The following is a 72089-nucleotide window of genomic DNA, read 5'->3' on the forward strand; positions in this document are numbered from 1 at the left end:
GAAGACGTGCAACCCGCGGTGTATGCGGTCGCGTATTATACATAATATTCATGAAATTCCTTGAGTTTTCCGGTTTTCAGAATGGTGAATAAAGTGATATTTTGTTATATATGGTTCCTTTTTACTCTCCTGTAGAGCTCAAACGGCATGACTTGTATATTGTTTTTATTCGATTCTAATACGCAAAAATACGTGTTTTTATGAACGGACATCGAACGTATATAATCGATTATTACTGAACAGATTTTAAATTTTGAAGATCGGTGACATTAATCATAACTGGGCCCCTAGACTGTCGTATCGGTTCACTAACTGAACACGATCTTTTTAGTTATGTATTAGTAATTATTTAATGTTTTTACATGATTGCTTTTCAGTTCTCCGTATGTGTAAGTTGGAATTTTTTCGAAAATCATTAATTTAGAAGTTGTAAATTAGGTCACCATTAAAAAGTAATATACCTATATGATAATAATAAACTTAAAAAATTGCAACGAGAAAAAAAAACATTTCAAATGGTGATAAATAAATAGAAAGCCACGATTATTAGTGTACGATTCGATAATTATATACAAGTACATCACATATTTTATACACTTTTACGTTAAGTCTTAAAAAATACACTTTTTTCAAATATTCAAAAACCAATACTTAAAAAAAAAAGTATTATTTGACACTTACAAACACTCAACGTTTTTCGATACGAGTCATGAATGTATTGTTTTTTTTATGATTTTTGTGTCTAGAGACACTTTTTCTAGCAGTTATTTTTTATGGTATTAGTACATTTTTATTTGTGAGTAAAAAACCTCAACGATCTAATACAAGCATTTTCTTCGTAAGTTTTTCTTATAGAAAATAAAAATATCAAAAATACACGGAAACAATTTTTTTAAGCAGTCAAAGTTCAAGCTTTTATAAAATTATGAACATTTCAAAATTATTTTGTAGTTAAAAATGTATTGAATTTTTTATGTTCATACCTAGATCTTGAAAAGTTTCCTTTGCAAAAATTATAAGAAAAAGTTATAGTTAGGTGTGAATGCGCAATTATTTTTTATGAGCGTCTGAAGTTAAAATGTTGACGACATTAAATATTCACACGTAAAATAACGATTTCTGATATTTTGATTTAATTTTAAAAAACATGAATAGAAGAAAATTGAAACATTCCACTATTACTTAAATTATCATTTTCAATTTACCAATGAGACTTTCAAAATATAATTTAGACCAATTTTAAGCTATATTAATGAGAATTTGAAATATTCTAATCGTTTGCCGGTTCAAAAAACTTAAAAATTTAACGCAAGATCCCCACATCAGTAAGTTGTTCTTAAAGCAGTGTAAAAATATTGAACAATACAATATGTAGGAATTATTTAATTTATAGGCAAGCATTTGATGTTCAAATTTCGACATAAATGATTAATACTTCAATTTTCAAACTATTTTTTTGCTCTGAAACTAATCAATTTTTTTTTATAGACATTTACATTTTAACATGATGACAATTGTTTTTATTTTGAGATAGTCCAAAAAATATTATTCGTAGTAATTTTTCGTAACGCCTGTATTATTACTTACTGTACACACTACACAATCAATTATTCTAGAATATTTACATGAATATTATGCTACTGCCCATTTGTAATACAAAATAATTCACGCTGTTCTATGGTAAGTCGGCGTATTGACGACAAAGTTGATAACAATAATATAATATTATCATATATATAACAAATATAAACTATAATTTTAATTGATAATATAATAAAGGCTGTTTTGGGCATAATTTAATTCAGTAGCACACTTGAAACTTTATAATATTTTTAAAAGAAAATAAAGCTTCTAGACAATTATTATATTATGCCAATAAATTCATGATTTATTTTTTATTTTATATACATATATTTATTGGAAATATACAATCTATGTCTCAGAGCACAATAATAATATGTGCTACAAGAAGAAGACCAAAACACGAATTTAAAAAAATAATGTGAGAGAAGAAGCCATCCAGTGCTATCTAGTCATCTAGACAGCACTACTTTTTGTTTAAGCTCACGACTTATGAATAAATTAACTTTAAAATTCAATATAAATTTAGTATAGTTATTATTATTATTATTTGTTATTTTGAGATACTACACTCCAGGTCCAGTACATTCAGTACAATGTTTTAAAGTATTTAAACATGTAACTAATATGGTAAAAAATCGGGAAGGTCACTTTGGTATATAGTATATGTGTGAAGTTCACCTGATAAGTGAGTTTAGTAGGCCACTGTGTGCAGTTCAATTTCAATCATATTATGTGTTAAATTTGAATTTGTATTAAAGTGGGATCTAAGAATAATTAAAAACACAACATCCTTCGCGCCATCCAACACTATGGTATACAAATAACAGTTATACTTTACACATTATGTATTTTAACAACTTCGTAAAACACAGAAGATTAAATTCGAAAATGTTTTATGGTTTTAAAGTCACATATGCTTGTTACAGAGTTATCCAGTTTTGCAGATTTCATAACGAACAATAAAACTTATCGCCTTTACACAAGTCAATATGAAATAAAAGAGTTTTCTAAGTTTTCTGTTTATGCTGTGATAGAAGTTAAACACTAATATTACATAAGATATTTAAAGCGTAGGCATAATCATACAATATATAACAGGAAGTAAAATAATTTTTGTTGTTACGTAACAAAAAATAGTATAAAACGCGTTATGTATCTAAAGAATTTTTAAAAACACAATCAATTTACAACATAATCGAAAAGTATTAGAAAAAAGCATAACATTTTTAATTTGATCACCAAATGTTTGAGAATTTGATACGAAATTCTACATACATTTATTCATAGTAAATTTAAAATATATATATATACCCTAAAGTCACAATAATTTTTGCTATTTACATTTAACATTCAATGACATTGGGTATTGCTTATGTTATCTTCCATAAATTCCGAGTAATATAATGCGAATCGCGAAACGATTTTCGTGTTCGTAATATTTTTGTCAGTGGACAATATTACTGGACTACGAGCTTAGACGAGGCATGGACCAATACTCACAAAGAAGTAACATTTATTAAAGCAAAATGTTTAAAGTTTATTGTATAGAAAAATAAAATAAAAAAAAAAAACTGTAGTAAATACGGCGTTATACGCGATTTCCTTTTAAAAACACTGCTAATTTTTGACAAATTTTTATCAAAAAATTAAATTTAATAAAAATGATTTGTACATTCCTGATTTAAAACTGTATGTTAGTGCTCAGTTCATAGCACAATAAAATAGATTTAAAATGTAAAAAAACTGCGATAAAAAGTTGAAAAGTTGAAAAGTTTTTAACATAGGTAGGTACATCTGCAGTGAAGGGGCAATAGTATGTATGTATGGTTTTGTTTAAAATAAGTTTAATAAGAAAATAAAAAATGTTAGATTCCCGCTTAAAGAGGGATATTTAAAAAAAAGTTAAGGTAAACTATAATTTACCACCGGCTGGCCACTGCTCCAGGGGACACATCACACACAGTGATAAAATACACAAAGTAATGTATAGGTCACTTAGAATCGTCTTTTATATGTAATGAAATATCATTGAATTCAAATTTAACAAATTCATTACACTATTACAGTGACCTATTCACTAGGTAACTACACTTTACTTAACACAGACTCTATATCATAGTTGTTATCTACTTCATACTGAGAGAAATCTGGTATCAAAGTTTCATAATATGTGATAAAATTAAAACATTATGTGCATTTTATACAACAAAATAATTTGTAAATGTTCGTGATTTTGATGTGAACTTTATAAAAAATTTAACTTTAAATGTATTTAAAAAAAACGATAGTTGTATTTTTGATATTTTTTATTTACTATGAGAAAAACTTAAGAGTAACCTTGAATTAAATTTTCAAGGTTTTTACTAGCAAACAAAAACAGTATCTTACATAAATCGAAAAAAATAACCTTTTTCAAATAGAAGCAGAAAAGAGACACAATATTTTGAGAATTATATCATGACTAGTTAAATAATAAATATTTAAACAAAAAAAATAAACAAAATTTACTTCGTCAGAAACCGGTAAAAATGCTAGTTTTTTCTATACTTGTTTTCTTTTTTTCTTTTTTCCGATTATTTTGTAAAATACTGGGAATTTTCTATTTCAACCTCACACAAACTAACAAGATCCAATTTAATTTTAGAAACAACTATCAAACTGAAGTATCTAAGTATTTTGTCTAATATAAAATGTGTACAATAGGTTAAGTACCAACCCAAGTTGCTATACTCTCGGGAACTAAAAATACCTGTATTTATCACATTGTCATTCGCGAATGAAACTGCTGTACATGGGTTCTCATTGTTTTTGTTTATACTAAATTCAATAAATATAATTTATAATGTATAAATCAACTAACATTTCATTTTCATCTTACTTTTCAGCATTCTGAAATTATTAAAAAATATATAATAGCTACAATTTTTTTCTAGATATTTGAATAAGTGAATTTCTAAATAATTGGTTATTCAAACCAAAAATGTTGTTACTCAAAAATATTCCTGGGAGTTGAAACTTTTATAGCCACTTGATATACATTGTTATTTTATTTAGGAGTTCAGTGCAATTTTCAAAATATTTTGACTGATTCAAAGCTATTTATGCCACCTACCTATTTTTTATCTTCTCGGTATTGTCTTTTAAGTTAATAACATACTAAATAAATAAAAGTATTAAAATATTAAACTAAATTATAATAAAATAAATGTATAATTGTTTAAAACATTTAATTCAACCTACTGTTTTTCTAAAATAATTATTTTAAAAGAAATATAATTGTACAGTGGACTCTCGATAATTCGAATTTGTATCTTTTCCCTTAGAGTGATTTTAAATTGTGCTGGGGGTAAATAACTCTAAAAATACATAAATATAATTTATTTGTATTTCTCTCGGGGTTCGAGTTATCGAGACTCGACTGTAATAGCAACATAAATATATAACAAAATATACTTACCTAGTGGTACTTGACGGTCAGTCTCCACTCGGAATCGTTTTTCGTATGCAATTATTAAAGATAGAATTCAAATTCAACACATCCATTACAGTGACCTACTCTATGATGAGATGTGCACTCAAAACCTTCTATAGATCAGATCAGAGTGACTTCTCCTGGTTTTTAATATATATTTACATATACTGACCCGACTGGTTTGTTTCCTAAACTATGCAATCGAAGAATTTGTGAATTAGGTACATCACACATTTTGAATTTTATTTTTTTACACCAAAAAACAGTCCTAAACTTTATATAATTGAATTTTGTTTATCTGTATTGAATATATTTCGTGTGCGTATATGTTACGAGAAATGCATAAGATCTGGAAATTTGATATAATTATATGCTTATTGCGTATACAAGTTGTAATATGTACGTTCTACACAGTACCCAATTAATGTTTTTAATAATAATTATAAATTATATTTGATTACATTTTTTAAGTATCACGTCTTAACAGGGCTGTGAATGTAATGAGTTTGTACGCTCCATACGTTTTTATTTTTGTTACTTTATACACAAGGTGTTACATTTTTTTTTCAAACATGTGTTATTCATTATCTCACATTATACGAAATTGTATTCTACATACTACTGCATTTTTTGAGTGTTTGAGCACATATAATCATAAAAGTACCTTTTTTATACTTTAATAGTTTATATCGGCAAGACAAACCAAGTTATAGTTCATAAATAATGTGTGCTCGCGACATTTCGGCATGTACATAAACTTCAGCTACCACATTCAACCACAGAAAAGGTAAACGTAGTTGTGACTTGTGACACACACGAAATGTAAATAGGTACGCAGCTATTATTGTTTTATCTCACATGCATACCCGTTTGAATAATTTTGATTTCCTTTAGGTGTCTTATTTATTATATACAATATAACAATATATGTTGTTAACAGTGCGTTTTTAATGTTTATCATTCATTTTCAATACTTTATACGTACACCAAACACTCTTTTTAAGGGATTTCATATAGGCAATTGTAATGATAAATTAAAAATAATGAACATATTATTTTAAAATACATAATATCGGAATTCAAGTTTAAAATATTTTATTGGTGATCTAATGTCATGACCGTCATTAATATTTTGGTAAAAATGCGCCATTTTGTTCGTCTTAGAATTCGTTCAATATTTATCTCACAATTTAAGAGGGCTAGAGCCTGCTATGTTTTAATGAGTAATATTTAGGCAATTCATATGACATGCACATTTGGGCTATAGGTATCTATGTTTAAGTAGTAAATGAGCATTAGTATGTGTTTCCAAGAGTCACTGTCGGGCAACCAGCATCGGATGCAACTTTTACGAACTGGTCAAAACATTGTGAAAATTATATATATTTTTGTTTGCATGACTAAAATCGGTAGTAAATTGAACTTGAACATGTTTCCTAAAGTCAGACTGCAATTTCAAAAAAATGGTACAAACCCGTATAACCCGTATAGGATACTGTGTAAATAGTTATATTTTTCTTTTCTCAATGACGCATTACCCCTACAACTTTTTTGTTTACAATATAATCTGGGAATATACGCACAATATGATCATTTACAACCATTATTTCAAATTATTATTTATTACTTATTGTGTTTATAAACAATATTTGATAATTCCGATTATTATTATATTATTTTGTACGAAATTAATTTTTACAAAATACTGAAAAATATATATTTCAAACCTTAGATTTTAGGAAAAAAAAACTTAATGAGACGACAAAATTCACTAACTCATAAGTTATGACATGGAAAACATTTTACTCATTAGGTGCTTTATAAGTTACTTCTAAATAAAATAAGAAACTCGTTATAAAACTTAGTTAACACTTAGTAACTTAACTTTAACTTTTTAACTCGTTAATGCCCAGCCTTGTGTAATTATAGTATTATCTGTTCACCGTGTTTTGAGCATGGACAACTTAATGGTGTATCTTTCATTAAATGAAGTCTCCTTCATGATCTATACACGTCTTGTATCTACATACAAAGTATGTAAAGCTTATATGTCAAGCTTTTAAAACAGTGATTGCTTCTCCCACCGATATCACATCAACTAGATGAACGCCATGTTTTTGAAATTTGAGTTCATACTTCAAATATTTTTTGGCAAGTCAAACAAATTTGAATCAAAATTATAACAAGTCATTTATTTTATTGATCCCAGATATCACCTTATATAGCTTATACTTAGTACTAGAAATATATTATTTTCATTAAAAAAATTATAGACACTTAGTAGTGATCTTATATGTGCAGCAAAATGCACAGCATTATCCAATCATCTAAATATCTTCTGCCTTTAGAATTGCTTACCTAATTTAAATTAAACTAACATATAATTAATTTTAGTATCTACTTAGATTGATTGAAATTATTACCTTTCATGCTCCAAATATTTCTTTTATAATTGTTTTTTGATATTCTGGATAGTTTATATCATTAATTTTTTGCTCATTATTATATGAAGTTATATTTTAATTTTTCCTGTAATTTATCCATACTCTTTCCCATTAGGACAATTTTATTACTGAAACGATTTTTTGTTTTATTTGCAGTTCATTATTTTTATGCAAAATGTTAAGACTTTTTTTGCTTTTTGGGGATGTTTTTATAATTATACTTTTTGGAGAAGATATTAAAAGTCTTTATGCTCTTGGTCGATTTATAGATTGTATTGCTCTTGTACAAAATTAACAATGGTAAGAATTTATAACAGTTATAAGACAATTTAAATGACGTTTTACTAGCATAATTTCAACTGTCAAACCAATTCGAGGCTACTGATAGTAGACAGGCGACAGCAATAGTTAAAGAAATTACCGCAGTCATCAAAAGTTATACATTGTTGTATATTTATATGAACAGTAAATTTCACAAGACGTATACTAAATCAAAAAAAAATGTTAAAAATCGTAAAAAAATGTTTCTAAAACATTAACAAGAGTTATTTTTGGAAATCATTTATTTATAGCACACGATTTTATTACTGAATAAAATTAGTAATTTATAACTAACCTGTGGGTATAGCCTGAAAATTGACAATATATCAGGTTACATAGTTATTTTTAAATAAAATATTATTTAATTCTTTTTTTTCGAAAAATGTTTAGATATACATTATTTGGAACAGTTTTTTATAGACATTATCATATTACGTGGAATATGGTATCTACACAATGTAAGTCAAAATGAAAATGCACAATCATATATTGACATGGTAAGCTGCAACATAAAAAGAACCAACACAAATAATACACACATAATATTAATTTCATATGTAAGACAGAAAAAATATATAATGTTGGTAGTACTTCTATATACGAAAAAGCATCAATAAAAGTTTTAAAAAATGTTGGATTAATAAATTATTTTCTTTATGGTCCAATGTTATAATGCAACACAATGATGTACTACTTTTCATTACGGATGCTGCACCTATACAGTAAAAGCAGCAAAATATATAAAAGCATTTTACTCCAAAATGATTGACATAACTTGCCTCTCTCATAGACCACGTAGGACATCAGAAAAAGTCACTCTTTTCCTCTAAAAGTCGATTAACTAATCGCAAATATAAAAATAATATTCTTAAAAGCATCAGCACATATACCAGAAGGTAGAAAACTTTTCAAGTAGTGACAGAGTATAATTTTAAGTATACATATACCCACATGCCCTATGTTATCGTCGATGTTGAACGACGTTTTTTTTCGATTCAAAAACATATTGATTGCTGAAAACCATTTTTATTTAGAAATGTATCCAAGTCTTCGGACAACTGTAACTCTCCAGGTATTACCTATGTAAAAAATAAAATAACAATTTATTAAATCATTATTGTTCTTGACTTTTTTATTTTATGATTTTTATTTTATTTTTATGATTAAATTTTAAAAATGCATTGTGTAATGCAATGAACTAGTGAGTTAAACAAGTTTTAATGTAGACAGAGCAGAAAAATAGTTTAATTATTTCAATTGTTGAATGCCAGGGGTTAAAGCAGAAAAAAAAGAGAGGGTTGAACAAATTTAAAATATTCATAAATATCATACTATTCAGTATTTAATTTAGGTGCTTATAGTATATATACAATATACATATATATTAATTAATGACAGTTTACAATATTATAAAGCAATATCTAAACGTCTCTGTACTCCGGCCGTTATATCAAGTCACCTCCAAGTATCTGTATAAGTTTGATAGCATCAATCCAGTATTTGAGTTAAATACTTTGATGTTATGTCATAGACATAACAAATAACAATGCGTCAATCAAAACTTTAGTGAGGAGTACAGCGAGATAATATGTCGTGCACTCGGTGGCGGTGTGGTTTAGTTTAGATTAAACAATACAATTCCTAGAATTATCTAGAATCTAGATAATACTTGTGGTTGCGAATTTTCCGTAGGCCATAATATTAATATGTCCGTAGATACTCGTCGTCTGTGTCGATTAGTTATTTTATAATATATTCAGTATTCACTGCGAAACTGTATTATCATACAGTAAATGATCATTTTATTGTATACCTAGGTACGCCAATTTACAAACCACGGGAAACTTTTAAGCAACTAATAATTTTTTTTTAATTTTTTTGTTTTGTTCCTGATATTTCAGGGGGGGGCGGGGGGGGAGGGGGGTAAACCCTTCCCCCTGATTTCTCCTTGTCGAATGCATTTTCATTCGATATAAAATTTTATTAGCTACCTTTATACATTTAAAATTTAAAATCGAGAAATACTTTGTTCCACTTCAACGAAAATATCGAGCATTGAGGTTGGTAGGTATACTTAAAATTGCACAAAAACACAAGACGATGCACACGAGTGAACTAAGACGAAACACAAATCGTGTTGAGCCTACTTCTTATTCCTTATACAATTATAATGCAATAATAACATGGTCGTCGTCATCTTCAACGCCGTGTCATTTGTCGTTTTAAGATATTTTGTTCCGAGTGGCGTGCCACTAGAGTTGCCTATTCAGATTATTTCAGGCGTGCATGTGTGGCGCCCGTTGCTATACAAGTCAGATGAGCACGTTCCTACCATATTTCGATATCTGATGTTCTTTTCGTAGTATGCTATTTGTTTGTCGTACACAATTGTGATCAATGATTAAATTAATCATCAAGTGTCAACACAATACAAACTAGTGAGTAGTGGTTCACAGGGTAGTCCCAATATTCGTGCGCAAAGACTAAATATTATTTTACGCATTATTACCTATTTTTTTTTCATAATTTTTATTGCACTTTAACGGTGTTTATAAATTATAATAATCATGTAGGTATATGAAGTAAAAAAAAAAATTGAAGCGAGTAGTCAATAGCCCACTCAGTGTGGATATTAATTATGTGACCTTTGATTGTATAATATTTTATTATTTATATTAATAATTTAATAAGATTTATGATGTAACCACTATGGTAATGCAATGCATGTCACTAGATAACCATGTGAATGTGTAAAAGTCCAAAGTTTTAATTTTGGACATATTAAGATTATAAAAATAAAGATGTAAGATTTAAATATAATATCCTGTTATTGTCGAATTATAATGGTTTACACTCAGAAACTCTAATAAAAAAAAAAAATATTATATTCTGTAAAAAACGTGATGTATATTACCACACCTACTATAATTATTTTTGTCACTAAATCTACCTGTGCTATTTTTATAATTTTTATTAAAAGAAGTGAATTGTCAAGTAAATGGAGAGCTTAGTTACATCACTTACATATACACCGTAAGGTACCTGCATAGTAATATAAGCTAATTATTTAATAGTTAAGTGTAATATAAATTATTTAGCTAATAAATAATAACAGTCCACAATTAAAACTATCTACCATTCATATAATTCATATTTAAGAGGTTAAGGTATAAACACCAGAGCAGATTAGATAATATCATGATGAAAAATATAATATGAATAACGTATAGTAATTATTGTTGTACGGGGGACCTGCACAAACTTGCAAATTTACTAATTATTTTGTAAGCCACTATGGAAATTGCATTCAATCATGGGTATAGTGAGTTAACACTAATATACATAGAATGAATGCATCAAATATTAAATTTAACTTATTAACTTACAGGGGAAAAAAGGTGAAGTGTCTTTATAAGTCTTTTATTATACTTTATTAAAGTTTATTCGCAATCGTTATACAGATAAATTAATTGTGATTCATAAAAGAAAAATCACATCGAAATTTAAAGAAGTGCATAAAAGGCACAAATACAGCCTAGAAATGACACATGAAATGGTTATGAAAGCAACAGAAGTAGATTGGGGCATTGTGTCCAAAAAATATAGAGATCTACACAGTGAACAAACTTAAAATTTCCTGTAGTTGCCAAGTACAATAACCAGAGTGTCTTTTTTGTATTCACTGTAATACATGCTCTTTTAAAGATAGTGCAATAAAGTAAAATATGTGGGAACATATCCACTTAATTTGCCAATTTCAACTTTAAATAAAAAATGAAGAAAATAATGAAACGGCAACACATATCTTAACCTTGAATAAGGAGCTGAATAATGTGACTAACACAGACGATGAATTATTCATTCAGGAACTAAATGATGAACGTGACAACGAAACTTCCAATATTTTATCTCAATTAAATAACTCGGCCATTACAAACATTGGAATTGGAAAAAGGGAAACTTTAAGAGTCGTTCACTAAAATGTTAAATTAAATATCTTCTGTTGAAGAATTAAATGTATTGAAAACACTCTTTTACCAACAATATAAACATTAACAGCAATAAGGAAAAATTCAAAGAAAAACTTCTTAGATATCACCAATAAAAAAAATCTCACCACAACGCAGTTTATACTCAACCAAGAAAACGAGGAAATTAAAAAAAAAGTATTAGAAATACCGAGTAGAACAGAGAAAAATCATTAATATTCAAAAACAATACTGCTTAATGATTCTCATCCATTTATATTATATTATATTACACTGAGTCAAACTGGTAAAATCACATATTATTTTATCCATACAATATAATTAAAATATGATCTAACGAGTAATTGATGAAGTCTGTTATCAAATTGTATTAATGATAAAAATCGGCCATTTTGATTCCATTCGGTTCTCTGTCCCTAGACACTTGTGTTTTTGCACATATTACATACCACAGAAAATAAAGGATCTTGTTCAACAAATTGATTTACTTTTAAAGACAAATTAAAAGTTCTTATGACATTGGAACTCAATATTCACAGCTAACTAAACTTAATGAACCAATAAACAATAGCAATAAGTGTATAACTATGGCTCGGAAATTGCGCATTTGATATTCTATATACTCCTACTTGTTCAGTTACAATTTGTATACGCTAATACTATTAACTAATAATTATTATAAAACGTTAATTTTGAAATTTTATTTAAATGTATATTTTCTAATAAAATTACTATAAAGAAAACAATCATATGTTTGGATACATCATTCACTCTCTGAAGGCATGATTTTGAAATACTGTCTCCGAATTACACTTGTTGAATTAATAAATGTCCTTTACATCTTGTGCATATAAAAATTCTGAATCTGCCAATTTCCACCTGTTGAATAAATAGTAAAACAATAAACCTGCACTCCAATTAATGAATTCTAAATTTTAATACATTATTTATACTTGCTTACTGGAGTAAGGTTGATATCTGGCTTGTCACTAGAAATGTCAGGGTTTAAGTTTGACAAATCTTTTTGAAATTAATGTTGTTCAATCGTATAATCACATTTTAAGCAATTTACTTTGTAGGCATTTCTGTGAAGTTCAATAATATTTTTACTTCCAGCTTTAACGTGTTAGCTCAAGTATGCTCAAGCCACATACCTCCTCTTGAACTTCATCTTTTGAAAAATAAACAATAAATAAAATAATAAAATAGTTTTATCAGTATGTCATAAGTACAGGGCTTAATGATCGAAGTAAAGGGATGAATGAAGTAAATGTTTAAGTATAATTGTGCTATTAAATGTAACAAATAGGTATATTTTCACTGAATAATTTTTAAAGTAGAGTTGTAAATGCAGAGGTTAATTAAAATCAAATCAAATAACACTAATGAAAAATTGTATTTCGGCACTTAGAGTATTATATTTTAAAGCTCAAAAATGCTGAATATGCAGCATGCATTCTTAAAAAATGTTTAAGTAAATCTTCCAGGAAGGTAGGTATCTCTATTTACAGATTTAGTACTAAATAAAAGAATATGTTCTATAAAATAATGGAAAATTATTGAAAATGCAAGAAAAACTTTTTGTTTTGATATAAATGGATATGTAGCTTACTTAACATTAAACCTAATAAACAAAAAATATGCAATAAATTGCAACAATCTTTGTTAAATATTTATTAAAAATAAATAATAATGTTCATTTATGAGATGCTGTACCTAATTAAATTTCTATATGATAGAGTCATTATATGATAATATTAAACAATTGTTTTTATGAACAAATTGGTTGATAGGAGGGACCTATAATATATTATATTATAACATACTTAATAGAGTGTAGTTATTCAGTTTTACCTGGCTCAATTGAATCAATGTCATAGTTGACTAATGGTTTTACTGATGATCATATTTTAAGTACCTAACTTCTCTAATTCTTCATCCCAATCACATTCTTTGTGATCACTTCCACTCTTTGTATTGTAGTTTTCCTTGTATTTATAAACGTGTTTGTCACCTTTCCTCTTCGTTTCCATTCGGACAAATTCCAATATCTATATGAAAAAGTAAGGTTACCATCAAATTTAGCTTAAGATAATTTTATTTATCGGTTATCACTTGTCCATTCCTGAACCGTTTGAAATCTAAGGCAGAGATGTTTTCTTCATGAAAAATTGGTAGCATATCTTTGACTTCCTGTCTTAACCATTGTATTGTCTTGTGTGACATGGGTTTATTAGAAGGAACATTATTATATGACCTTTGACGATGTTATGAAAACAATAGAAAATGTTATGGAAAACTTCATTACTTGGCTAATAAATTAAGAGCAACTCAAATAATATATCTAAATAATAAAATATGAATGATAAATCAGTTATCAAGAAACAAACAATGAAACAAAAACTGATAAGTGATAACAAATATTTAAAAGATTAAGCCGCGTTTATATATTCCATGGCTAAATACGTATTTATTAGCCATGATTATATTCATTCCATAAACTGTTATAAAACGATTTTTAAATTCGAAAACTAGTGCACGGCCGTGTACGTAAATAGTGCGAGAGAGTATATGACACTGTGGTCTGTGATTGCAAATTGTTATCGATTTCTGAAACTGTTATAGACTTATCGTTACTCGAAAAATACTATTTAAAATAGTAATGAAAATAACAGTTTATTGTTTACTACTGATATTGTTATTGGGATTAAGCTCAAAAAGCTGCATTCGGCCATGATACAGCAATTATTGTTATTTTTCGATATAGATTTTCTAGTGTACATTTAGCTACAAGCTTTGCTGGAGTCATTTGAGAAACGTATTTCATTACGATAACAGTTAACAGTGCTATGTACTGACCATAAACATAATATAATACTTGCGATAGGATAGGAAAGCGTTGTCGAAATATGCTATGTAAAGACGATAAGTGTCAATAGCCTCGGTGAAAGACAAGGTTAGGCCAACAACAAAATAGTTGATGGTAGTTCTGAGACTAGGACAACGGAAATTGCGTTGCGAAGTAGGTACGTACGAATAGAAAAGACTAATCATAAACGATAGGTAGGTGAAAAGGAACCCCTTTAAGACTACGGTTGTATGACAATTTCATCAAAAGCAGTTATCTATTGATCAGTGGGAGACAATATTGTAATTGCTATTTTATTAAAATTTACTGTTATTATGTTAGAAACTGAGCACCTTAATATCGATGACAGAGCTACACAGGATACCACAATACAACCATGTACGAGCTTGGGAAGATGGCATTTCATGGATTATTTAGTATGTATATAAGAATGATACATCATACACGTTATTTACATATATGTAGTCACTGACATCCGTCGACTTTGAGTAATAACAATAGTATAGGAAATCGTAAGCTTAAATTAAAGACGACGTCTAGGAATAGAATACATCTGATTGTACAGATGTTATCATAACAAGATGACTCAGGTTACCTTAAATATGAAAGTCATAGACATATCCAGGGAGTCTGAGACCAGAGACGACAAGAGTATGTACTTGATCAAAGATCAGAACTGGACGTTTGTTATTAATAAAAATACTCCAGTGTAACATCAATTTGTATATCTTAATTTAACCTCTAATTAAATTTGAGTTCTAAAGGCGGGCAAGTTACAACAGCCTATATAATAGAGACCCAGGCAACCGATATTCAGACTTGAACTTTCAAAGTTATATGCACCAGCAGACTCTCTGAATTCCAACTACACCAGAATTATTCAAACAGTTTTACCAGTTAATCATAATTTATTAAGATTATAATATTTGATTTATTTTTAAGAATAGTATGATAAAATATCATAGGTGTACATTAATATTTGATGTGCTATATGATACATTGTATGTTTTGCAGTACCTTATTTACCAAGATGAGTTATTCATTAATTAAAATTAAATTGTATTGATTTATATACTTGGGAAATAAAAATTCAATTTATGTAAATCCAATTCACCAAACAACACTCCGGAAAAATGAAAAAGATCGTTATGAATTTACTGGTACACAATTGATTGGAAAAATAATTTAAAAAAATAAAACTGAAGAAATTAATTCTATTATACCAATAATTTTAAAGGTTTGATGTCTTTTATGGTTATTATTAATTTAATTTTGATTGGTTTTAAATGTTGTTGTTTAAATTAAGATAAAACGGGAAAAGAAACTCGAAAATTATGAGTATTTAATGTATCTTCTGGCTGTATGTGCAGAATTTCAAAATGATCAATATCGACAGTTGTCAACGGATGCTTATGCAGCTATTGGAATTATCTGTACGGATGGATTCAAATCATTGATGTTCTTTAAATTTTGTAACGGTGCTGCTAAAATTCTTCACAGACTAGGTAATTTTGTTTAGTATAATTAACAAATGTATAATATTAATTGTGGATTTGATCTAGTATATATAACTGAAGAATCTTTGGGTTATGGAAGTGGCGCTCGAAGAGCATTTGGAAAATGGTAGAGAAATCGTCTTGAGACAGTTGAACCTATAATAAAACAAAAAAAAAATGTCATGGTTTAAGTCACAAAAAAATAATGGATACAATTTATCTGGTATCGAAGGACCTAAGTAATTTATTAGCTATATTGTCTATACTTCCATAGTTAAATTATTTATATATTTAAATGTATAATAGGTCATAAAATGTATATTGTGTATATTGTGTATATACAAAAGAAGAATTTGGACCAAGAATGTGGAAAGTATGTCAGCAAAGAGGTTAAATCATCAAAGAAATTTACCACTATATTAAAAACTAGTGCATCATATGGATAATGCAAAAGATAGTAAATTGTTAAGAGAAATAAAATGGAGTATATTGGGAGAACACTTGAAATTGATAATTCTAAAAATGTTACAAAGTACAAAAGTTAGTTATACTTGGGTTCAATGCACATGTTAAAAAAAATGTCTAACATACATTTGTTTTAGGTTTTAATTTCTTTTGTTCAGCATTTACCACTGAGAATATTGTTAGAGAATACTTACTGCTTTCATAGACATGTCTTATATAGAAATTTATTGGGTAAATAAGGCTTAATGGAATTTATATTGCTCTTCAAAGATCATATAGCAGTAAATGAATCTGGAATACATCCAATAAAAATGCAATGTCCATTGAACTTGTATACCTAATTCAAAAGGATTAAAAATGTTATATATTGAACATAAATTAATAACATTAAAACACATGATTGTTTATTTTAGTGTTATTACGAGTATAAAAAAAAAAAATGATCAAATGAGGTTGAACAACAGTAGGTTTTGATAAACCAATTTAGATATTGAAGTATGAAAACTAAATAAATTATTGTTTCAGGTGTTCTGATAATCTTCAGCTAGGAATGGAAGATCCTGAATATAAGCTTAAAAAGCATGTTCAACCTTTCTATAATAATCATCAATTTTTTATGAAGCCAATTCCAACTCCTCCTGTAGAAGAACTACAACAATTTTTATCAATTGATTTGGTAGAAAAAAAAATAGAAAGTATGTATATTAATTTAACCTCAATTATTAAAAAAATATAGAATTGTTAAAACATTCATTCATTTTTTTAGAACTTTAAACCATCAGGTTGTAAGTTATTAATAGCTTATAACAATTGACCATGTATGGAGGTAGTTACTTGTCGCTATATGCATGTGAAATTTGTCAAAGTCCTTGATGCTATTGTGTTGTTAATACAGTCAATAGTTTACCAGGAGCAATCAAACAATCAACAATATGTGCATTATTGGATCCAGTAAATCAATTAAAATTTTTTTAAATTAAGTATCAACTACAATTGATAAAAAAATATTTTTAAGAATACTTATTCAAAAAGGTGAATAGTATATTTATTTTAAAAAAATTATTCAACACTGAACAATAAAAACATTTTTCAGCCCCTCAAATATAGTAAAATGGTTTGAAGTTTCAAACCATTAAGTACCATCAGTTGGTTTAAAACACAGAACAAAGTTGTTGATGTGTTTTTGTGTCTAGGAACTTCTAAAATGAATTTTAAGAAGGATAAGAAAAACAAAGGCAAACTATGAAGCAATTTCAAATTCAAAAATTAAGTATGTTTTTATATAATTTGTTAATTATTCGTTTAACTACTCGTTTGCTTAATAATTCCTTTGAGCATAGCTTGAATACCAGATTGTCAAGCCTAAGGAGATCATAGCACATTGCTTAAATACCCTTATAAGATCACCTAAATACTTACATAACAATATGTTGCACACTTTAATAATGATTCACAATTTCACAATTTCAACTACATATTTGTTATAAATATAGGATTAAGATATCTTTACTATTCATACTAAAATCCAGAAGAAAAATTTAAAGGGGTAAGAGTAGTATTCCACAGTAATTTTTCATAAGACATTAATACCCAATCAACGTAATATTAGTCGGATTAAACATTCGTCAAATAATTTTACATTTTTAATTTTATTTCTATAAAAGGTTAACTGATTGTAAAAACTTTAAATAGCCATAGTATTTGTTCATAATTGAGACTTGTACCTGCCACCTGAATGACTGCACGACTACGTGGACTGTACTACTACAAAGTACTAATTAGGATAATATGTCGAGTGTCATTGTAATGGGTATTATAAAATATGGTTCGATTACACAACCTGTACATTGTAGACTGTATTATTACAACCATACCAGCAAGATGTGTAATTTTTAAAGTTAAAATCAAGAAACACTAATCTTAAGTGTGGTGTGTTACAAACTCCCTATTATCGAAAATATGCAATCTCACAAAGTACAAATCTTTAAAAAAAAATCATAACTTTGAATTTGTATACGCATTTTAACACACTATGATAAAAACATAATATATATTTATAATACTCATTTTCTCGTATTAATACATTAGGAGGATTTTACGATATATCTTATGGAGGGTTACCACTTATCAGTAATACGCAAACATTGAAGAGCAAGATACTCAAAAATCAGTATCACGGTACTAGATACTTAGATTTGGAGTAACGAGATACTATATACTCGATACTCGATACTTCAAATAAAATTTATCACAGGTTTTTTAAAAATTGTATTTATACCCAATTAGGTGTATATTATATATTAATTAGTTAATATAGACCACATGTTTAATAACAATAATAACTCATAATAATATTCTACTACACAATTAATTATTATTCATGTACATAATTATTTGGTAATCATAAACTACTTAGACAATAAATACGTATCTACAGTATCTATTAATCCTATCGTGTCCATCACATACTTTATCGCCGCGAAAGATAGACTATTCAATATACATGCACGGATGTACGATGTACTATATCGTACACATTACGGATATCTAATATAGCCATATAGGTACCTACAGTAAAGACGTATAGTCGAGTTAAAAATGCATATGTGGTGTGTCAAAATCCACAGATATAACTAATATGGCTAATGGGTTAAAAAATAATTTTCTAAAAGTTGTATGGCGTAGGCTACAGCTTTCGAAAAATCACCTGTAACTACGTATTTGTATTTGTATTAGCAAAATAAATTTAATTATGATAGTAAAAATTAGAATTGTTAATAATTTGAAATTAATTAACACTGCAATTACATAATGGTATACATACATTTAAATTTGCCTCTAATTTTACACATATCATACTAAAACATTGTCGAACAATCGTGGTTGGTATGTACTAGTACTATTACTAGGTAAGCGAGTGAAAATAATTTTAAACAATTAATTTTTCAAAGTATCTCATTAATGTATCAAGTATGTTTCGATAAAATTATTTTATGAAATACTCGATACCTACATAGACTGAAAATGTGTTGAGGTACAAGATAGGTACTCGATACTCCATACAATAGTATCGAAGATATTGCCAACCCTCTACATAATCAACCATAGTATATCTACATATATTCACTATATATAGTGATTTTTGATGAGACCTATATTGTCTAAAAATTGTTCGTAAGAAATCCATTTTTCCATACTATATTACTATGTATCGTAATGTTTATAATCTATATCAATTATTCAATATGTTATCATTTATATCTAAAAAAATTATACGACCACTAACATTTTTTTAGAATTTTTTTTAATTTATTAATTCATATTTCAAAAACATAAAATTGATGGTACTTAACCAAAGTAATAGTTTTACTAAAAAAAAACAAGGGGTGCTAAAGTCCCTTTGCACCCCCTTAGTTTCGCTAATGGTTATAATAATAGTTAAATAAAAAATCGAGTGGACTGTGGACGATCGTGTTTGCGTGTATGCCAATTTTTTTAGTCCTTTAGTTAACAATAATCATAATAATTTATTGAAAATAAAAATAAATATATGTCATTATGTTTTATAATATTAATGTTAATAATATACAATCCGATAGCTTTTCACCGGGCCTTTAAGTAGCTGAAAAGAGTTGAAATTTCCTATAAGCCTTTGTTCGTATTTAATTATGTAGGTATGAGAACTTACTACTCACCTGCCTATATAGGTATATTTATAAACGACTATGCAGTATGCATACTTAGGCAATGTAATGCACTATGCACTATGATGCATTTTCAGTGGCGCAATTAGGTAACTCAATGTCACTTTAAATTAATTAATTGCTTGTATCGTAATTTTATTACTATAGTTATTTGTAAGGGAGCCATTTAAATTGTTTTAAAAATCTTGGATCAATATGGATCAAAATAGGTTGAGAACCCCTGCACCATGTTATATTATATTATTACTCACATATACTACCACTATGATACCTATAATATTAATACACGCTCTTAACGACCTTGAACAAAAATCTTACACAGTTTAAGGAGAAGGGTCGACAAAAAAATGTATACATATATAATGTAATAATCATATTGGTAGGTTACCGTGTTCAAAACTCAAACTGTAGCGAAAATATTCGATGAACAGAGTCGGCGGCGGCCGATGACCTTCGTCCCACCTGCTGGCACCGACGGCGAAACACCATAACAATGGCACATGCAGCTGTAAGCAGTACGCACACCCTCACATGTAAGGAATGCGGCACGCAAGTGTCTCTTTCCTCACTCCTAGGTAGTCGGACGATGGGCAACCGGTTTTAAGGGAGGACCATCAGATTGTAGATACTCTACACCGCCTCATTTCTTCAATGATGCGATTATTCAAAATCCTACTTTTGAAATTTATAAGCATTTCAAAACACAATGTTTTTACATACATCTACCAAAATATAATTTCTACCGCCATTAATTATTATTCGCAATGCATTTATCATTGTGGTTCTTAAAACTCAAATTAATCATTAATATGCATAATTATATTATATAGTATATACATTGGACATATTTTGTACAGATTATTTTTGTCCATAAAATCCGAATGTAGGTACGAGCCTATACAATAAATATTTTTTTCGAGGTTTCCTACACTTGTACATAGCAGGAACCCCCACAGTCATATACTCGTATAAATGTATAGGCTTCGTTATTTTTTTCCTTTCTGCAACAAGTAACAACTGTTTTCATATATTTTATTGTTCGATTCTACGTTGGGTCGGGACACACACTCGCACGCGCAGCATCCAAGACGGTTTGAATGCATTAACGATACACCCTCCACCGCCACCCTTCTCTGACGATAAGATCTCGACCAGTACATAATGATCACGAACCGTACTAGCCATTGGGCCACGTTTCACCCTTCGAATGTTCGGTACTGAAGCGTCACATGTCATAAATCAGTATATACTAGGTACATATATACCTATTATATATGTTGACAATTTAATAGTACCTACACACGTCCGGAGCGTCGTAGTGAGCAGGACTGGATGGTAGTGTGGTATGGAAGGGGGGGGGGGTTGTGATGCCCCGTCATCGTAAAGAAAGTCAGCATTTTGGGAGCTGTCATTTTTATAATAAAATTAACTATTTGCATTATTTACAAATTAAAATTAACCCGGAATCGAAACTTAATATTTTGTTATAAATTCTAATCATCTGCAGCTCTCGATCATAGGGTGAGCCTTAAAGAAGAACACATCCGTATAAATATGTAGTCCACGATTTGTTGTAGTATCAACATAAAACATTTTAGATGTTTTAATTTTACAATGTATAAAGAGACTAGAGAAATTAAAACCCTGGACATTTGACAATATTATGACAATTTTAAATTTAAAAATATTTATTCGTATGATTATTGTATTTCAATAAATATTAAATTGATAATAACAATAATAATAATATTTGAAATTGATAATACCACAAATACGTATTTACGCATTACGCCCTATTAAATCACGTCAACTGGTTTGTGGGTGTGCACAATATTGCACATGCGCAAACAGCGGAACAAAATATGGGGTGAAGTCACCGTTTACCGCGGGCAAAGGCAGTAGTTCGTGTAAAGTATATGATTCGTATGGTACCTTACAATTTACATATGTGACATGTGACTATAACTATGACCATGTTATACAAGTGAACAGTTTTTTAAAATTAAATTCAAACATATTAATGAATTGTAAGCTATTAACGCAATATTAATGACAATTTCAAGGTTATTTTTTCATAGATGGCGTTGAATGTTGTGTACCACATGTACTGGAAAACATTAGTTGTCATTGATATAACAAAGTCCATTTCGCCATTTTATCTTAGTAAATAGATTATAAACACTGTCCACAACTAATCTAACATAGTCATTAGCCACTTGTTGCTATAGTGTATAAGTATAGTCTATCTTTTATTCTTTTGGTCATTATTATATTTTACTTCAAGTTATAATGCTTATTATACTATTAATTAATACATTTTTATCATTTTTAAGTACTATCATATAATATATTATAAATTTGTTGTAATACAGTAACTCTCAAACTTAGATTATTTAATTTAATTTTTTGATTCTGAATTCTAATTGTAAAAATTGCTCAAGTCATGGCTTCATCAGATCCAACAGACCTCAATAAAATGTGGGAACTTTCACTATACGAAAGGCATAGAGCTCCTCAAGTAGCTGTTACTGACAACACCGAAGTTGAAGTATCGCCAAGAAGTCTACAGAATGAACTAATGTGTCCAATATGTTTGGAAGTTTTGAAAAAAACAATGACTGCTAAAGAATGTCTCCATAGGTAATTATAATACATATTATATTTTAATTTATGAAATGAGTATTTTAAGTAATAAAATAATACAATTGTTTTTTAGATTCTGTTCAGACTGTATTGTGACTGCTCTTCGTTCAGGGAATAAAGAATGCCCCACTTGTCGTAAGAAACTAGTATCTAAACGGTCACTACGCCGTGATCCAAATTTTGATCTTATCATATCTAAGATATATCCTAACCTTGATGAATACGAAGCACAGCAAACAAAAGTATTGGAAACGTTAAATAAGAGTCAAAGTCAGGCCAATTTAGTTCAGTCAATAAACGAAGGTATTAAATTACAAACTCAAAATCGACAACAACGAATCAAAAAGAACCAACGAGAAAAACTAAATGAAAGTAGCTCATCAATTACTTCAAAACCTTCAAATAGTTCAGGACAAGACAATGTAACAAGAACAATGGTACAAACAAAAGTGGCAAAAAAGATGAAATCTGTTATGATCTCAGAAAAAGAAGGACCTGCTTCAACTGTTGACACTTCGGATACAGCAGAATGTATTGGTGCATCAAACGGTGTGCCAGTAGATGAAATAGAACTAGTATTAAAACCTCATCCTACAATAATGGAGAGTGAAAATCCATTTATCACAGTTTTGAAAGAAAACTCTGTACGTTACATAAAAACTACAGCTAATGCAACAGGTAATCCTTTTAAATTAATTTACTTTATCACATTTAAACAGTACAGAATGAAAATATGTCCTTTTAAATTCTATATACAATTCTTTTGTTACTGTTTAAATGTTTTTTATTCTTGCTTTTTTTTACATATAACTTAACCATTAAGAAGCATTTCTACAATGAATAACTAACATATTATAACTTGAAGAATATCATTATAGAATTGTATGTGTATCAATCAAGTGCTATGTACACAGTCTAAATCAGAGGCTTTTAAACTGTGGTCTGCGGTCCCTTGGGGGATCCTCGTCCAGTGTTAGATAAATTACTTTTGAAAAGTCACAAAATTACGTTACTTGTTCCATTAAATATTTGTATTTGAATTACATTTGTGTCACCTGATATTATTTTTATAACGTCATATTACTTTTTCATTTAAAAAGTAGGGCGTTTCTATAGTGTTACTTTTTCAAAAATTAATTACAAAATCATTCCATAACGACTAATAAGTAATTGACATACTATTAATTATTATTTTTTTATTTATATAAATTAGCCGGACAGGCCCTTATGAGCATTATAAGATACTACACATACATACATAAGTAATCAAAACAATATAAAAAATTACATAAATTGTATAACAGTTTATATATACTATTGATAATGTACGTATATTTTTAATAACTTAATGTTATACACGAGTAAAATGTATAATTAATTCCTGGGATCTTTAATAATATCATTAATAGTTATTTATTATTTAAAACTTCCAGAATTGTAAATAACTAGTATTGATTTTTAATTTTTCTTGAACATCTCTGCCTCTTGTTTTTGTCGTACCTTATACGTTTGTGACATATTTCAATAATGTGTGAAATAACGCATTACTTCATAAAAATTACTTTTAATAAGTAATTTCGTTACAATTGTGTTAACTTAAATATAATAGAATAAAATATTACTACAGCATTACTGCAGAAGTAATTTTGTTGTAGTAATATGCACTGCCCAACTATATTAGCTACACTTTTGTAAAAAAAATGGTATTGAAAAGAATATTGGTTGGGGGCCCACAATTTCTAAAAGTATTCCATCAATTGTTCACCAAACATTTAAGAACAGCTGGTCTAAAGTGTAAAACTGGGTTTTTATGAGTGTCTACGGATTAATACTTCTTATGTGTAGTGCAGGACCAATAAATAAAAAAATAAAAAAATAAAAAATAGTATTTTAATAATATTTTAAATCTTATATTATTCATAAGTGGTTGTTGGTTTGAATTTTAAATGTGTAGAATTAAATCTTGAATAATATAACCAAAAATTCTAAGTGTAATTAAGTAGCAAATTTTCAAAACAATCATTACATACACATAATTTTTTTTTTAGTTGATCATTTGAGTAAGTACTTAGCTATGCGATTGGCGGTAGACCTTGGTGCTGAGCTTCCAGAACGACCTCTTGATTTTTTGATGTATGTTGTACCCACCGCAGATCAATTTCTTCAAGTCAAAGGCAATCAAACACTTCGAAACATACAGGATAAGTTTTGGAAGGTAAACAAACCTCTGGAAATGTTTTACTCTTTCGCGTAAAGTATTTATTTATTAATGATTTCTTAAGTTTTAAGCATACTCAATAATGTATTATATTAAAATATAAATATAAGTATATATTTAGCCAAGGTTTTAAGTATTTAATACATTTTTATTTGTTGACAAATATTAATAAAAATAGGCACCTTGCATAATGTAATTTACTTGGTACTTACATCACTCTTTTCAATATGTTTAATAATTTTAGTATGGTAGGTTATACTTTTATAGTATAAATATAAAAACATTATTTAAAAATAACTAATTAATAATTTAAAAGAATAATATTTCTACTATTTTATACCATAAATGAAAATTTGAATTGGTTTTTTTATTGTTTGTAATTTTTTTTCTGTCAAATATTATTATGTATTTTAAATTCATAGTGAAGATTTTTATAATTATTATTTATTACTTACCATATTATTTGTATTAGGATGTAACAATTAATTAAGAAATTGTAAGAGATATGAGTTAAAATGAATTATTAACAAAATAAGTACAATCATTTACACAGTAATTGACAATATTATATAGGTAATTGTGGTGTAATATTTTGTATTTTTGATTTGAAAACAACCAATAGCTATTTTATTAAACTGTACTGGTTTACATAAATGCATGTTATGCATAGACCCTAATTATACTTGATTAAATTAATAAGCTATGGATTTAGCAAACAAATTTATTTTTGATGTCATAAAAAAATGTATTATTGGTTTCATTAGTTTCTTATACTAGTTTTAAGTAAATAAAATGTTTTCATTTTCTTTTTAAACAAATATCAATACAATTCATAATACCTAACATAATGTAATTTACTTAGAAATTATATCACTTTCTAATAAGTTCTTTAATTTTAGTCATATAGTTTATAGTATAAATATATAAACATTATTTAAAAATAATCGATCAAGTTATTAAAAAAAAGATTAAATTTGTATTAAACATTTATTTTTAATTGATAATGAATGTTTGTATCATTATAACTCACTTTATAATATTTTGTATTACGGTATAACAATTAACTAATAAAAAGTAAGATATATGTTTCTAACTAGTAGTATTATATTCCTCAACCTTACCAATTAGCACCAACAATATTATATAGTAGTAGGCTAGTGGTAGCCTATCAGTGATGGATTATGATTAGATTGAAAATAAGACATTTTAAGTTCTAAAATTCAACTATTTGAAAATGTAATACAATAAGTATTTATTTTTGATATACGATTTGCTTTTTTATGTTGTAAAAGTAATTTGTGATCTTATTAAATTATAAATATTTCGAAGTTAACTTTATTTATTAGAATGGACATATAAGTGGTTATAACTTATACCTAGAGACCAGAGTTGCATACATTTTAATATTCATACTGAGTGTATACACAATTATGAGGGTTCAAAATGGGGGCGTTTCAAATCAAGCCGACTTCATTGATAAAATTTAATTTTGCATATTGATGTCTGCGTGACGGTTTAAGAATTATTTTGTTATTAAAGTATATAATGAGTACATTTTATACACTTTTAATAAAAAATAACTTTTTAATCTTTCCTTGATCCTTTTCAAAGTAAAAACTAGGATTATATGTTGATCAACAATTAATTTAAAATAATCAAAGGCATCTTTTTGATGATCAAAATTTACATTTATTTTGTTTAACATAAAAGTTTTATTTTTAATACTGTATTCATAACAACTATGCTGCTCCAAAAAGACAATAAATAATAACATGCTTAGAAACTACCTCTGTATATGATAGATCTTTGATTGAATCCACTGAACTAAGTATTGTAAAAATATAAAATTAATCATATATCTATCCTTTCTTAGTTAAAATTCTAAACATCTTTCAATGAACCCAATGGTGATTTACTTAAAGTTTTTATTTATTGTATTATAAAGATAACTTGACAATACAGTCCACATAAGATATTCTGTATTAATAATAGTCTAAAGCTTAGATTAAAAAATAGTAAAAAGAGATACCAGTATTGTCTTCAAACCCAAACAGTACTCTAAACCAAGAACCAATATCAGACATATTAACCACAAAATAATGTAACACAAGTCACAATCAGTATAAAAATTAAGTCAAGTAAGCATTATGTATGAACGTTTTGACACACACATTTAGAATTAACATTTAGGTACATAGTAACATGACAAAAAATATAATATTCAAATCTATTATAAAATTAAATACCTAATTAAGAGTACGCCACACTCTCATGTATTGCTCCGTCTTACAAATTTACAACATAGAAAAAACTGTTTCACTATGTCAAGAACAATTCAGGCTGAAGTCCAAGTTAAGCAACTAAATGTTCACACAAAAAAGGAGGAAAGCATTTAGTATGCTATTCGATATCACAAATACGAAAAAAGTTCTAATGGTTTAAAAGTTTATAATTTTTGAGTTTTTCCAACTTGAATAACTTATTTTTTAGTTTTGATATCGGAAAAATATAAGCTTCGTTCCACAGTAAACTCATCGCCAAAATTCATTGTACTCATCAATACGCTCAGTTGCAGAGATACCGGCTGTTGATAACATCAACCACCTATTGTGTTGGCGTACTTACGTCTGCTTTGTATCCATGAGCTTAAAATAATTATTGATCTATAATTTAAATAGATACAAGTCACTTTGTTTGATATGTAATTAGGTACGAGAATTTTTTTATGATAACTTAAAATAGATATATTTCTTAGCATAGGTACCTACTTACAGGCCCGTACTCGCCACCTGTAAGAGGAGCGGGAAAACATATTCTTAGAGCACATACCTACTATATTTTTATAGGTCCACTTTAAAGGAAAAATGGGTGTTGATTGAATTATTTGCAACCTACCACCTGCAGATATTAAACATACGTATATTGGATATAGATCATGATTTATTCTCCGATTTTTAACAAAATACCAATCGTAATATTATCTTTTATAGTAAAACCACGGTATTTACATTATTTATTTTCTCACATTAAACAATAAAGGATTGATTCCTTACTTTGTATTTTTTTTACTTATAATGTGTAGATTGTAGGTACATACAAATTTTAAATTAACGTTAAAAGTCGATTAAGCATCAAAATCTTGTTTTTTTTATAATAGTACTTAGGCTATATTTATTTTGAAAAAACCATTTTGGTAAATTACTGTTGAAACTGAGTACAAAAAATATTCAGATTACCTACGTTATTACATTTTGATATAAGCTAACAAATTTCCTTTACAATATGTATATTAATATATATTATAATTTTATATTGATCAATTAAGTAAAACTGTGTACATTTAAATTCATTATATGTGTCATTTTTCAAAAATTCGAAATCCATCAATCCTTTTCATATGTTTTCAACATAATATATGCAAATTCTAAAAATAATAATTAAAATTAAAATAATACCTATGTCATTATAACACTTCAGACACAATTTTTATCATTTTAAGTGAAAATATTAAATGTTCTAAAAATGTGTCAACGTTTGAAAATATCAAATAATGTTTATATTTTATACAAACAGGTCTGTAAGTCGAGTGTATATTAATTAACTCCTTTTAAATTCTATATTTACTATTTAGACACAGAATATTGTAAAAAAAATTTATTGATATAAAAAAAAACAATAATTTTTCAGTTTTTAAAATCGAAATTTTGGCTCTTAAAATTGTCTTTCATACCACTTACGACAGCAATCGAGTCTAAAATGTTATAAATTATATATTATAATCTACTTATTAGTATCATAAGAGATTGAGATTAAATAACGTTTATAAATATATATTGAACTTCTGGTTTTTAGTTTAGATTACCTAATTCTAATGAAATACGATGAGGAAGTTCAGGAAGGTATTCATTCAATTTTTCATATATTTGGTAATAGTAAACGGCAAAAATAATATTTGATTAGAGTGCATTACAAACTACTCACTATGCGATTCAAACGTGCGAGTCAACGTTTTTAAAAACGTCGCGACCTTAAGACAATTATAAAATAAATCTGTAGTTTAAACGCGCAGTGTGAATACTGAATAATAACTTAGGATGACCTCTTAAATAATTAAAAAAAATAAATAGCTGGGCGTTCACTAGGTCTGGGAGCTCCTGCAGCTTTTCGAGGTCGGCGCCGCGTCGCGCCGCGCTGGCTTTTCGATCTAATGGAAGCCCAGCTTAAAGCTACAGGTAGTGAATCAGTATTCAGTAGGCAATTGTCGATGGTTCACCTAGGAGTGAGACAATAATATTTTTCCATTATGATAAAATGGTACTATCAAAACAAAATTACGAAGTACTTCATAGTTATATTTACATAGGATTATATATTTATATACTTTCCTTTATAGACTGGCGTCACATTGAAAACCCAAAATAAAACAATAATCAATGTAACATATCCACGCGACTTACATCGATTACGGTGTTCGGATTTCACATTTTCACAAGTTGCTTCTATGGCTCTATAGTTGTTAATAATATCATAAATGGATGAATGGTAGCAAAACAATTATTTACTCAAATGTACCTACCTAGTGCCTATGCATAATAATTACAAACCATTTAATTTGCATAATATAATACACGTATATTAAGAGAAAAAATACACCATTTCTTTGTTTAAGCAAAAGGATGGAGGAAGTATTTTTCTTATTAAAATATTAAATTCAAAGGAAAATATGAATTCAGAGTATTATATAGTATGTAAGTGTACTAAGTATATATGGTTAAAACTGTCTAAGGTGGAATCTCATCATGCGGTGACCATACATTCCGCCTCAAACAGTTTTACGACTTATTGAATAAAACTGAAAAATTCTGGTTTATTCAATTATTACATCATAGATTTTTTGATCTAAGTGCTACTATTTATATTATATAATAACATTTATGATTTTTATGTATTCCAATTTATGCATTTCGACTTATATCATAAAAGTATTCATACAGTCACACAGAAAAAAATAAGACCATGGAGTATGGACAGTTTATACTAGGTCAGTATGTCAGGTAGAAAATTTTTTTATACTTTCCACATAATTTGTTATTATAAGACAGAGGTATTACCATAAAAGTAGGATGGGGGGGAGGGCTAAGGGGGCTATAGTCACCCCAGAATTTTTTTAAGGCACCCTTTGAATTTGCAACAAGTTTCAGTGGCGTCGATATCACAAGGAAAAAAGGCTATCCCTCCCCCCCCCTAAAAAAAATAAATTTATTATTCTACGATTATCGGTAATGGGTATTACAGGTACCTAATCTTTATTTAGTTAACAGAAATAAATATTAATAATAAATTACTATTAATAATAGGTACTTAAAAATTTGTGTCATGTTCAGGCTTCGTTCATTTTAGAAACATTCACTGGTAATTGTAAGTTACTTATGTTTACATTTAAAAGTTAAATGTGTAGCAAATTATGTGAAGTAATTGTGTACTTGTGATAGTTTTATTTTCGAGCTGCGTACAGGCTTAGTGCAATGGCGACATGGCGTAATTCCGCAATTTCGGAGGTGCAGGACGGTGCACTTGCATTCCCTGGTGTTATGTAGCAGGTAAAAAGATATGCTTTAGTACCTGCTGAAACCTATTAAAATATAATTCAATAAACAATTTCAATACTTCATTTTTTTTTTTTCGATAAAAATGATACAACTGAACAAATAATAAAATAACATTAACTAATAATTCTGTTATCGCTTATTAATAATAACTAATAATTGAAGAATTATCGTTAACTATAGACTACATTTTGGCAAAATAACATTTTTTATTTTATGTAAATATTGTATTTTTTGTGTATGTACATTAGGGTTCTGAATTTGAAATATTTCACTTGAAATATTTCAAAATTGAAAATTTCACTCTCCTTGAAATATTTCAATGAAATATTGAAAAATATTTTTTCTTCTTTAAAACGTGTTCACCATTTATTTATACGAACTTTCAAGAAAGTGCCACCAACTTCACACCAAGTCAGTGGCTAACTTATTCCAATACTCTCAATAACTACCCGAAACTGTTCAGAACGGTTTGTCGGACGTTGTTGGAAAGGCCATGTCATTTGTTGGATCACCGTTTATTTTATACAAATTTTCGTATAAATTGCGCTAACTTCACACCAGCTTCTTTTTCGAACATGTCATCATGAATAACACTTAAAATGATTTCAAAGTTCAACAAAAATTTATTCTCATTTAACAAAAAAAAAAAATAATAATAATAATGATATAAATACATTTTTAGTTCAACTCATATGTGTACCAACTTAGGGTAGTTAGTAATACATTTTCAAAATAAAATGTTGTTGTTCTTAAAACCAACGAAGGAAACAAAGAAATAACAACCTTCCTAGGTACATCCTTATTAAAAATTGTTTATTTTTAAAAGAAATATTATAGTTTAATAGGTATATATTTTTATGTATCAAAATGTATAAATTGGCTACATATTTAATTAACCTACTATAAAAATAAACATACACAACACTAATTAAATATTTAGATTGAAATACATTTTTTCTGTTTAAGTGGTTTCTGTGATAATAATAAGTGATAAATCAAGTGTTATAACTATCTGTCTCATCAATGAGACTCACAAATGCTCGATGTATAAAATGTATAATGAATTAATGATTATTAAACTCTTGATATAATGTGAAGATGACTTGTATATTTTGTGTTGTGTCAAATTTAATAAATAATAATTACTAATAAAAATAAATTTGTTTGAAATTAATTCATAATATTATTTGATTAACCTTTTAAGTAGAAACTGTACATTTATAATATATAATAGTAAAGATAAGTAAATATATCAATTCAAAGACGAGCAGCGACAGTCGTCCATATAGCGGCCGAAAAAATAAACGCATTTGTAAATAAAACTTCCCTTTGGAAAAGAAGACTTCAATCGGAAAATTTATCAGACTTCCAACAAGAGCTTTCAAAAAATAATATTGCTTTATCCAGTTCCATAAAAACGCAAATTTGTGCACATTTTGATGTGCTTGAAAATGTATTTGGCAATTATTTAGATTGTACATACTCGAAAGCAGAAATATGGTTACGCACAGTTATTTTCTAGTAGACTTAAATGCAATATTAATGATTCAAACCTTGTTAAATATGATTAATTGATTTGAGATCAGAAGAAATTGCACACCCCGGTTTTCAGACAAAAAATGAAATCGAATTTTGGTGTTCGTTGACGAAGGCTTATTCCCGAGCTCTGATTATATTCGCTACTACATAGTTCTGTGAGCCTGGATTTTCTACAATGGTCACAATTAGGACTAAAGCAAGAAATCTTAGTATTATCATTAAATAAATATTTTTTTTTTGTGGGAGGGTCCGTGATTATATTTTATACTTCAAAGGGGACCATGGCCCAGTAAAGGTTAAGAATTGTATAAATGAAAATACAGGGTTGAGAGTAAGTAATTGTTAATGGAAATTAAAAAAAAAGTTGAACTTAAATCCACAATAATATTTTATACTGGGCATAATTTTATTTTTAAATATGTATAATTACAACATTAGGTTAAAAAAAGCGGGTAAGTGGATGTCGCTCTGCTGTACAGTAGGTTACAAGTGGGTCACTGTATAATGGTTGGAATTAAATTTGAATTCAATGATACAATATCATTGTATAAGAAAAACGATTCTGAGTGGAGACGGTATGTCAGTCTTGGTTTAAGACATATTACATACTTATCTATGGTATTAAAAAAATAATTGACTTAATCGTAATATTAAACTGTAGATTGTATGGATAGGCCATATTTTGATTTTTTTGATTCTTCAGTTTCATATTATACCGACGAATAATATTTTTAAATTACAACAAAAATAACCAAAATCGTTATTACTGATTTTAATATGTAATTTCGTCTAAATTTGAATTTAAAATGTCTGTACAAAATAACTGTGTTTATGTATTTTGTAGATTTTTTGGTTACAGTATGAACTATTTATGAGAATCTTTGTTTTAAATTTTCAATCCTTAGTTATAAAAACTGAACATTTTATAATTTTTTAATTACAGTGATTAATAATTTTCGAGATTTTGATAAATTTTGTCAAAATTCGAATTTTAAATGCTTATAAAAAAAAATTGTGCCTATGTATTTTAAATATTTTACAATTGCTATTGTAAAAATATATCAGGAGCCTTGCATTAAATTTTCAAGTTTTTTTAACCAACAAATAAAATTTTATTGATATTTATAGAAAAAAAAACTAAAAAAATTGAAAACTGACAATGTCCGTAAACAGTTCAAAAAGAGCCAAATTATTTTCAAAATTTTACCGTGTATAGGAAATGCAAATATAAACAACCTGTGAAAATTTCATATATCTACGGTCATTTGTTTTAGTGTTACAACAAAAACCAAAATCGATTTTGCGTAAAAATCCCCGTTTTTCCTTAATTTTTCTTTTGTTTTTCACCTCGCTTTTGAAAACTTCTGGGAAATTTTTACTTTTGACTCCCCCAAGTACCAACTAGATTCACTTTCCAATCAGAAAAGTTGCTGTTGAAGAAAATCGAAGCAGTTCTACTGTCCTAAAAGGTGATGACAGACACAAAAAAAAAAAAAATAAAAAAAAAAATAAAAAAACACACATCATTGTAAAATCAATACATTCTCGTTCCACTCAGAATCTAATATCACCTCACAATGAAAAAAGGTGTTGAGGTGCGCACCACACTGGTGGAGTATTCATTGTGAATAATGTCATAATGGCATTGTGATGGATGTGTTTATTCAATGATTTATTCAACTAACGATTCTGACAAGAGATGGCCCATTTGCTTATATCAAGATTATAACATGACATTTTTTTTGATATTGTTATAAAAGTAATTTATAAGTTATAACACTATTTTCATTAGTGTGTCATGGTAGATTGATTTAGTTTTTGCTGAAACACTGCTTTCATTATATCAATTAATATTTATTATTTTAAAAATATCTAGTGGCTAGTGTATATATTTATTTAAAATATCAAGGACAAGAAAGTACAAGTACTGTAGGTGTATAATAATATTATAGTACAATATTGACAGTTTTATAAATTAATATATATTAATTCTATTATATGAGAATATTATTATTAAATTGATTTGGAATTACAACAAAATATGGAAAATCAATTGAAGATAAATCATTAATTTACTTGTGTTTACACAATTACTTCAACATTTTAAATTCAAACTCTTATAAAACTAATGTGATGACAGACAGAAAAAAAAAATATTATGAAATCTATACAATCATCACTCCGGTTAGGTTAGGTTTTTTATAAATTCAAGGATTAATTAAGCCTTGGCTTTCTGGGTTCAGAGTTTTTAAATAATTGAACTCAACTGTATTAATGTCAAATTATAGAGAGCAAATATTCAACCATCATATAAATGAGATACAAAAATAATTAAATAATCAACTAATAGCCATTCAGAGGATGTCACTGCCCTGTTTGTTCTCTTTCTCTAGTCTACGCGCTACATAGACGAAAAGCATTTACACAGAATCATTTTTTTTATGTTTTTTGAGTCATCTTGGATTAATATCATCAATTACAAAAAATGTAGAAAATAATATTTTTGAGTTTATGACATATCGGTAGTATTTATTTATTTATTTATTTATAATATATAAACGCCAAACGGCAATTTTTAATTAACAGATTAAGTTTAAATTAATAGATATAACAAAAATATAATAATACAAATACACACAAAATTAGAACATATGGAAAAAAAAAAAAAAAACATAATATAAACTAAATGGTAATACCTTAATTTAGTAATATAAAACTATAATACAACATATTTATAGTAATGATATTATTTAATTACTTATTAAAATCAAAATTAAGATTGTTCAGAGTACGAAGCATTCTGTGCAAGGGGTGATTATGTCCATATAATGTATTGTGAGTTGGAATTTGGAAGAGTGCGTGATTTCTGGAGAAGAAGGAAGGGATACGAAGACATATTTTAGAGAGGAGATCGGGTGCATCTAAGGTGCCACCTAGGAGCGAGGTTATAAAGTGCTCATCAGCATCTTGTCGACGAGTTGACAGCATTGGTATTCCCAATGAACTACGAATTAAGGAATAGTCATGCGTAGGGTGAGGTATCTTCATTATGTAGGCAATGTAGGAAAGAAATCTATTTTGTACACGCTCGAGTCTTAGTTCGTCTTTAGCTAGGTAGGGATGCCACACCACCACACCGTATTCTAATATAGAACGTACTAATGAGAAGTACAATGTGCAGAGACAACGAGCCGAAGAAAACTGATTAGTATTGCGTTTAATAAAACCCAGTACTTTTAAAGCTTTACCTACAGTGACATTTATATGGTGCTCAAAATTTAAAGATGGTGAGTAATGAATACCAAGATCTTTGTAGAGGAAGACACGGTTAAGAGAAGTGCCATTTAGAGAATAGTTGTGGTGGATAGGAGATCGCTGCCTAGAAAACGACATAACATGACATTTGCTTATATTAAGGCTGAGACCTATGGAGTACGCCCAACTTGCAAAAATATCTAGTTCTGACTGTAGGATATGACATTGATTAAGATTGTCTATTTTAAGGAATATTTTTATGTCATCAGCAAAAAGAAGGAGTTTAGCCTTAGTGATCAATTTGGTTATCGAGTTTACAAACAGAATAAATAAAAGAGGACTAAGGTGGCCTCCTTGAGGGACTCCAGATGGTATCACAGCTAACTCCGAAACAGCATTTTTGATTTTTATGAATTGTTTTCTATCTGTGATGTAAGAGTGCAACCAAGATAGAAGGGGATTCCCAATGCCTAAAGACTTAAGCACCATTATTAGGCAATCGTGGTCCACTGTGTCAAATGCTTTATTAAAGTCTGTAAAGATTACATCTACCTGACCTCTGTGTTCGATAACTTCTGATAAATAGGAAGAGAAGGCAACACCACTTGTTACGGTTGATTTATGCGATCTAAAACCATGCTGCTCACTTATAATAAGATGATTAAGACTACGCTTTATTCTGGAGTATACAATTGATTCAAATAATTTACCAATATGTGGTATAATAGAAATTGGTCTGTAGTTTTGGATATCAGAAGCGTCACCAGATTTCAGAACAGGTGCTATAGAAGATATTTTCCAAACCTTAGGAAAAATACCTAAATCTAATGAACGCCTGAATAGTAAATAAATTGGATAAGCAATAGAAAAACGACAATTGTACAAGCATTGAGCGGATATGTCATCTGGACCATTAGAGTAAGTATTTTTTAACGATTTAAGAGCGGAAAAAACATCGTCGACAGTAAACGTTATATCGGAAGGAAGTTCATAGGATAAGTATTCAGATGAGCCAGTAAATGGTGGAAGTTGGAAAGCCGAGGAGTTGAACGTCGAGGAGAAATGAGTTGAAAACAGATTAGCTGATTCAGTTGGAGTATTTGAGACAATATTACCGAGATGGAGTGATGAAGGAATTGGAGGTTTCTGTTTTAGATTTTTTACAAATTTCCAGAATTTGGAGGGGGAAGATGATAGGGCCTCCTCGGTATGCCTAATATGAGCAGAGTAATCAACTTTTGATTGGCGTTTACATTTTGCTCTATATTCAGAGAAAACAAGATAATCAGATATCGACTTGGTTCGCTTATAAACTGCATGGGCTTTCTTCTTGGTTATTATAAGATTTTTGAGAATTGTGGATGTCCATTGAGGAAATTTAGAAGGTGCAAAAACTTTGATGGGAACAAACTTATTAATAGAGCTTAGAAGTGCATCGTTAAAGACAACAGCAGAATCATCGACCGAATAAAGCGAAAAAGTATTTTCCCAATCAAACGATCCTAGATAACGGAGCATGGATTTATAATCAGCCGATTTATAATCACGGTATTTATGTGTGTCTTGAGCAGTTATCGGAGTTGGAAATGGAAAAGATACAAACAAAGGTGGGTGGTAAGAATCCGGAGAAACGATTGGAGTGTTGGCAAGTTGGACAGTAGGTGTGTCAAAACTAGAAAAGACAAGGTCAAGAAGGCATCCACGGGCATTAGGCACTTGATTGAGCTGGTAAAAATTATAGTACGAGAAAGAATCGACAAGATGAGTAGAAGTGTTAGACATGGTACCAGATGCGGAAAGACCTTGGTTGCTTTTAGACCATATAATAAGAGGTAGATTATAGTCACCACAGAGAAGAATAGATGTAGGGTTGGTAGATGATATTAAGTGTTCGATAGAGCTTGTATGGGCCTCAAAATCTGTGAGCGAGGACATAGGTGGTAAGTAAACTGCACCTATAAGAATTTTAAATGAATTAATGGACAGAAGGGTATATACTTGCTCGAGCGTATTAAGGTTTGTACAGATAAGAGATGTTTTAATATAAGACTTGATTGCAATGAGAACACCACCTCCTCGTGAGTAGTTACTATTAAGATAATTTCTGTCAACCCTGAAGATTTGATAGCCAATGAGCCCAAGTTCAGAGTCATGGACGTCAGAAGAGAGCCATGTTTCTGTGAGGATAATAACATCGTAACAAATAAAAAGGGGAATAGAACTTAAAAAATTACTTAATTTAGTTTTTAACCCACGGACATTTTGGTAGAAAATGTTTAAACTATTTAGATTACAATTCAAATGATTATTATTTTTAAAGCGGTTTACAAAATCAAAAAATTCAGTAGATGTATTAACAGATAATTTACAAAGATAACATGAAGCCAGGGGTACCAAATGAAAACATTGAGGATCGATGAAATATGATGATGATTGACTGACGTCACCACAGGTCCCTGGGTGGTTTAAGCTGGTTAGTTTTTTGCAAGGGTGACATGACGATGAGCAGTATGGTTTAATTGAAAATCCTTATTTGCCTGGACAATGGAAGGAACGCCGTTGAAATGTCTGACCATTATATTATTTTCTCCGTTCTTCCTACGCTGTTCCAAATCGGCATAAACCTGACGTACTTGTTGACGTTCCATTAAAGTACGATCACGAACAACAGACACCAACAATGGTGGGTCGGTAGCAGCACGAGAGCGCATACCGGTTAAAAAGACCTTAATGAATTGTTGGGAAGTGTTCTTTGATGAAAATATGACTTTTAATGGGCGAGGGTTCTTACCAATAGTGCGACCCAACCTGATCATCTTCACATCTGCAAGCAGAGACATAGCAAGTGGTAGAATGGACTCAGACAGATGCTGTAGGTCATCAGATAAACGTACAGTTGGTATAGTAGCAGAAGATTCAAAAAGTCCGTGGACGATGGCATTAAAAGAACATTTTTCTCTTTCTGATAGTTCTTGAAGAAGCTGAGGAATATTGTCCCCAGAAGAGGAGGGCAATTTACCCACGTCAGATTCAATGACGCCGATCCTATTGTTGAGAGAAGAAAGTTCGTTACGAAGAGAGGTATTGTCTGCTCTTACATCAACAATTTGTGAAGCTAGTGAGTCAACACTAGATTGAAGTTCACAAAACTTATTATTGAATGAAAGGGATAGAGCCTTACATTGAGCAAGAGTAGCATCCTGAGTTTTACGCATGACCGAAATTACTCGATTAAATTCTTCAGACGATAGTGGGGTGGGTGAAGGCGGAACTGAAGACGGAACTGAAGACTTGGCAGATCTGAGCAACATATGCTGGTCAGAGACTACAGGTGAATTAAGATTATCCGTAGACATAGTAGAATTTGTGACAGATAAAACTCCTTAAATGAGAAGAGATGCAAGACAAATAGCAGTAGTAATTAAACGCCTTGAATAATCAGTTAAAGCCAAATAGTCTAATTCCAATATAAACGATAACGTAATTAGGATGACCTTGTCACGTATTGTCCAATAATTGATTTCTTCTCTACGATTACTCATGATAACATTTACGATTTACTTAAAGAGATAATTTTTGTTTTTGTTGTTAATTTTGTATAGTGCGATACTGAATACTGCCGCATTCATACCTAAATAAATAGTTATTGATTTAAACATTTCATAAAAATTTATTTTAACATAGTAGTCTTATAGAATAATTTTCCATAAGATACTTCAGAATTAATAAAAAAAACATAATATTCTCAATATTGCACAAAATCCTTTTTCTAAAACTGAAACCAAATTAAAATTAAGACATTAATTTATTTTCATTATGAGTAACTATTTTAGTTAGCAATAGAATAGGTAGCAGAGACACAATATCACACCTTATACTCAATAGTCACCAACTGAGACATTAACATAAAATTGTTATTATAGCGTAATTTTTCTACTTTTTTTATTTAAAGACTCTACTTATATTATGTAATTTATTCAACTACCTATAATATTAATTACAAATTATGAAGTAGTATAGTAATTATGAGTAGCACAGAAAAAAAAACAAACTATTTTTTATAATCAAGACTCAGAAGTCAGAACAACTAAATCATACGTTTAAATATTACCTATATACTACTATTCTGACTATTGATTTATGAGTGGAGAACGAATTCATACGTAATATAAATACAAAAACGTATACATAAATATGGAAGTATAATAAAATGAGAAAATATGAGAAAAACATCAAAGTGTGGGGGAAAAACCTTTTTATTTCTGTATAAGGTCAATGTATTTATGGAAAAAATGCATAAAATATAATTGTACAAATATCAGATTTATATGGAATATAATATATAATACATATATAGTATATATATACATAGAACATACATTTTTTATGGAATATATTATAGAATTATTTCTTGTAAATTATTGAATGTTAAATGTCGCCTATTAGGTCTCAAAATATAATTAAAACGTGTTTGCCAATTATTATACATACCAGTCGGTTACATTTAAATTGTTTGGTTCGGACTGTGGGTATCTACTCCGTTGTCGTGAGTTGAGGGTGATTCATTATGATAACCTTTGAGGGCGATGAAGACTGGCAACGACAAGTAATTTTAGGTGGAACGACGTTGATGGTATTTTAACTGTCGTTGAAGTCCCGCAGTTAGTAGACAATGTGTTTTCTACCCTGTATCTAAAATATTTCTTATTATTCTAGTTTTGTTTTATATTTGCTTAAAGTTAATTTTTTTCATTATTGTGGTGTATTTTAATTATTTTAACTAAATATTATATTTTTTTCAACTACCTGTGGAAAGTATTCTGTTTAATATATTTTTGAAGTTTTCAATTAATAAATGAGATCAACAACAATAAACTGTGTTTAAAATAAAGATATTAGATGTGTTTTAAATATATAATTAGTTACAGTCAATAATTTTCTAGAATTATTTATTGTTTGCTGGAAATTTCTGAATGAATCACTGAGGCAGACAATGTCATAACAATTTAAAAAAAAAATAGTTTTTGTGATGAATATATATACTTAAATTGGATCAAACAAGTAACAGAATATTATACAACCTATCAAATAACAGGGATATTATTACATTTCATATTAGTGTATACAATTTGCTTATGCTATATTTTTTCACATTTAATTTAAAAAAAAATTATAGATATGTTCCTATAGTTATAGGTTTGTAATACGGCCTCATATCCATATCAGTCTTTTTAAGCACCTGGACACCAGTGAATTTGTTACCGACAATCACTGGAGTCTTCCACTTGTAATATGTTTTCTTCTTATTGTTTTTAATAAACTTAACATTTTAAGTACCAAACTATATAATTTATAAAATTTTTACAAAGTTACGCTTAAGGCTAAATTAAAATCAAGTAGCATGTATTTTCTATAGATATTTAAATTAATGAGAAAGACTTACTGACTAAAAATCTCAAAAACTCGAAAACTAGTTGACCTAAAAACTGACATTCAGCAAACGGGTAGTTTGTAAGTAGAAGTTTTTTAAATTTTTTTTTTTTTAATGTCTATAGTACCATTTCTGAATGCAGTAGTGTGTCCTAATTTATTTACAACATTGTTAGTCCATTCAAGCTTTCCTATTAAGTTAGTAAAAATTCATAGTTATTAATAATAATTTGGCTGGGATTTAGATGCACATTGAATATTGTTTTCCAAATCTATAGCCACATGATGCTCGTTGTGTAACATACACGTTTCATGTATTTTTCAATTAGAATAAGAAGTATTTATTCAAAATGTTTGAGTTTTAAATTTTAAGATCATTTTTTAGAACATTTTTGGAGTTTTGAGACATATTTTAAGTTTTTGAATACAAAATTTGAATTTAAAATGTTATTTTAAACTTTTTACTTGCTTTTATATGATTTTTATATACCTTGAACAAAACTATAAGTATATACAAGTAAATAAATATATGATCAAAACCTATAAAAAAAAACATTTTCTTCGGTTGGAAAATATTTGATCTCACTGCACACAAGGGCCAGACTCCTACTTCTTCATAAAGGACCGGACAAGCCGGTATCTAACCCATCTAGCTTTCGGCCTCTCTGCATGCTAGACACCACTGGGAAATTATTTGAGAGGATCTTCCTACTCAGACTTAACGAACACTTAGAGAGGGCTGGTCGACTCAGTATCAACCAGTTTGGCTTCCGAAGAGGTTGCTCCACCGAGGACGCCATAAATAAGGTTCTTGACCTGGCTAGGTGGGCCAATCATGGACCCTCAAAAAATCAGGAACTATGTGTCCTAGTGGCACAAGACGTGCAGAATGCCTTCAACTCTGCGCCATGGAAGCACGTGGATGGGGCTCTTCGACGCAGAGGAGTCCCACGATACCTCCTAAAAATGTTACGGTCATACATGGAGAATCGTACAATTACCATTAGAACATCTAATGGGAACAGCACTGACAGACCGGTCACAGGGGGTGTCCCCCAGGAATCGGTCCTCGGCCCCACATTGTGGAATGTATTCTACGATGACATTCTCAGGATGGACGTTCCGGAGGGTGCTCAGCTTGTCGGCTTCGCAGATGACCTAGCCCTACTCGCAGTCGGAGAGACCTCAGACACCCTGGAGGAAGTGGTCAACCCCACATTAGTCGTTATTGATAGCTGGATGGGCGCCCACGGACTTCAACTAGCACGGCACAAGACAGAGGCCATCATGCTGACTAAGAAGTGGGCGTATCGGGATCCGGTGTTCGTTGTAGGGGGTCACACAGTTCCTTTGCTAAGGAAGTTGCGATACCTGGGACTCCATCTGGACTCACACCTTACATTCAGTGGACACTTCACTACTGTTTCGGGGAAGGCGTCCCAGGCAGCGCTGGCTATAGGACGGCTCATACCCAACCTTGGAGGACCCTCACAGTCTAAGAGAAGGCTGCTAATGTCTGTGGTGAACAGCAGGCTGCTGTACGCCTGTCCAACGTGGGCGGAAAGAGCATGCAAGTACGCTATCTGTCGAAACCTTATGATTCGGGCACAGAGGATGCGGCTCTCAGAGTCACGAGGGCGTACCGCACAGTCTCGGCTGAGGCAGCCTTATTCCTGGCGGAAACTCCTCCGGGTGATCTTCTTGCTTTGGAACGCAAAAGAGTCCGAAGTAAACTTGATGACCCGGACAGAGCTAATTCAAAGGATGAGATCCGGAGAGCAGAGCGAGACATCCTGCTTGCTGCCTGGTCGAACAGATGGAGTCGGGGCGTTAGAGGAGCTTGGACGCGCACGATTCTTCCATACCTGATAAGATGGACGAAAAGGTGTCCCAAAGACCTCACGTTTCATGTAACGCAGGCTCTTACGGGACACGGGTGTTTCAGGTACTACCTACACAGAATGAAGCGCGCCCATGATGCGGCCTGCCTGTACTGCCAACACCCGGAGGACACTGCGGAACACACGATATTTGACTGTGCTTACTGGGATCCGCTTCGGCTGCCAGTGAAGATGTTTGTTGGTAACCGAAATATAACTCCAGGAGACGTTCAGGATTTGTTGTGCGGCCCCTCTGATGTCCCGTCCAGCGAGAACGACCGGCTGCAGTCTGCCTCCCAACGCGCCACTCAGTCCTTTTATGACATGGTTGACAATATTTTAAGCTGCAAGGAGCATGATGAAAGGATAGCTGAGGCCGAACGAAGAGCGAATGCAGTGGCAGCCGCTCCAACTGACTGAGCACACTATGTTGCACTTGACAGCGGGCCGTGATTACTGACTAACTTTATTATTTATTGTATCGCATTGTATTGCACTGTATTGTATCTATTGTACTAATGTTTATTTTTAAAGTGAAGATGTGCATGTATTAACGTTCCTATTAAACATTAATAAACGATGGCAGCAGAGGAGTAGTAGTGTTCACACAGATCCTCCTCTGCTGTCGGTTCAAACGGAAAAAAAAAAGTATATATATATTATATATATACAAATTTAATTATACAATGAATTAACTCACCCTAATTCAACTTGTAGCGGTATATACCTAATAGAGTAGATATGCATATCAAGAATTTATTTTATTATTTATGCGTTTATAATATTATTAATATGAACAATACTATGTTGCAACCACAGTTTGTTCTGTTATAGTGTTATTCTATACATCATATACAACATTAGTACATTACTATAGGTAGTATTATAATAACAGACAAACAGAGGTGTTATCTATATACCAACCAAAGTTAAAGAAAAAAACAAATTAGATTAATAATTAAAGTCTGTGTTAAATATATTATCAATAAAATTTGACCATACATGAGTACTTCAAACCAAAAGTCAAGTATTTCAATTTAAAGAAAAGTAAGAACCAAAAAAAAGTTTGGATCAAAGTGTTATAGATCATTGAGAACTATGATGGTAGGTATAAAGCCTAGAAGTTGTTTTTGGGGAGATGGCAGTGTGTGCCTTCCCCTTCTCATTCGTATAATTTAGATGATTTAAACCTGCAGACGTCTGTATTGATTTATTTTAAAATTTGTATGATATTATTCAATAATGTTTGAAATACTTTTACATCTTGAGGAAGTGAACAAATTGATAGGTTTCAACGCAAATTACTTAAGTTACATAGCTTTTGTTTTTAATATTGTGCATCGGCCTGGTGGTTATTATCCAGTTATGAACAAGCTTGGTTTAAGTTCCTTAGCTGATAAGAGGCAAGTTGCTAATCATCATTTTCTCGACTAACTAATTGATGGCTATTTTGACTCTCATGTTCTACTATTTTTGATTAACTTGAAGAACCTTCATCTTCTCCTCCCATTTTTTCAATGCCATTAGACATATTTGAAAAATCTATAGATGGGCTAAATGTTATAATTTATGGACAAAGTGCTTATAAAACTAGGTATATATCTAGTTATTTAAATTAAGTTTAAATTTCATCAAATATAGGTGGGTAATGGATGTTTAAGTTTTTTTCCCTAAGATGGTGTTCTTAGTATATAACCAGTTTTAAAATTTTAAAATAATATTTAAAAAAATGTTCTTAATGCCCTAGAATCTACATAATATTATTGCCTTATAATTCTATAAAATGTAAATTCATAGTTTTAAATTTAAATGTACCTATTGTTATTAATTAATTTCTTAGATACAATTAAATTCAATAAAAAAGAACACTAGCATTTAATAATTTGCTCAAATTATCCAACGGCTTCTCACTATCAGCATATGTAAAGCTTTCTGAAAATTAAGTGAGTAAAATTTTAGGATTGTTAGTAAAAAAGTCAACCATTACATTATTTTGTACGCCATCAACATAGGAGAGCTTAGACATTTAAAAGTAATTTTTGATCTATCAGTCATAATTACAATTCACAAAATAATTATTAATTAAAACCAATTTCTTTAAAATCATAAAATCGTTAATTAAAGTATTTGACCATAATAAAATTCACTAATTCAAATTAGACAACTTCAGGACACTGTGATAATATAAGTATTTTTTCTCATCCAAGTTTTTTAATTAATTAATTGTGGAATCCATGGGACATCATATTATATTCATGTCATATTGTGACTCATGAGTCAGGAGATGAAATGAGTTGTATCAAATTTAATTTGATGTGAATGTTGAAAATCATAAAACCAAAATTGATTTCTACAAAGATCATTTAGAAATTAATTTAATTCAAGGAATGAGATAAATTTTATGAGATCATTTCAATTTTTCAGAATAACCCGTTGTTGTATGATTTAGTCGTACAAACTTGCAGTACCTAAGCGATATAAAATTAATATTATTGATATTTAATACAAATTATCTTATGTCACATCCCAACCCGTTTAAATATATACATCAAAGTTGTACAACAAAACCATACACACTAAGATTATCATTTGTGAAATTGTATCAAACAAGGGAATCTGTTGTATGATTAAGTGTATCATGTATGGGACGCTTGAGTAAAACAAATTAAAGAAATCAATGAGAACAGATTGAGGTAGCAGTGATAAAAACACAGAAACTTGTAGTACACAATTTTGAGAGAAATGATTTATAATCAAACTTGGCAAGTCCTTTAAAATGTTGTCAATATAAATCACAAGTACAAAAAAATAATGAAAATAATATGGTTCCAAAATAAGTTCACTAGCCTTAAATTTATTCTCATCGTCCTATATTATTTTAATGTCCATTATTCGTAAAATCCAATCATGTTCATTAATTTATAAGATACAACTTTTTTATGTTTATGATTTAAGATCCACTTTTTTAAATACAATTTTTAAAATTCTTTTATAACATTTCTAGGAATGTCACATTAGCACATTTTCTAAACTAAAAATTTTATGTCTGATCGAAAATTCAAAAATCTAACTGACAACATACATCACTTTCATTCAAACAGTTAAAATGGAAATAAAATGTTAAAATCTACTGGCGATAAAACTATCTCAAAAGGTATGAAAGATGACAATAGTAATACATGATACACTAAAATGTTCCAATTCATCCAAAGAATGGTTGATAGGTACAAACAATAATAGTCTAATAGAGAGATGGACATATATACTTAGTTAATATGTTTTAGGTTAAATATGTACAACCGAGAACTAGAATGCTATGACAAAGATGTAAATGACATTTTTTTATGATTACTTTTAATATTTTTTAAGACTCAAAATTGTGTGATGTTAATTTAATGGATTTTGAGATACATAAATATATAAATAAAGTTTTTAATTTTTGAATAAGTAGACATTCCTAATAACAGGGGGCTTAAGCAAAATTGATAAAGTGAACATATTATCATTGGACATTAAATAAATGTACTTAAAATAGGTGAACTAAAACTTATGGACATATAATCTGAACACTGATCATATAAATAACTTAATACATAATATAATTAGGTTAAACAATTATTTAATACAAATATACTAATGAAAAACATAATAATTAAAAAAAGAATGGATATCCATGTAACGATATATTTTCAGTGCTCTCAAGTGTATTTGCACTAAAATATGCTAAGTCGTATGCCAATTGACAAGGTGCAGGAACTCGTATGGTATGCTAGAAAAAAAATTAAGACGGTAAAATATTTGATTTGTATGTTAATTATAAATTAATTTATATTCACCGAACATTTGAAGTACACATGAGTTAACAAGTAAGTTAACTTGTGTAGGTCATCTACCATTAAATGAGGAATAGAATTAAACAGTAAATGATAGTAAGTTGGAAGTACTGTCCCAGATTTCACTGTATGTGAAATCAAGAAGAATTCGAACCTGTGACAGATAAGTGTTTATTATAATTATAATTATTTAAGTGATGTAACAACTTTGTAGTTTTTGTTTGATATAAAAATTACAAAACAGCATAACATTAAATTATAATAGTTAATGTAATATTGAGTTAAATGATATGTGACTAATGAATGTATAAAATTGCATTAAATATTATATAAATAACATTTCTCAAATAAATATAAATAAAATGGATATTTATTGCATATTTATTACTCACTTGGTGTGGTCAGTGATATAAGAATCAACAATTGTTCCAGGTAGTGGATTTCGATAATTGAATGGATCATGATGAGTAAAAAATTTACTTTCATCAGATTTTCTTACTAAAATATATGCAAAGGGAACCATATCTTCATAAAAGATTTCATTACATTTTTCCTGTCAAAACAACATTTTATATTGATTTTATGAACACATAACAACCATATATAGGGCATACCTTATTTCATTGTACATGAGGTGTTTTTAATGATTATGGACCAATAATAGTTTTAGAAAAATAAAAAAAGATGCATTTCCTTATTGTTTTATTACAATTTCAAAATTTTTGAACATGCAAATATTGATAATATGACTAACAAAAAGTTCAAAGAAAAAAGGTCTACCAGAACTTGTTAGGCTAAATAAAATATAGATGTTACAATTTGAAAATAATATGGTTGATTTTGCTGTGGAGAAAACACGGTATATTTAAAAAATGTTGAAATTGTAATAAAAAAATTGTCAGTTAAAAAACAAAAAATTATCTTTTTTGTTCATATGAGACTCATATTTTTCATTCATAATTACTAAAAAACCTCGCTTACAATTACATAAGATACATACCGTATATAATACATGCATGGAAGAAAATGGTTAACACTACTAACCGTCATTAATATAATCTCAGATATACGAGGGTCGCTAGATGATTCATTCCATTCTAAACCATCTCTATATACTATAATCCCTCTAGGTGATTTTTGATTTAAGTCTTTGTACTTCCTTAAACCGTCTAAATTAATAATGAAAATAGTTAAATAATTATATATTATTTTATAATAAACTTCGAAGCATTATTGTAAAGGTTTATTTTATTGTTTACTTTTTGATATAAATAGGATATATGTATTATAAATAGGGTTCGGGACTTCTCGCATTTGCATGTTTTTTTGTAGTGGCCGTAGTCTATTCTAATTGAGTTATAAATGTGTTTTATGAAATGACAAAATTAAATACTAAGTTTGAATTTGCATATTTTTGCATATTTCGTCATATTTTAAGAAAAGCACATATTAGAGCAATTTTTAACATATTTGGGCATATTTCACATTTTTATATTTTTATAAACGTAAAATTGTCGGAAAAAACATAATTGGATGGACGTAGTTTTTCGTATCTAACACGTACGTCTGTTTACGATGATAATCTCTTTATCGCTTAATCAACCTTTTTATCGACAATTTCGACAATTGTATAATTATGGTACAACCTAATGAATCCTAGATTGATACAGATGGAGATGAGTAACCCGTGTAAAAAACATTTTTATTATATTAAGTACCTACCTAATTTTTAAATTTTTATTTTTATAATAATAATTTACAATATACCTTATGCGTTTTTTAAAAACAAAATAAAAAATTATGTAGGTAATTATTTTGACGATTTTGACTGCATATTTCAATAATTTAAGGTGCAAGAAGCCCCAAACCCTAATTATAAATGAGGATGTTTTAAGGAAAATTTAAGATGCAGATGTTCAGACATGAAAAAGAAATTTCAACAAATGGCATCAAATTCATAATAAACACTTTAAAATTTGTAAAGATTTTGTTAAATATAAACGCGCTATTTGATTATTTTCCTTTAATGTTTTTTTATCGGCTTCTCAAACACCAAATTAATTTTATACAATCTAACCTTAATTATAAATAAATTTTAGCAATATAAATAATACAACATTTCATATTGTTATGGTATCAATTATCATATATATTTTAAGTTATCTACTTACAAAATAATTCATATACACTACATTAAGTATTAATTGCTTTATTAAAATTGATTACTACATTGTTATGATAACCAGAAAAAACCCTATAATTTGATAACCGATAAGGCGACAACAGATTTTATTTTTTTTAAGTAAAAAGAGGTTATTGAATACTGGTAATCAAAATAATTACCTCGATATTAAGAGGACGTAATACTGGTATTTGTTGTCTCCGTCATACCAGTGCGTAATATAGCAAATTTACGCTCAGCAGAATACTTGTAGCTCCTTTAGTTTAAAAATTAGAGTGAATTGACCTATTTTGGAACTCGATGGTAAGAACATCATCTGTATTTCTACGTTGGTTTTTTACGATAATTCAATTTTTTAGCAAGTTATATGTATATAATATACGGTAAATTAAAAATGGTCATAACTCACTTAAAAATTGAATTATCGCAAAAAACCAACGTAAAAACACAGATAATGTTCTTACCATCAAGTTTCATAATAGGTCGATTCACTCTAATTTTTAAACTAAAGGAGCTACAAGTGTTCTGCCGAGCGTAATTTTGCTATATTACGCATTGGTAAGACGGAGACAACAAATACTAGTGTTACGTCCTCTTAACAATAAATCAGTTACCCTATATTTTATAGCCTGATTGTAATAAAATCAAACACTATTTCAAACAAAATAATGATGTGAATGGTTTTAAATATTTTTATTTTTATTTTAATAGTTTTTACAATATAAACTAAAATTAACACAGCTCAAAAATTAAATGTGTATTTTTTATTTAATAATCATATTGAATTAAAAAAGCGAACTTAGTGAAATAAAAGTTTAAAATGAATTTAAATTATTCACTAAAGTATATCAACAAAAAATGGCTATAATTAATAATCTTTAAGAAATTTAACTCAGACAAAACTCAATTAGAATGTACTAATGAAATAAACAAAAGGTTATCAAAACACAATAATAGTCTCAACATACTACTCACAAATATCAAAAGTTTAACCAAACACATAAATTATTTAGAATTTCTAAATGCCGCACTAAATGATAAATGTCATGCTATAGTTGCATCAAAAATATGGATAGGTAAAGATTTTCTCTTTTGTAAAGGACTTCACAGAGGTCCGACCAAAAAAAGCAAAAGAATCTGATGGAGCAGTTATTTTTATAAAAGAAAATATTATTTATAAAACTTCTAAGCTGAAAATTTAGGGCACTAATGGCTTATTTACAATATTAAAATAGTAAAATACAACGGAAATAGTTACAATATTTTAGCTATATACTGAGCTCCAAAAGGTGTTATTTACACATTCATCACAAAATTTAGTATCATTGTCACCAACTTGAATTAATAATCGCAAAAATAGTTATTTTGGATAATTCAAATGTATTATCTCCATCTTTACAATCATGTAACACTGCAAATTTTCCTCTCAACAAATCAGGTTTAGCTCCACCAGTTAAAAAATTGTACTGATTGGACCTTGTATAAAAATTAATGTTCAGATTATTATGTAAGGCATCTCATTGGCTTTTTACTATATTTTAATTTTAAAGCGAGTTATGTGTATTTTGAGATGTATCAACAATTTTAAATTTTAAAATCCTCATAACTTGCTTAAAATTAAAAATATAAAAAAAAGCCCACGAAATGCCCTAAATAATAATCTGAACTTTAATTTGTATAAAAGTTCAATTCACTCTAATTTTCAAATTAACGGAGCTTAACATGATCTGCTGATAGTAAAATTTGGTGTGTTACACAGTTATAAGACAGAGATAACGTCTTAATACAAATTATATATAATAAACACAAGCAATATAATAACAATAGGAAAAATCCTTTCTTAGGTTTTTAATAAATGATAATATTTAATATACATACTAGCAATACTCAAAACATAAAATTCTGAAATGTCCTCTTCACATATTGAGTCAACAGAACTGAAGTATCTCGTAAAAGATTCATTCATTGAAACCATTACTGCACAAAAATATTTATGTTTGTTAAGTGAATCTCGGTACATATTCAACCCAACTACCATAATATCCTGAAAAATGCATTTAAATTAATTAATCATATTTGATGGTACATAATTTATTAATAAATTATTTGTGAAATAGTAATACCTTATCACTGACGACATCCATTACTGACCACGGCACTCCACCAAACTTACAATTTATTCGTATTGCAGTTTTGATATACCTTGATAAATTATTGGTCGTAACATGTTTCAAAGACAGTAATTGTGACGGAACTGAAATATTTTTTTAAAATTATTTTTATGATTTTAATAAACTAATTTCTATTGAATTATTTGTATATATTATTCATTGATATTAGTGTAGTATATAAAAATCAAAGTTTAAATTGTTTGAATAGGTAAATTAGTAAATTATAAGGATTAAAGTTATTAAAAATTATAACTTATGTGAGTAGGTACACAAATAAAATTAGACTAAAATAATTAATTTTGATGGGCATATTTTAAATTTAATTTATTTACCTGATGTCTCGATACATAACTTTCTATTTATTAGTTTGTAAAGATCACCATTCAGAGACTTGATCACACATAAAATAAAATGGGCATTTCTATTTACAATCTCATCCAAATGTTTCATGTATGATCTTTGAGATACATCATTAATTTGCACTCTAAAAACATAAACATAAATTAGTATGTTTGCATATTATAATCTTGCCGTTTTAAGAAGTTGACCAACAGCGCAGTTAGTTGCTGTAAGTGCCAGGCTTCACGAAATGGACTCTAAATCATCCACTTTCAAGTTTGCATCTTTAAACGCCACAACTATACTCCGTTCCACGAGAGAAGGTACACGAGTTGCGAATTCGACCGTAGCTGTCAATTTAGTGGAGGCCAAATTTCCCCCATTTTTTACTGCATGGTGCTTAGCCAAATCGGGTGAAATTGGTGGGAGATGCGCATTGACGGATGAAAAAACGTGTACCTTCTCTTATGGAATGGAGTGTAAAGCACTTTATAAATAGTCGAAAATGCAACTAATTAAATAAATAATCAAAACTAACATTTCCGGATCTGGTAGGTATAATTCCATTCTTCCTGCTATTAACCTTAGAGTATTAACAAATCGTTCCACTTTAGAAAAATATTTTGAAGGAGCTAAAACAATCCAGTCTTCAACAAATGGAGTTTCTAACATTCTTAATTGATTTAATTGATCTGTCCAATTTCCTTGATGTCCAGCAGGAATAATCTGGTTAAAACATTTTAAATCCATAGGAGGGAGTACACGTCCAGGAATTCTAATTAATTTTCTACCCAAACCGAAGTCCCATGATTGTAATGCTTTTAAAAACTATGGTACACAGAACAAATAAAAATAAAAAAATAAATAAAAATTTTTATGTTTTAATAAACAAATTTACCTTTTGTGTACACTGCATTTTACCACGAAATATATTATATTTATTTATTATTTTATTTGGTCCATAATTTGTATTTCCACACTCACTAAATTCTTTAACCAGGTGCTTTTCTCTGTAATTTTAAAATAGTTGATAGTTAATAAAATAGGTCAAGTAAGTCACTGTAATGGATATGTTTAATTTGAAGTCAAATGACAGTATACTGTATACTACAGCTATACTACAGCCTAAAGTCTATACTATTAAGTATATTTTATGTTAAATTCCAATTTAAGTAATTTATTATTCTATAAGTAGTACACTAGTCCATCATTTGTAATTAATTAATGCACAATTAGTAACATAACAAGTACACATGAAAAATATTTTTAAATTACAAAAAAATAACTAAAATTGTTATTGTTTTTTTTTTAAATATCTAATGTTGTCCAAATCTGAACTTAAAATGTATATAAAATTAACTGTTATTTATATTTTTTGGTTACAGTCCCGGTATCATAGTAAACAGGCTAAATAAGAAAATTTCAGTTAGATAGTATACAGTGCGTCCCACGAGGATTAACCCATTGCAATGCCGATATATCCTCAGATAATAAACATATCATAAATCTGTTTTCTTTGTGAGACTTACAGAAAGAAAGACAAGATATATTTTATTTTTTTAGTTTAATTTAATTTTCCAGTAAAAAAGTTAAATTATAAAAAGTTAATTTTTCTGAAAATTTTGACCTTTCAACATTTTTTTTCATTAATTTCATGCACTCAAAATCTTTTTTTAGTTCAAAGGTAAAACGATAAAAATCGGTTTTGAATGGGCGGGCGAGTCTTTTTTTATGGCTAATGAGTATATCTTCACAGGATACTTCTATATTTTGTTTTGTAGAATACTATTGAAAAAATTGAATTTATATGCCATGAAGATAGTTAAAAAAATATGGAACTTTTAGTTAGGCTTTTTAGACACACAATATTATAGTATAAACATAATTTTTGTTTTTACCATTAAGTTAAGAAATATATTTTATTTTTAGTTAAATTCAGAAATTTTTATTTACATACTAATATATAATTATAATTACCCAATGTCTTTAAATCCAGTTATAGTACAGAGTTGGGGGATGAGATATACCGTACCAACTCCATCATTAGGACCTGAAGCGCTTAACATTGGCTGGCTTGGATCCAAATTAGTTATGTTCCATTTCTAAAAATAAGAAACATACAAGTGAGTCAAGTATAAAAATATACACTCTTTATAAGTACAATAGTTGAGAGCAAGTCAAAAATAAACTACAAAAATTATACCATATAACAATATAACACACAAGCATAGACAACATAAACCCATAACTGAATACACTATGGAGAGAAAATATACCTTCACATTTATACAAACGTTATGTGAAAACTACTCTTGAGCAACTAACTAAACAAATTTCAAAAAATATGTACATTTGCTTCCAAAATTGATAAAGGGGCAGAAAATCTAGATTAAAAACAATTTACAAAGATTAGGGGTTACAGATAATGTCTATTTATCTACGACGATTGTGGGATGCGTGATATTTACTATCTATAATCTTATACTAGAACTGAAACAAATATAACAACTAATTGGTCAGTTGGAATTACATCTTGATCGTGTTTATTTTGAGTATACTGTTTAAAATGCCAAAAGTTTAACCATCGTGGCTTACATTTTATGTACATATAACATAATACATGTATATATTTGGTAATTCATTATCAATATAATTTACAATATTAATTTTATTTTTCATATAATATAATTTATGAAATAATATAATACTACCGGTAGGTATAATGCTACTGGGGATTTTTTTTTCCTAGTGCGGGTATTTATTTTCCGGGGATTTTTTTTTTCAACTACCATCCCCTATACACAGAACAAAACACCCCCTTCCTCTGGTAAAATAAATAGAGCATTCAAACAAATACATTAAGCTAAATTAAACAGACAGTCAAGAGATGGAAAAGAAGGCAAAATATGAGGCTAGGTAAATTTGGCCCCTAATGACCTTATCTTGATAAATTAGGTCCAGGAAAAAAAGGTAGTAGGTAAATTGAGAAATTGAGTCTTTAAAAAAAGATAAGTCTCTATCCCATTATTTTAATACCTAATAATCTTAATTAAAAGTCACACAACAAAACTATAGTATCAATTGTATCGATAAAAAAATTGTATTAAAAAACTATTAAACATCACAGTTTTGTTTATTTTGGTAGCATTACTTCCATTTTCCAAAATTTAAGAAAAATGCAATAATTGTAAAACTGTATAACACAATGTTATGTCTAGTCATAAGTAGATGTAAACCATGCTACTAAAAATATAATGCAGTAGCACACATGTCATATTATGTGTGTGCTACTAAAAATATAATGCAGTAGCACACATGTCATATTATGTGTGTCTGTGTGTATATACGACATGCATATTTATATGTATATAGTTAATCTAAATTAGGTTAGGTTATTATTATTATTATTATTAGTTAATCTTAATCAAAGTTACAACGTTAAGGTATGTCATTTTTGGAGAAAAGTCTGAGGTAAGAATACTTGGCTACATGCAACACACTATCACCATCATTATTATTTGTTTGTTGATTGATCTGTGCATCTCCTCTTTTATAAATGTTAAGTTAAGTATATACAAATATAATGCTGATGGGCTAAGAAGCATAAAGTTTTAAAATTTCAGGACCAATAAAAAAAAAAATAATAATAATAAAATAAATTACTTGTTCATAGTAGTCCTTATATGATATACTTGAACCGTTTTCATCAATAAATTTTGAACATATATTTATACTTCCATCAACACCTTGTATCTTGTACAGTTTGTTATTATGTGGTGTCAGAACCACAGTCCCAATAATACTAGCTTTAAAATTGTTCTGGAAAAGCCAACAAGAAAATATAATTAATCATCCAACACAGGTAAGAGTTCTAGTAAATACTTAAATAATTAATTCTGCCATTAAAAGTGTTTGTATATTAAAAAACAAAATACAGACAAAGTAGGCACCTATTCAAGAAAGTTTTTACATCAATAATCAATTGAAGCGGATTCTAAACTTTCAACATTTTATAATTAGCAACTACTTTATTTTAAATAATACATTTTTGTCTGTCTTTAATTATTTTAAATGCAATATTTAACAATGAAATTAATACATTTTAGTGTACAAATCAATCAGCCAGAGTTCCATAAGTTTGACTCTATGCATGTAATTTAAGTTGGTGTTCAAAAGTCTTCATTCATGTTTTTAAAGACAATCTTGAAAGTCAATAATATTGGATACATTGGTGCATATTATGAAGGTTGTATAATAACTACTCACCATTAAGCTAGAGACTCTATTTCTGTTATTTCCACAACTCACATGGAAAAAATCTAAAACTGTTTCCTCAACTGTACATTTGTTTAATAGTTCAATGCGTACTGCAAATTGATCATTAAATTTTTTGATTCCAAGCTGATAACCAGGCCAAATTTGTAATCCAAGTCTTTTATTAGTTACCTAAAATAAAAATAAAAATACATATAGAAATAAAGGGAGAGAGTAGGTAAGGGTAAGGGTAAGGTAACTGCAGGAGTCGAGTATTCCTCATCATTGATTAGGCATTTATATGAATGTGATAAATGTTAATTCAATGACAAATCAATATTTAATGAAAAAAGATTCTGAGTGATTATTATTTTAATAATCATATTACAATTTTAATTAATTTTCATATTTTCTTCTCCTGATCATTTTAATAAGTACTGAGAATTTTTAATTTGACCTCTTATAAAAACCAATTAGATCCAATTTTCTTCCATAAGCCACTATCAAAGTTGTTGGTTAGACCATTCTTTCTTCCAGAAAAAGTGTTTTCAGACACAAAAATAAAAAAACCTGTATGTCAGTACGCACACTAGAAGTGAATACGGGAATAGCAGAGGTGAAAATGGTTTATTGATCTATAAAATACAAACTTAACATATACTATTATACATTTTGATGTACAGTAGCATCGTCGTTACCGTATACCACACTTAGTCGTACTTGACCAAATATGGTAATGACCAAATACCTGTTTACACCTGCCAGTAACTGTAAGCTGTCAGAGCCCACCTCCTTGCCAGAGCCACAAAATATATATAATCTCGAGCTCCAAACGAGGTCCGTTACTCTAGAACTACTTAAGTATATTATATATGACTCACAAAATATAACATTAATTATTATTTCCAGTGTAGGGTAAATTACTTTAAAAAAGTAATAAAATCACGATACTCGTTGCATTAAATATTTTTATTTTAATGATCCTCGTCACGTTTTACTTTAGTTTTTCTTTCAAAAAGTAGGGTTGTTACAAATATCATTACTTTTTTTTTAAATTGATTACATAATCAGTCCATAAAGACTTAAGTATTAGGAACTTTGTAGTGAATGTTATAGGTTATACATGAACAAAATATATGAGTATTTATTTTTGAGATCTTAAATAACAATTATTAAATACATTTTATATTGTTTTAAATTTTTCTCAAATATCCTAGCCCCCATGTTTTGTCATACATTCAACATTCAAAACGTATTTTAATAACTTGGAAATTAACACATAACTCTATAGAAATTATTTTTGAAATGTAATTTGCGTTATTTTACTAATTTTCTTATTGCTGTACCGATGTGACTGTTTTACCAGTACTGCCATGAGCTTGATTGATCCTACTGACTAGTGCCCACAATTGTTATTGTTACACCAATACCCCCACAGGAAAATTGATTTTCCCAAGTTTGGGGAGGTGTACAAATGTTTAAATTAGGATTACAAATCGTTACATATGAAATAACAATCAATAGAATATTTTAGGACTCATTTATGTACCTACTTTGGTGATTCTAGGGTAATGGACCTTGAGTCCATTAGACCCCATACCTAGCGTTGGAATCATTGTGTGCCTCTCTAATTTTGTTTCTGTATTCCTCACTACACTTAACAATATTTAAGACAAATATAACATTTTTTTGTATAAATCCAAACAAATTTAAATATTAGCTTCAAACAGTATTGATTCAACAGTACATCGATAATATTATAATAATTTAGAAAAATAGTACCTAAGTAACCAAGAAACATATTATAACAAAATATAATTAATATATACTATAATATAGACTATAGTAGGCAAGAGTGGAGGCTTAGCGCTGCGGCCTATGAAGTATTAACTTCAAAAAAACATTATAAAAAATCAATTCAATTCTTGCTATACATAAATATTAATCATACTTACAACATTTTGTAAAAATATGTTATCACAATACAATTGTAAATATTTATTACCTGGGCCCGGGACTTGGAGCATTTGCTTATTTTTATGGTTAAACATAAAATATATTAGAGTGATATAGAAGTATATGTCAAGTTACAATTACCTTCAATTATTAAGTTTGAAAAAGCTTTTAGTTCATTTTTTCAAAGATTTTTTTAAAAAAATGCTTATTTCTAACTACTCCGATAATTTTTGATTTTATGCATATCTTGGCTGACTGTGCTCTACAGCCTAGATAAAGATAGGTGCCACTGATAAAAACCAAGAAATTTTAGTCAATTTCTTTGTATCATATTTCCTAGTAACAAACACTGGAACTCGTATTTGCTAGCTTATCTACTATTCAACCAAATTAATACATTTTTTTCGATTAGAAAATTTCTCAGAAAATATATAAAAAGAATAATACAGAAGTTAAAATGTTTTCGACTCTAAAGGCTAAAAAGTTAAAAACAATTTAATGTTTTTTATTATAAAAATTAAATCATAGTATATCAAAAAAATGTATTGATAGTTTAGGTTGTTTTTTTTTGCCAATTTTAATATTTTTATGCTCATTTGAATGCTTCTAATGAAATGTTTAAATACTTATTTCAGAGCTTATTTTGATGAATATAGGTGCTAAAAGTCCCAAACCTTGTTTATTACAAATAACTATTTTAGTTTTCAGTAATTATTCTATGATCCTTAATAATAATTAGTGATGGGCATAATCGAGATATATAATAGAGATATCTTGATTATGAAAAAGAATCGAGATATTTCGATTATGACTAAAATAATAGAGTAATCGAATAATTTCGATTATGAGTAAAATAAAATAATCGAGTAATCAAATTTTAGACCAGCAGATTAATTTAAAATTTAGATAATAATTATTAAATAAAAAAATGAAAATCTGTATTTTAATAAAAGCATCTATTAATAATAAATTATTAATACATCATGGTTATTAGTTTATTACTTATTATTATTCCTAAATTATAGTTTATTTTAATTATAAATATAATATATATCAACAAATATAGAAAGCAAAATTTAATTAATAATTATTTACTCAAGTGTATTAATTGAGTAATTTTTTGATTCTCTAAATACGTAATAATAGTCAATTATTCTTATCATACGAATAAATTATTTTAATTTGAGATATTCTCTCGATTACTAATCATTCGATTATTGTTTTCATAGGAAAAAACGATTTTAATTTCGAGTTATTTTTCGAGAGATTCTCTCGATTATGAAAATGTCTCGATTACTAATCATTCGATTATCGAAATCATTCGATTATGCCCATCACTAATAATAATTATTAAATTATATGAATATTTACTGTAGCTTCAGAATCATAGTAATTGGATCCAACCTTAATACATTTTAAATGCCTTAAACAATTATTTAAAAATTCTATGACAATTGGTGCTATTGTTATGTCACTTCCTTCAACTTCAGATATGTGATTTATAGTGATCATTACCAGCAAACCACTATCGCCACTGTGTTCGTATATGTTAACTTCCTACAAAAAATTGGTAAAATAAAAATGTATTTCTGTATAAGATATTGGAAAAGACTTACTTTATGTTCATATTTGATAAAACTATACATAATATTTCCTTCAAGAACACATTCACCCAAAAATGATATATGTTTAACTAACATTTCTTTTTTGACTTTGGTTTCAACATTTGGATTAAAATATATCCTGTATTTTTGCAACTTCCAATCTTGTCCAGAAAATATTTCAATGCAATTTGTTACCAATTCAACAGGACGTCCTAAAACCCCTGCAAAAAAAAAATAAGACACTAAATTATTGATTTTTTAACTTTTTTTCTATAAATTTGGTACCTACTAATTTGTTGTATAATTGGATAAAATGTCTAAAATAGTATGTCAATACTAATGATAGATATATGTTCATAAAATAGACACTAATCATTAAACTAAGAATACATAAATATTCTGATATACATACATTAAAGCTTAAACAATAATAAATTATTATTATATTATTGTAGATTAATAAATATATATTTGTATGATAAATCATAATTGGGGTTTAATGCCCTTAAAAACCTTAAAATATGCATTAATTTATGGCCTAAAAATCACTAAATATGTCTTTAAAATGTGCGCAATCACTTAAGGGGATTGCAAATGGACATTTTTAAAGGGTTGAATTAAGGCAATTATTTTGTTCTTTGCTATCACTGCTTGTCTCTGAGTTTCTGCAGTAAATTATCATTAGTGTGTATATACTCTCCACCTATCACCCACATCATAGTTATACGAATATTCAAAACCAATTTATGGACGGGAAATACCTGTATGACTGCCAAAATTTAAGTATTTCTAGTCATTTAATTTAAAATATGTAAAAATAATTTAATTGGTAAGCAACTTTATTTGCATCGGTAGGTAGAAGCACTTTTTCAATTTTAGCAAATTACTGACAAGAATTTACATTTTATAAATTTGTCAATTTTTAATATTGAATATATTAAAAGGTATGAAAAATGTAAAATATATGCTCTGTAAACTGATGCAAAGTAAACTTGTTTACTAATTCAAACATCTTTAATTTTTTTTATCAAACCATTAAGGGCACCTTTGTTTTGTCAGTCACTAGGGTTCTTTTAATGAAAAATTAATTGCATTTGCAATTATCTTAAACATACTCTTAAAATATACCCTAAAAACCAAAACATTTTGATTAAGTATACGCTATAAATTAGAAAAATATTTTTATACGTAATGTTATTAATTTCTGTGATAAAAATATATGTAAATACAAGTTGCATAAAAATTAAATTACCTAATTTATTAAATCTATATAAATATATATTTTTTTATTTAGATTTTAGGTCAGTTTTCACCTGTTTGTCTGAAAAAATACGAAAATTCCATTTATTTATTATACTTATATGTATTTTTTTATAATTCAAGAAGCTGTTAGCTGTCCCAAAATGCTATTCGGTTGTAAAACTACAAAATATTTTTTGGCATTAACTTCACCGTCTACAAAATAATACTGATTGAAAACCCTGATGTTGATTCTGCAGATAAGGAAAACACAACCCGCACTATTTCTTTGAATATTATTTTAGGCATTGCTGGGCAAGTTAATGATTTTCAGTTAAGTTAATATGCATCAATAAGAAAAAGATAAAAGTTAATTTAATTTATACAATGATTTGATATCATTGAATTCTGTATTTTAATATACAGCGACCTCTTAGAAACCTAATGTACAACAGAACGACATCCACTTACCCGCTTCTTTTATATTTGTCATTTTGAAAAAATGAAAACGATGTTGCATAATAAATGTTCTCCTCTCAGTGCATTTTTTACAACACCATTGTAAATTTGTACTGTACATATTTAAGTGAATACTTGTGCCATAAAACTCAATATTTTGATTTTTAGATTTAAAGACAGTATTAAATAAATATATTATTGCTAACTAACATAAACCCAATTTTCTATGGTTGCTCAAAAAAACAAACATTATTTAAGTTGTCAAATCTCAACAAAAATTTCAAATAATGAAGGTATAAATAATTTATTAGAAATGGTAGGTACAAACTGACAACAATTTAAAAACCCGAGAAGTATATGATTTTTCTTAAATGTATTATACAATATAATGTAATATAATATTTTTTTTTTACGGCATGTTAGTATGCGAGTTAGTATGTAAGCTGGCTAGGATTGACAAAAAAATATTATTTATGAAACTGTGAAAAATGTTAGATGAAACTATTGGCATTAAATGGCAAATGACAATAGCACTTTTAAATAAAATTAATAATAATGAAAAAAAAAGTATTGACAAAATATTAATGGCTACAATGGGTTAAGTAATAAACAAAATTTTTATTGATTGATTATTAAGTGTGGTATTAACAAAATAATCTATTATAAGTTACTTTATAACAAATTATTTAAGTTTTTTTTTTTTATAAATCACTGTATAATTCATATGCAGTGGTGTATTTGGGATAATTTTTCAGGAAGGTCAAAACACAAAATATCTCTTACTGCGACACTTAAGAGAAATTCAAATGCAACAAACTTGTTCAGTTAAAATAGGTACAAAAACATTTAACATAGTAAACAGTACCTTATTTAGCATTATTTAATGCTCAAAAGTTTAAATACATATTTTTAATAAATGATTATATAAAAACTAAATAATTATAATATAAGAGCTATTTTTTTTTTACTGGCAGAAAATACATCAATCACATCATCTATTTGAATATGTATATTGTCTATGAATATTTAGGAAAGCCAACCGAAAAAGCGATCTTGGTTCATATTCGAACACAACCAAGTTTTTAACCTGAATTGAAAAATCAAAACATAACAAAATAATAGACTTGCCAGATTTAGCAGATAAGAAAATTATACTAAGAGTTATCAGTTCAAATTAAACTTGTTAATTATCAGCAATATGTGGTCATATAAGACCTGACTTAACTTTGTTATTTTATAGAGAATGCTTTAATTTTAGATTCTGAGCGGACCGATAATGTATTGATCTTACAATGTGTGTGTTTTAGTTTATTTATTTAATTTTTTTTTTTTGTATCTGACATCAAGTTTAGGGACAGTTAAAGTGCTTCGATTTTCTTCATTAGCATCTTTTCTGGTAAGAAAGAGAATCTAGTTGGTACTTTCGATGGACAAAAGTAAAAAATGTCCAATAGTTTACAAAAGCGGCTTTCTATAGAATATGTTATACTTTTATATTAGAAAATTAGGTACCGTATTACTATTGGGTGGAAATACATAATAGGAAAGTAGTCATAATAATAGAGTTTAAATTATAATCACAGCTTTCGCAAAGAGAAAAAAAAAGGTACCTACTACCTACCTATTCTCGTTGGATACGTAAGAAGTGCACAATGATGATATCAACGTCGGCAACACGCCAACCACGACGAAGCGCGAAGCAAAATGTCGAGTTGATGCCTACACTTCGCACAATCGGAATCGATGAGTAAAATACAGGTAATACAAACGACGCAAATGGCCGGCACACTTTGCACACAGTAGACGCGTGATAACGACGACGCGTACAGGCGTACAGCACACTCAAAAACCGGACGAAGAGAGCGGCCGTCGTTTCAGCCATTGTGGAAAAAGGAACGAGAGTACGAGAACTACGAGACAAAACCGGCGAAGCAAAAAAAAATGATAAACCGGCGGTGTGACTTGAGCGCGTACGGTCCTCTTAGCGGCACATCTCGAATATTACATAGATAAGACAGATACGCTAGGGGGGATTAATGCTTAATCTTATCAATTAAGGGAATGTTATACACGCATGCCTTGTCTCTGTCTTGCAAACACATAACATATAGCGTATTAATGTACGTTCTGAATAATTAATTTAACTCCGTTTTGTTTAATCTTACAGTGAATTGACCTATGTGTAATCAAATGTAGTAGCAAGAAAATTATCTAATCTACAACATAGGTTTTTTTATATTTCAATATTTAAGTGAGCTATGAGGGCTTCATAATAATAAATTGTTTGTAGGTACATCTTAAAAAGCCCAGAACTCGCTTTATAACTGAAGTATAAAAAAAACCTATGTTGTCGACTAGATAATCTTCTTACTACTAAATTTGATTATAGGTCAATTCACTGTAATATTAAACATAACAGAGTTTAATTAATTAATCAGAACGTACAATGTACTATGTTGTAAGACATCGTTTGTAAGACTGAGACAAAGCATGGGGGTATGGCGTCTTAATATGGCCCATTATACACCACTGAGTAAATAGTACACTACTACACTAACACGATAGGGCTTAAATCAGGATTTAACTTCAACCACGTTCAATGTTAAGACCTTGACCGCAACTGTCCGGCAATATCAGTAAAGAATTCAAAATCGAAAATATTATATAGGTACCTACCTATTTGTATTTCGTGTTTCATAAAAAATTGATTTTATTTAATGGTATACTAAAATTTAATGCACCAATCGGCCCACTAAATCTTGTTTAAGGAATCATTAGCTCACTATATAGATTAATTACCTTAATAGTACAACCCGTCAGTAGAGACGTAAATGTATTGTCAGTCATACTCATGAACATAACTACTCTTAAACTCTGTGGCTCTTGACTTAAAACTAAAATATGTAATTGTATGGAATATTTTCTGTAAGACTTAAGTTTTTTTTTTATTTTTTAGGTAGTAAGTGTTAAGTGGACAATATCAAAATATCGATGGCATGCGAAGGTTACTTCACAATTTAAAATTCAATATTATTAATACCATGTTACCTAAGTATTTCATAAAATCAACATTTATTTATTATGAAATTGATTCAAATATTACAAGCAAGTAAAATGTTAAAAACATTTGATACCCACCTTGAAAATGGTGAAAATTCAGATTATCGAGCGGATTTGATTCATCAAATTCTCTTTCATTTTCATTCAGATCATGAACATTTTCAACGGAATCATCAAAAGGATTTTGATCCATATTTATTTCAACTAAAATTTAAAAAAAAACACAAAAAATATCTTTATTAACAAAGTAACCATTTTCATAAACTTAATATAATTTCATCTTTCAGAATAAATAACAGCTCGATATAACCCTAATACGTTTTTTACCTATTATCTACTATTAGGTACAAATTCTCCATGTTTTATTTTATTTTAAAACACGTGGATTAATGAGTTAGCAATGTTGTTAAATTGTGAATTTGTCACTCTAACTTAATTTTGAAGTTATAGTATTTTTATTTCTATCATTTATCACAGGCGGGTTTATTCGGCAAGTGTCGAGTGCAGATATATTGATAACACGGTTAAAGTCTTGACGAACAGCTGCTGCGGAACATACGAAGGGAGCAACTACTTGTCGCTTTTTAACTTAAACGCCGGTCTTATGGCAAATTGTATGTTCTTAAAACAATGCCGAATATAAAATGTAGAACCAATATCGAAATTGGTAAAATATTATATTATTGTAATTCGGCAGTGGTTTTTATGATTATTTTGTTACCTACCAAAATAGTATTATTTTTATTGGAGTCTCTGTATTTGTCCCGAATAATCAAAAGACAGTTGATTTAATCAAAAAATATTTAGTAGTCTAAATTTAGGAAATATTGTATTGTTATTTAGCTCAATAACAACTAAACTATGTATCATTATTATGAGTGAAGAAAGAACTAATACTATTAAAGAATAAAGAATTTTAATGATGTTTTAATAATTACCTTGATTATTTTATGAAAGATGAACACCGGGTTTCGATAACTTCGTCTACGAATCGCTGCGTATGCCTCTGTAAGTACTACACTGTTGATGTGCTTCGAACAACTAACTATAGTGCTGCCCTGTGTCCAGTTCGTGGTGGTAAAGGTCACCACTCGAGTAAATACGTGGTTGGTGAACTAATGTTGGGGGAGGGGGTGTAGGGTAGTTATATATATCGTTCCCATTGTGTTCAATTTCTTCGAAATGTTTCCGAGGTTATGTGTTTTTGGGACGAAATTTCAATACAATTTATATGATTCAGCCCACCCTTGGAGAAGTCTCATAACAATACCTCAAATACCTACGCATGGACATTGTGTATAAAGTATATAAAATATAAACTCTGAACACACTAGTTGGGATTTCAACCTTGTCTTATTTTTTATGGAAGACGTATATTAAATACCAACAGACGAGTGAGAAATATTATTTCTATTATTATGCGTTGAAAATATAAACTACAAATTTTTAAGCATCTAAATTATTATTTATTACTATAAGCTTTTAAATGTGTACATATATAATATATTAATATATTATCTGGTATTGTAATAAAATAAAATACATCGATTGAAAAATATCTAAATATGATAGAATAGTACGTATATCCAGGGCTGAAATGAGCGGTTTCAGTCCCGGGTGACATGTGCGGGACGAGCTGTATAAAGAAATTATTATTTTTAATATTAGAAATGAAACTTCGAGTACAGATGACAATAATCTTTATAATATGAATTCTGAAGATGGGTTTAAGTTTAAATTCAACCTTTTTTGATGATAGTTCGCTGTTAAAGGCACATAGTACACCGTCTAAAATGTTCGGTAAGTTTTGAAACAAATATTTTCTTTTTTATTCATAAAGATGTAAATCAAATTTTACAATCCATTTGTGAAATTTGACATTGAAAAGACGAACAAGCAAATCAATCACATAATCAAATCTAATACACCAGCATCTATTTTTTGTGTACTCAAGATAAAGATGAAACATCAAGTAGAGTACCTATTTAACTTCTTACAAAATTACAAAATATTTTTTATCAAATTAATAATGCTTAATATTTAGCATTAGCTTTTAGTCGCCGATTAAAATTAGACACCTGTTCCGTTTTTTCATATTAAGAACTAATATCTTATGTTATTTTACACATTTCAAATAAATGACACTCGTGTATTTATTTATTTTAATAATAAATATTAGGTTCTATTTGTAAAATTAGTAACGTAATTGACAAAGCAAACAACTTGGTATAACAAGTTATTTATTGTCTACTGGATTTTAATAGTCGTATTGTTATTTACTTATCTAATAATTAATAATAAGCCGTAATAATTGACTAGCGTGATTATCAATCACCTTTTTCCAATAAGTCATCTTTCACAGGAGGCAAGTTAAATAATGTGGAATCTTAGCTTACATACTTGGATCATACTTTTTACTAGTGATGTAATAATCTTTTTTTTTTAGTGAGTATATGCGCTTAAATATGCTTAATAAGAATTTACTGAAACTGATTTGAATATTTAAATATTTAACATTAATTTTTTATTAATTTTTATTATTCTATGTTAGGTAATTGAATGTTGATTGATGTACGGCCATTTCGTTCAAATAAAATATAAAACATAATATACGATACACCAATTTAGGTATAAATAAGGGTGCTGAATTCAAATACTTTATCAGTTTTGATAAAAAAAAAGTAAAAATTAGCCTTTAGTTAAAGATATTAGAGGGCGCAAATTTGAATTTTCTCATACTAATGATAATCATAATGGCAGTAAATTGATACATGAAATTTGACATAAAGTCGTACATTGCAAAAGGAAAAGTCTAGAAAGTTTCTCAAAATGTATGTCGCTTTAGGGAGGGTAGTTTTAATTGCATGAAGTGCCATTGAATAAATTGGCACCATGGCATATAGCAAAAACCAGCTGTCGTCTACCGTAATTAAATTTATTATTATGATTAAACCCAAGATAGCGCCCACTATGCTGAAGCCATAAAAAAGGAATGATATACCTATAACAAAAAAATAATAACCATTAAAAAAGGGCCAAGTCACAGATTATCCATTTTAAACTCCACGAAACAATTTTTGTGAAATGTTAAAAAATACCAAAGTACACACCACTATAATAGTATTTATTTCTTGAGTAAAAAAATATTTATGCATTAAAATGTATAATATATCTCGCGGTAATTTGAGATTATCACGTATTGCGGGGCTTACTGCATAGAACACTACTGTCGTCTGGCGTCTTCCGGTCGTTGATCCGTAGCCGAAGTGCCGCCAACTTTTTATTCACACTGTCCATCCACTGGTTGTGGTATCCAGTCGTGAACGGTGCTGGTTCAAAGGCCGCGGCCACCGACGAGTTGTTAACATTTGCACCGTGATCCATGGTGACCGGCGGCAAGTTACATGAATTTCCGCCGTTTACCGCGACCGCGACGGAACCTAAACCCCCAACCACAGCTGGTGGTTTCCACTTTTCTGGCACAACTTTCATAAACAGCCCCGTGTCGGCGTTCGAGTTTTTCTCGTAATCCACCGTTACTATAATATAGTATAAAACAAACGTTGAGGCAACAAAAATAATTTATTAAACATGGGTGGCACAGCGGTTGTTGGGTTGAGTGGTGGTTACGTCCCCCCCCCCCCTATGACCTTTTTCAGTATTTATATTATATTACATGTATGACCTGTATAAGTATATAAGTAATATTGAGTATTTGCGTACCTACTTAACAAAATTTAGCTTATATTTTGATTTAGTAAATATACCTTATATCATTTAAATGTATTTTTTGTATTTTTAATAATCAAAGTGTGTATTAAAAATTAGTCTCATCCCACCCACATGACAAAGTCATTTAACCACTACTGGAGGTGGTAGTACTACAACAATTTTGTACAGTCGTTGCTAGATAGATTGACACGGCGGTGGTGCCGAAGACCAGTGGTTCTCATTAAATGGATGTAAGTACTAAATAGAAAATATTGGCGTAAATTATTAAACTTCTAATTGTATTTTCGTTAATATTCCATGTTCCATAATTTTGAGCTTAGGTCATTTTGTACGTCTATAGAACTTACAGTCAAAAGAACATCAGTCTTAGGTACATGCTACATTAATTATACAACAATTTATTATTTATTCATTTATTATTCATCTTAGTAACATTGGCTACTAGGCCATTAGTTAATATTATGTATGATTATTATCTGTTATCTATATTATGAACTATTGTACAAAAGTATAATTGTATTATACTTTTTCGATTATATAATAAACGAAATATTTAAAAAATAAACAATACTACAATTTGTATGGTACTCGCGTGTACTTTTTAGTTCTGTGGGATTTTTTCTTTGGATTTTTTTTCGGGGCTTTTTTTCCGCCTACCTTATTTTGGGCTACACCTACTGAAAAGTGCCGCCACCCAGTGGCGGTTCTAGCGTATGGGCAGGGTGGGCAGCTGCCCATACCAAAATTTCTGGTGCCCATTATTTAAAAAATGTTATTTTTATACAAAAATAAGATATTTCATTATTTGATAAATTATAATGATAGTTTACAATTATATTATAATCATTACATTGATGACGAACTTACTAATATATTATCTATGTGATAATGTCGCTGCTAGAGCTTGCAGAAATTTGTGTCCATATATACATTGCCATGCACATAAATTGAATTTAGTTTTAGTTGACGTTTCAAGAAAGGTAGAAGAAGTACATGATACTATAGGTCTCTTGGAAGCAGTTTATGCATTTCAGTCATCATCAACACTAAGGTATCAAGTATTTTTTGATAAAACTGGGTCGAAAGTCCCCATGCACTGTGACACACGTTGGGTATCAAAATTTAAAAGTATTCGTTACTTTAAAAACAACTTTACATTAGTATTAACAGCATTAAAAGAGTGCACTGAAAGTTCAAAATCTAAGGAAGCTGCTGAAGCTAAGGGTTTACTAATTCAAATGAATTCTTTAAAAACTATTGTGTTACTTTTTTGTTTGGATTATATTTTATCTTTAGTAAATATTCTATCATTAAACTTACAGACAACAACACTTGACTATAGCCGTTGTGCAAAATTGATCAAATCCACTATGGAACAATTGATCAATTTAAGGTCAGAAAAAATATTCATCAATATTTACAATGAAGCAGTAAGTGTATTTCAGACTTCGAATATTGAACCTAACGATACACTAAGTCCAACAAGAGAACTAAGAATTTCATCAACACTGGATAACTATTTAACTTATTCAACACTTGGTGCTAGTACTAGTAGAAAAGAAAAACAAAACATGTCCTCTAAAGATACAGAAAATGAATTTAAAAGAGTCTTTTTCCAGATTTTAGATAATATGAATAATGAAATGATTTATAGATTTACCCAAAACAATGAAATATTGAATTATATCCATGCAAGTGACCCCAAATCAAGTGAATTTCTAAATTCAGATTTGTTAGTTAAATTAGGTAATATGTATCAACCATATACAACTAATGACTTTATAGAAGTATTGAAGAACCAGTGTCTGATTGGAAAATCTTTATTTTTGGATAATTTAACATTATCTGACCTACATCAACAAATAAGCAACTACGGTGAGACTTTTGACCATGTAAAAAAAATAATTGAATTGGTTATGGCCATTCCTGTGTCTTCAGCTAGTGCAGAACGCAGTTTTTCCACCATGCGCCGTGTTAAGACATATTTAAGATCGACTATGAAGAGTTCACGATTAAGTAGCCTTACACTTTTATCAATTGATTTTGAAAACTCAGATAAATTATTAAAAGATCCAACTGCTGTCCTTGAAGTGTTTGCAAGCATGAAAAACAGAAGAATACAATTTCAAATTTAGCTTACTATTTTTCTTAAAATAAGTTTGAACAGTCTGAACTTTTTTGACAGTTAAATTTAAATAAACATAACTATACATAATTATTTCAAAACTATGGATTACTCTATTATTTTTATATTTAAAACCTTTATTACCTATCTATTATAATTAATATGAATATTTTAAGCTATACACTATAATAATAATACTATAATTTTATTAAAAAAAAATTGTAGGGAAGGGGGAGGAAATAAGAAATATTATTTGCAGTTAAAACCTAATTTTAAATCTACTGTTGCCCATACGAAAATTTAGTCCTAGAACCGCGCCTGCCGCCACCGCTGCCGTGTCAATCTATCTGGCAATGACTGTATAATACAGTGTTTCTTAACGTTCCGCTGATCTCACTTAGGGGTTCCGCGAAAGTACTTTATCTACATCACCTAACGTTCATACTTTTTTAAACATAATTTCGATAGGGGTTCCGCATAAAAACAATATATATGTTTGGTGTTCCGCGATATCAAAAAGGTTAAGAAACACCGGTATAATATAGTTATGCACAGTTATGTTATCAGTTTTCTCGTGTGTGGCAAACGTATATGCACATTGTAGTTATGGTTATAGACTCTCGATATTAGGTGTAAAATTAGGCGGGTAAAAAATAATTTGTGTCTTATAACCATTTAGCTATATTGTTAATTTATTTATTTATTGTGACTGAGTAGTGAGTAGGCCGTAAGAGAAAAATATATTTTCTTCTTCGATACAATAAAATGTGCTTAAGCATATTTTATTATACTTAAAATAATAAAATATGAATTATTAAATCAAGAATAACAAATATTACAAAAATAAATTAAATAAACGTAGGCATACCTATTCATAAATAACACAAAATTAATTTACAATGACATACCTTTCACGATATCGCTAAGGAGCATAGGCGCCAAGTTGGCGATAGTGCTGGTCGACGGATTAAGTCCGGGAATTGAATTGATCTCGATCAAATAAGGAATAAAGTTTTCAGTGATTAGGAAATCGGCTCCGAATAATTGAAAAGTTTTGTCGCGGTAAAACGAAGTGTCCGTAGCAGCCTTCAACACTGCGTAAACACTCTCGCCCATTCCGGGAAATATTAATTCATCCCATACATATTCTTGTCCAATTTTTCTGAAAAATGAAATATAAGACTTTGACTCTAAGGTAATATCTAGGGCAGAGGACTTTTAGCATTTGCATATTTGTTTTGCACGATCACAAAAATAGCAGAGTAAGAAACAAATACGTTTCATGCTGAAACTTTGTTAGTTTTGAAATGTTATTTTGCATATAAATGCAACATGAACTTTTTGTGGTTTTAGTACATATTTCTTCGATTCTATACGTTAAGCTGCATATTTTCAATAATTTATCATTTTATCAATATTTTTAAAGCTTTTATTTAATTTAAATATTTAATATACAACCAAAATAATGTTGAATTTAAAATTATTTAAAGTTTTGATCATATTAATGTGGTTGTTGACTGTTAACATCGATTAGATGTATTTTCCGGTTATTAATTTTATCCATGTACAGATATTTTTCACTGCAAAAGATAATATCAATACGGGCCACAATAATCTTATTTTTAAATAAATATTTTTAATGCATTATAATATGCATAATAATTTTAAAATTCATATTTTTAATGCATATGTTGTACATTTTAGTGCATATTTGGTGATTTATTACTTATTAGAGCTACAATTCCTCTGCCCTAGTATTATCTATACATATCTAAAAAAATATATTATGAATCACATTTTTTCTAGCAATTAATTTTATTATTATGATTATTAGTTATTAATTATATTTTCTAAAAAAAATATTTTTTTTATGATTGGAGCCATCATAGTCATAATTTATACATTGTAGTTCACAATTTTTTTAATTACATTACTTACATTACCTATTTATCAAAATTAATACACGATTGATTTTGGTTTGAAATCCAATACATCAACTATATTTGAACAATGACCGGGAATTCATAAAATACCAAGGTTGAATTTAATACTACACGTTTTATCGGATTAATTTGGTTAATGTATGTAATAAGTAATAAGTAATAACTATGTAGGTGTTTCATGAAATACCACTATTTAATACTCTAACACTAATATAAACTAACGTATTGGGTATTCTAATACAACGTCATAATGCTTACACCGTTTTTAATTCTT

At 28.7% G+C, this 72089-nt stretch overlaps 3 protein-coding genes and 1 long non-coding RNA gene across 5 annotated transcripts in view; 2 read left to right on the top strand and 2 right to left on the bottom strand.

Annotated features, from left to right (window-relative positions):
* The first annotated feature begins 15994 nt into the window (after positions 1-15994).
* LOC111033815 lies at positions 15995-17027 on the top strand. Its single transcript, XR_002604470.1, has 4 exons — positions 15995-16184; positions 16242-16414; positions 16482-16715; positions 16778-17027. It is a non-coding gene; the product is annotated as an uncharacterized LOC111033815 (long non-coding RNA).
* A 639-nt stretch (positions 17028-17666) lies between these two features.
* On the top strand, positions 17667-25293 carry LOC111033818 (E3 ubiquitin-protein ligase RING2-like). Its single transcript, XM_022314745.1, has 4 exons — positions 17667-17910; positions 22786-22984; positions 23061-23665; positions 25036-25293. The coding sequence occupies exons 1-4, from the start codon at positions 17883-17885 to the stop codon at positions 25239-25241; spliced, it is 1038 nt and encodes a 345-aa protein (XP_022170437.1). The 5' UTR covers positions 17667-17882; the 3' UTR covers positions 25242-25293.
* A 21074-nt stretch (positions 25294-46367) lies between these two features.
* LOC111033817 (piwi-like protein Siwi) lies at positions 46368-62920 on the bottom strand. 2 transcript variants are annotated; one of them, XM_022314744.1, is made up of 15 exons: positions 62577-62920; positions 59270-59478; positions 59025-59210; positions 55710-55889; positions 55107-55262; positions 53421-53545; positions 52342-52453; positions 51982-52271; positions 51437-51588; positions 51057-51187; positions 50812-50977; positions 47796-47920; positions 47144-47304; positions 46755-46905; positions 46368-46687 (listed from the first exon to the last, which is right to left on the bottom strand). In XM_022314744.1, exons 2-15 carry the CDS (start codon positions 59351-59353, stop codon positions 46571-46573), a joined length of 2136 nt encoding a protein of 711 aa, XP_022170436.1. In that variant the 5' UTR covers positions 59354-59478; positions 62577-62920; the 3' UTR covers positions 46368-46570. The 2 variants fall into 2 exon arrangements, with proteins under 2 accessions (XP_022170436.1, XP_022170435.1); XM_022314743.1 differs by lacking the exon at positions 62577-62920 and adding an exon at positions 60968-61213.
* A 4287-nt stretch (positions 62921-67207) lies between these two features.
* LOC111033819 (tubulin glycylase 3A-like) overlaps positions 67208-72089 on the bottom strand; it is a 9837-nt gene continuing 4955 nt past the window's right edge. Inside the window, exons 9-10 of the mRNA XM_022314746.1 lie at positions 70781-71034; positions 67208-67554 (exon numbers count right to left, since the gene is read on the bottom strand). Coding sequence (XP_022170438.1) covers positions 67208-67554; positions 70781-71034 — 601 coding nt within the window. The remainder of the gene's footprint in view (positions 67555-70780; positions 71035-72089) is intronic.

Source organism: Myzus persicae, unplaced genomic scaffold, assembly GCF_001856785.1.
Source record: "Myzus persicae strain clone G006 unplaced genomic scaffold, MPER_G0061.0, whole genome shotgun sequence".
NCBI lineage: Eukaryota > Metazoa > Arthropoda > Insecta > Hemiptera > Aphididae > Myzus > Myzus persicae.

Excerpts from the sequence above, each read along its gene's own strand:
- LOC111033818 (XM_022314745.1), top strand. The coding sequence starts at position 17,883 with ATGAAGCAATTTCAAATTCAAAAATTAA. Across the intron at positions 22,985-23,060 it reads GCTAAAGAATGTCTCCATAG|ATTCTGTTCAGACTGTATTG; the intron begins GTAATTATAATA and ends ATTGTTTTTTAG. Across the intron at positions 23,666-25,035 it reads AACTACAGCTAATGCAACAG|TTGATCATTTGAGTAAGTAC; the intron begins GTAATCCTTTTA and ends TTTTTTTTTTAG.
- LOC111033817 (XM_022314743.1), bottom strand. The coding sequence starts at position 61,076 with ATGTACAGTACAAATTTACAATGGTGTTGTAAAAAATGCACTGAGAGG. Across the intron at positions 52,454-53,420 it reads ACTGGATTTAAAGACATTGG|AGAAAAGCACCTGGTTAAAG; the intron begins GTAATTATAATT and ends TTAAAATTACAG. Across the intron at positions 50,978-51,056 it reads TGGATGTCGTCAGTGATAAG|GATATTATGGTAGTTGGGTT; the intron begins GTATTACTATTT and ends TGCATTTTTCAG.